Below are 72,089 nucleotides of genomic sequence, written 5' to 3' on the forward strand. Positions count from 1 at the left end.
CAGACTCATGAGCTTCCTCCAGAATCTGGACGTGAATTGCCGGCCTCTGTCGGATAAAATCCTCAAGGGGGCGCCATGCAACCTGAAAACATGCTCTACAAACAGCTTTGCTGTTTCTTCTGCAGTCACCGCATGCGAGCACGCAATAAAATGGCACATTTTGGTCATCAAGTCAACTACCACCATTACTGCCGTTTTCCCCCTGGCTTTGGGTAAGTCCGTCATAAAGTCAATTGATACCACCTCCCATGGCCTCTCTGGTGTGGGTAAGGGCTCCAGTAACCCTGCAGGTGCTGTCCTCTCCCCCTTCGCTCTCTGGCAGCACTGGCACCCACGTACATACTCCTTCACATCTTCCCTCACCCGTGGCCACCAAAACTGCCTGGTGACCAGTAGCATTGTCTTATGTTGTCCAAAATGTCCTGCCGTGGGGTTGTCATGCAGTTGTTTGAGTATTCTGCTCCTCAAATCCCCCTCAGGTATGTACAATGCACCCTTATAGTACAGTGCCCCGTCCTTTACTTCGAACCCCCCCCCTGAGTTTCCCCAGTGATACCAATTTCTCGGATTTTGGTTTGTGCATATTGATCATCCCTCGTCAACCCGGCCAGCTCTTGCCTCCCGACGAACACTCCCCCCCACACCCATCTGCCCTCGGGAATGACATGACGTGCTTCTGGCCCTCCCTCCCCTTCTGCGTATTCGGGCTTGCGGGAGAGGGCGTCTGCTCTGACATTTTCCTTCCCAGGCACGTACCTAATCTCAAAATTAAACTTGGAAAACTCCTGTGCCCACCGCACCTGTCGTTGGTTCAGCACTCTCGCCGTTCTCCAATATTCCAGGTTCTTGTGGTCAGTACACACCTGGACTTTGTGCTGTGCGCCTATGAGAAAATGTCTCCATCGTCGAAAGGCCTCGTGAATTGCCAGCAGTTCCCGATCGTACACTGTATAGTTTTGCTCTGACTTGTTCAGCTTCCTGGAAAAGAGGGCACACGGCTTCCACTGTTCCCCATTTTCCTGCTGGAGCAATATGCCCCCCACAGCTCTGTCTGGCGCGTCCGTCTCTAGCCTCATCGGCTTCCGCAGATCCACATGTAGGAGCTGCTCTTCCGACGCGAAAGCCCTCTTAAGCTTTTCAAAGGAACGCTGGGCCTCTTCTGTCCATTCGAACTTCTTCTTACTGCTGAGACAATCCGTTATGGGTGCCGTTAGATGGGCGAAGTTCTTGATGAACTTCCTGTAGAAATTTGCAAACCCCAAGAACCTCTGCACGTCCTTCCTGTTCTTGGGAGGCTTCCATTCTAGAACGGCCTGCACCTTCCCCGGGTCCATGGCCAAGCCCTTGTCTGACAACCGATAGCCAAGGAACTCCACCTCTCGAGCGTGGAATTGGCACTTCTCCAATTTGACCCACAGCTGGTGCTCCTGCAGTCTCTTCAGCACTTCCCTGACGTCTTTTACATGCTGCTCCTCGTTCTCTGAGTAGATTAGGACGTCGTCCAGGAAGGCTACACAATTCTTGTACAGCAGGGACCCCAGCACGTGGTGCATGAAAGCTTGAAAGGTGCTCGATCCCGATTGTAATCCGAAGGGCATAACTAAGTACTCAAAGGCTCCCAGAGGGGTGAACATGGTGGTTTTCCATTCATCCCCCTCCCTCATCCTTATCAAGTTGTACGCCCCCCGAAGGTCCAGCTTGGTAAAAATCTTCCCCTTCCTTACCCTGGCCAAAATGTCATCAATTCTGGGCATTGGGAAGGTCACTGGTTCCAACACCCTGTTCAATCCACGGTAGTCCACTACGAGCCTGGGCTCATGGGAGTCTCGCTTGTCCACAAAGAACACTGGACTACCCCCCACCGCCCTCGATTCCCTTATGAACCCTCGCTTCAGGTTCTTGTCAATAAACTTCCGCAATTCCTGCATCTCCCTATCTGACATGGCGTACAGCTTGCCCACTGGCAGCTGAGCGTCTGGGAGCAAGTTGATCTGGCAGTCAAAGGGCCTGTGGGGGGGGGGTAGCCGATCCGCCTCCTTCTCGCTGAAGACTTCTTCCAAGTCCGCATACTGAGGTGGTATCTTCCCTTTTTCCCCTACTGCCATCCCTGCCACCCTGGCTACTGCCATCCTCAGGCCTTCACTTCCGTGGCAATGCTCTACGCAGTGAGCTGACCCAAAGGTGACTGTCCGCTGGTGCCACCCTACTACTGGGTCGTGCAGTGCCAGCCAACTCATTCCCAGTATGATAGGTGGTCCTGCTAAGGTGGCTACGTGAAAGACAATTGTCTCAGTGTGTCTGGAAACTGTCATTTTCATGGGCGGGGTCTGGTGGGTCACTTCCCCTCCCAAAAGTTCTCTCCCATCTATCGTGGTTACTTGCAGGGGATGTTCTAGAGGCACCACCTGTAGCTGGTGTTCTAGCGCAAAATCCTTGCTAAAGAAGTTGCAAGAGCTGCCTGAATCCAGCAGCGCCTTCACTTTGATGGGGTGTCCGTTTGGGAGTTCTAGCACCACCTCTATTGCGATGGCTGCTCGGGGGGGGGGTCTGGTTTGGGCACTACTACTGGTTGCTCGCCTGGCTGCTGTGCCCTCCTTCCTGCAGCCAAGCACGGCCGTTTCCCGGCGCCTCTTTTTTTTCCTCCTCACTCCCCACTGCCCCCACCATTCCTTGCCACGCCTTCTTCTGAGGGCATACTCTGGCAAAATGTCCCGGCTGCTGGCATAGGAAACACCTCTTACTGGTTTTCCCCTCCTTCTTACGCACCTCGCTGGAGTTTGAAAACCCGCGCACGCTCGCTTCTCCAATCTCCATTGGCTCCTCGGGTGGCACAGTAGACACTGGCATGTCTGGAATGCGGTTGTCATGCCAACGCTCTGCTCTCCCTTCCCGCCTTTCCAGAGCGCGCGTCTCTTGTCGGACTCCTACAGCGAGCGCCAACTTGGTCAGCTGGTCCATCGATTCCGGGCGGGGTGAGCGGGAAAGTTCGTCTCTCACCCAAGAGGATAAGCCCTCCTCAAATAACATTTGTACTGGTTGAGAACTCAGATCCCACCCAAGTTTATGGATCAGCATAGCAAATCTCGACCAGTACTCTCTCACTGACTGGTTTCCTTGTTTGCACCCCATCAGTTCTTTACGAGTCACACTCTCTTCAACATCGCTCGCGAACATGTGATCCATCACGCTAAAAAACTTTCTCAGGTCCTTCAAAGCCGCGTTCTCCGCCGCCATTAAGGGTCGGACCCAATCTCTGGCCCTCCCCTGCAGGTGCCCCACCACGAAAGCGACTCTTCCCCCATCGTCGGCAAAGTCATCGTGCTGCAGATCCAGCGCATACTGCACTTCAGTCTTAAAAGCGTTATAATCTCTGGGGTTGCCCCCAAAAGTCCGCACAAGTCCCCGTACCTTTCTTGCGATGGGGGTAATCTTCCCCTGGGCGTCATGTGTCCTCCTTTCATCCAGCCGCGCCGCTAGTAGAGCCAGTTGCTGCTCCAAGTCTCGGTTTCTCTCCTCCAGACTCTGTCCGCCTTTGGCCCCCTCTCCTGCGCCGGCTCCTCCGGTTTGACTCATGACTGTACCCCGGTCCTCTTGCACACAAGCAACGTAAAGGACTCACGGATTGCTGTCACGGGAAATGGGGTTGCTTGTGTGTAAATCTCCAGCCGTTCCAAACCGCTTAGGTGTGGTTGTGTCTTTCCCTGACTGAGCAGCCCTTTGCGCTGCTGCTCAGTCGCTAGCAGAATCCGTGAGTGGGTGTCTCCTAAATTTCCTCCAGCATAAGAATTACTTTAATCTGAAGCCTTTGAAGAGGAATTTAAAAGTTTCAATTTCGTGCATGACCTGAACTGTCGCTATAGGTACTAAGGGATTTAAACTTTTTTTTCTGCTTTGCTTTGAACTTAGTTTTTCCTCTCCCTGTGGATTTACAAAATTATTTAAAGAAACCCAGGTACTTGACTGCCAAACTATTAGAGCTGTCAGTTTGCGGACTTGATTTTTGCTACTCTGAACTGTTACTTTTGAGTGTTACTGGACTAGCTACTTTGAAACACTATTATCTGGCACTTTTCCTGAAACTTTGTTTAAATAAGGACTCACTCTGCTGGCTATAAAGAAGAGCGGAAGGTCTTTCTTGAAATTTATGAGTGGTTGGATACTGTTGGATTTTGGCAAAACTTTTTTAAGCTTTTACGCTTTGGAACAACTATTGGAAAAATTTCCTTTGTTCTCCTCAAGATTTGTTTGAACTCCCCCTGGTGGATTTTGGATTTACAACTGGTTGGGACTTGTTTTTTCTCTTTTTTCTTCCTTTAACTTGTTGTTTACTCTCTGGGCTTGTGGATTCCCATGGGAGCATACTAAATTTGACCTTGGTACGCAGACAGGAGTGGAATGAGTGGCACTGGGAAAACAAGATCGGCCAAAGCTAAAGCTAAACAATTAACTCAATCAACATTAACTTCCCAGTTGCGCAGATCATCTGTTCCTACTGTTTTGGGAACACAAGAATTAGAAACTGAGCTGACTTTATCAGAAGGCATGGCAGCTGGAGGAAACGAATCAGTACTAGACAAAATCTTGGAGAAGTTGGAAACATTGGACAAAAAAGTGGATGTACAATCGGCAAAGATTGACCAAAATACTGCCAGCCTAAATAAATTAACTGAACAAGTGACCTTACATGCACAATCAATTGGGAAGCTTTTTGAAGCTACTACAGAGAATCGTAAAGCTACCACAGAGAATCGTAAATTGGCTGAGGAAGTTAACCAGAAAGTGGAAGCAGTGAAGGAGGAGGTTAAACCACTGACTAAACAGATTGGTGAACATCAGGCCTACCTGTCTATGATTGAATTACGCAGTCGGGAAAATAATCTGAGGCTGAGATCAATTTTAGAACTGGAACAAGGGAATTTAACGGAATATTTGACAAAAGAACTTTCCAAGTTTTGGAACTTGGAGGAAGACAAGGACTTTAAAATCGTTAGTGCCTTCAGACTTGGAAGAGTAGCAAGGAAGGACAGACCCAGAGACTGTTTGATTACTTTGAGATCTAAGGAAGAGAAGGATAAAATACTAAGTTTACATTACGAAAAATCACTTGTAATCCAGGGAAGGAGAGCAGAAATTTACAAAGATATCCCTAAACAACTTTTGGATCTAAGAACCACCTATACAGAACTAACCAAACTGTTGAGAAGTAACTCAATCCTTTTCAGGTGGGAATTTCCTCAAGGATTATCTTTCACATTCAGAGGGAAGAAGGTGAAAATTAAAACACCCGAGGATAAAGATAAGTTCCTGCATGATTACGGAGAAGACCTTCAGAAAGTGATTACAGGGCCTGAGGCTTGGTCACCGCCACCGCCTGCACCTACACCTTTGGGATCTGAGGAACAGAAGAAAGAAACACCACCCTCTACAGAATAACAGACTCGCCCAGGATGTCTCTGCAACTTCTTAGCTGGAACATTAATGGTGGAAATTCCCCGGAAAAAAGGAGAAGGATATTCCATATATTAAAGAAAGAACAATTGGACATTATTTGCCTACAGGAAACACATGTGACTAGGCTCCACAGAAAAGTGTTAATTAACAAAAGATTAGGCCAAGAATTTATTTCATCAGACCGAGTCAAAAAGAGAGGAGTGGTGATTTATGCAAAGGAGAGCCTATCACCAAAATTCCTTTTTAAAGATGAACAAGGAAGAATTTTGGCAATCGAAATTCAAACCCAGGGTGAAAAGTTCTTGATACTGGGAATCTATGCACCGAACGAAGGGAAATCAGAATTTTATAAGAAGCTGCATGAGACAATGCTGGACTATCTGGACTATAATAACATCATTATGATGGGAGATATGAATGGGGTGGTGTCTACAAATATGGATAAGTCACATGGCCAAAGCTTGACAAAAGATGGCAGACTACCTAAAACTTTTTTTGAACTGACTGACAATATGGACTTGATTGATATCTGGAGGACAAAAAAACCCCTAGGAAGAGAACGAACATTCTTTTCTGAAGCCCAACTGACATGGACAAGAATCGACCAAATCTGGATAACTAGAGGTCTGGCACCCAAGATCAGAAAAGTGGAAATCTGCCCAAAGACTTGCTCCGACCATAACGCAGTAAAGATGGATATGAGACTAACTACAACCGGCTCCTTTAGATGGAAGATGAATGACACCCTGCTCAGAGATCAGGAGATTATCAAAAAGGCCCAAAAAGCTTTGAAGGACTATTTTGAAATAAATTTGAACACCACGGTGGAAAAAAGAGTAATCTGGGACGCAAGTAAAGCTGTAATGAGGGGGTTTCTGATACAACAGAACACCATAAAGAAAAGAGCACAGAACGAGAAAAAGGAAAAGATTTTGGAGAAAATTAGGGAATGCGAGAAAAAGTTAAGATCGAAACCGAAGTCAAAGGAGATTCTGAGAGAAACTAAACTCTACCAAGTACAATACTCTAAATTGATAAATCAGGAAGTGGAGTGGAAAATCAAGTTAATGAAACAAAGATCATTTGAATCGGCAAATAAATGTGGAAAGCTGTTAGCATGGCAGCTGAAAAAGAGACAAAAACTAAATACGGTTACCAACTTAGAGATTGAAGGGAAAAACATTCAGAATCCTGTGGAGATTAGAAAGTGCTTCCAGAGATACTTTAAACAACTTTACACTCAAGCTTTTTGTTCAGAATATATCGCACCCATACCATTCTCAAATCCTTGGCCTACCCCCATCCCATGAAGATTCTTTTTCATAAAACTCCAAGAGATATTGTCAAAGGCTTTCTCCGCGTCCACAAAAATCAGAACTGCTTTAGTGTTTATATTCACCTCTAGTAGTTCCAAAATGTCTATTATGTTCCTCACATTGTCTGATAAATGCCTTTTAGGGAGAAAGCCTGCTTGGTCCTTATGAATTTTCTCCATCAACACTCTTTTCAATCTTTTTGCCAAAATGTCTGCAAAAATTTTGTAATCCACATTAAGTAATGATATTGGGCGGTAGTTCTTAAGTTGAGTCTTTTCAGTCTCTGTCTTTGGTATGAGTGTAATATACGCTTCTTTCCACGATTCTGGCGCCCTTTTCCCCTCTAAAATCTCATTACAGACTTCCTTTAGCGGTTGCACCAACCACTCCTTCAAAGCTTTGTAGTATCTGGAAGTCAGTCCATCTGGTCCTGGAGATTTGCCCAATTGCATGTTCTGAATGGCACCCTCTATCTCTTGTTCTGTTATTCTCTGATTTAGATCCACCTTACTTTGATGAGAGATTTTTTGTAATCCATATTTTTTAAGGAATTCATCTATGTCCTCTTCATTCTGTGATCCTTGTGAATATAACTTTTTAAAATAACTCAGGAAACAATTTCTAATCTCGTTGGGTTTGGATATATTCTTTCCATCCACTTCTAGATTTGTAACTGTATTTAGTTTCTGTCTCTTCTTCAATTGCCAGGCGAGAAGTTTACCACATTTATCTGCCGATTCAAATGTCTTTTGTCTCATTTGCTTTATCTTCCACTCAATCTCTTGATTCATCAATTCCATATATTGTGTTTGATATAGCTTGATCTCTCTCAAAATCTCCTGGGACTTTGGTCTTGATCTTAATCTTTTCTCTCCTTCTTTTATCTTTTCCAAAATCTTTTCCTTCTTCTCATTTTGCTTTCTCTTTTTTATTGAATTTTGTTGAATCAAAAATCCTCGCATCACAGCTTTGCTTGCGTCCCAGATCACTCTTTTTTCTACATCGGCCTTTAAATTTATTTCAAAATAGTCCTTTAAGGTTTTTTGGGCCTTTCTGTGGATCTCCTCGTCTCGAAACAGGGTGTCATTCATCCTCCATCTGAATTGACCAGTTGTTGTAAGTTTCATCTCCATCTTCACGGCGTTATGGTCGGAGCAAGTCTTTGGGCAGATTTCTATTTTTTTAATCTTTGGAGCCATCCCACTAGTAATCCAAATTTGGTCGATTCTGGTCCAGGTCATCATTGCTTGAGAGAAAAAAGTTCCCTCTCTCTCTCGAGAGGGTTCCTTGTTCTCCAAATATCTATTAAGTCCATATTTTCAGTCATTTCAAAGAAGGTCTTCGGAAGTCTCCCTTCCTTGGAGATTGTCAGTCTTTGTGCCTTGTCCATATTTGTAGAAACCACACCATTCATATCTCCCATAATTACTACGTTATAGTCCAAATAATCCATCAGAGTTTCATGCAACTTCTTGAAGAATTCCGCCTTCCCTTCATTTGGTGCATAGATTCCAACTATTAACAATTTTTCTCCTTGTACTTGTATTTCCACTGCCAGGTATCTTCCTTGTTCATCTTTAAACATCATTTTTGGGGCCAATTTCTCTTTTGCATAAATCACCACTCCTCTTTTCTTAACTTTGTCCGATGAGATGAATTCTTGTCCTAATCTTTTATTTATAAGTAGTTTTCTGTGTACCCTGGTCACATGGGTTTCTTGTAAACAGATCAAATCCAATTGTTCTCTTTTCAAAATATGAAAAACTTGGCGTCTTTTCGTGGGCATGTTCAGCCCATTACAATTCCAACTAAGGAATTGCAGGGCCATCTTGTTATTTGTCACTTACTCCTCCTACCGCTCCAAGTTGTTGCTCTTCCTCTGATGGTGGTGGTTTAAGCCCAAATGATAGATTCAGAATGTCCACTACTCTTTTTTGCTCTGAGATTGGGTCTACCGTTCCCTTCTGCAGATCCTCGTGGTTTCTCTCCAAGAATTTCTCTTTGTCTTGAATTGTTTTTATTTTCACCTTCTTTCCCTTGTAGTTAAAGGACAGTCCTTGTGGAAACTCCCACCTGAAGAGTATGTTGTTCTTTTTCAGCAGGTAGACCAGATCTTTATAGAAGGTTCTCACCTCCAAAATATATTTAGGGATGTCCTTAAAAATCTGTATATGAGAATTTCCAATTTCCAAGGCCTTTTGGTAATGTAGTTTCAGTATTTTGTCTCTTTCTTCCTTGGATCTGAAAGTAATCAGGCAATCCCTCGGAGTCTTTCTGTTTTGTCTCCTGCCCAGTCTAAATGCTGTTATTATCTTAAATTCTTCTTCCTCCAATTCTTCCTGCCAAAAGTCAGAAAACTCTTGTGTAAGGAACTCCACAAGGCTGTCTCCTTCACTTTCAGGAATTAGTCTTAATTTCAAATTTCTCTCCTTTCTCTGTAATTCCATCAAAGACAAGGCCGCATCATGTTCATACACTTTTTTAGAAAACGGTTCTAATTTTTCCTGTGTCTCCTCAGCAATCTTTCTGGCATCCTCTGCGATTTTACGTGTTGCCGAGTTTTCTTCAATCAGTTTATTTATAGATTCTGTGTTGGATATCACACTTTTCGTATTCAAATCCAGCCTTGCTGTTAATTCTGTTAGTTTTTGTGAATTTTCTGTACTCTGCTGTGTCAAAGCTTCCAGGGATTGATTTATCTTGAGTAACGCCTGTGTCATTGACTCCATGGAGACAGCCGTCACTTTTTCCTGCCCAGCTGCACCTGTCGGTGTTAAACTTGATATTGAGCCTCTTTTCTTCTGTTGCTGTTGCTGCTGTTTTGCTTTAGCTCTCGTAGTTATCTCCTCTGCTGGGCCACTCATGTCCCAAGGACGTTCTCACAGGAACAATTTCCAAATGGAAAATCCCACTGTCTTAATCTGTTATTCTGCAACTGTTACTTCTCAGCCCTCTAGAGGGGGCAAAACATAATGTCCAAGTGAAGGAAACAAAGAATATAGAACAAAGAAACCAGGAAACTTCAATATAAATGCTGCAACACTTTTTCTATGTAGTTTCTCTGTCAACACAGTCCAGTCTGGTATATTGTAGCAGCAAAACCCCAAAACTTTGTATCAGTTAAGTCCTCAACTATGTAGCCTTGTAACAAGTTTCTAAAATCTTTTCACTGTCCTGGTATCTTATTTTGACAGTCCGTCTCAGGGGATTGAGGCAGCGGAAAGTTTTTCTCTTTCAAAAATCATGCAGGTTAATGAGGTTACTTTCCCTCCCCTCTGCCCCTGCCTGCTAGAGAGGAGATTTATATCCAAATGCCAGACTTAAATAGTCCTATTGTTATTTCCCTTCAGATGCAGCTCTTTGTTTTTCGTTGCTTCATCTGTCATGCAGTCGGGGGAAGGCAGACTTCCTTGATTTTAACCTCCCCCGTTTCCGGCCAAATTTCCAATTTAAATTTAAAAGTTCCCGATAGTCATTCAATCCGAATTCAATTTGCAGGAAGGAATCGGCGCTCTCCGTCAATGGCGACGCGGCTTCACTCTGCGGGCTGGGTAGCGACTCTCAGCACCGCGCTCTCCCGATGCCGTTCCGGAGCCTTTAAAAAGGCAGTAAAGGGGGGCGCTTCTGGTGCCCACCGAGTCTCCTTGTTCACAGGCATCCGCGCCTGTGATTTTAGGGGTCCCCCACTTGCCGTAGCGGGTCAGACCCGAACTCGTGGAGCAGTCCTCCTCCGGAGCTCGGAAAGAGGACCGCCATTAACGCTGGCGCCGACCGGAAGTAAAGGCTTTCTGGGAAATGATCTATAATGAGTTAAAAAAGGTATTTAAGTATACCTTCCTTAAGAAACCAGAGGCCTTCCTTTTGGGCATTGTCGGCCAAGGGGTGTTAAAGAAAGATAGAACCTTTTTTATGTATGCAACAACAGCAGCAAGAATACTCATTGCAAAGCACCGGAAGACCCAAGATTTACCCACACTGGAAGAATGGCAGACGCAACTGATAGACTACATGGAACTGGCTGAAATGACTGGCAGAATCCGAGACCTGGGAGAAGAGACGGTGGAAGAGGATTGGAAAAAATTTAAAGACTATTTACAAAAACACTACAAACTGTATGAATGTTAGGAGAATGCACGATTGAAAGTAACACGGCAGTAGAAACTTTGTTGTAAAATATATGAGAATAAGTGAGGTTTAAGGAAATGATGAAATTTGAAGCAATATTATGTTTAAATCAAGCAGTTTAATTTACGATAAAGTTATTTAAAAGTTGGGACATAATATCCGAGATTTACAAAATAAGAATTGAAATAAGGTAATAAATTGCTGTCTATAACTATGTGACTGAGAACGCAGGGAAGGGTGATGCGAGGAAGTCCAAAGATTATGAAAATATGACTTATGAACAACTGTGTTTTATATGTATTCTTCTTTTATTCTTTGTTTATTTCTTAACTTTGCTTTGACTTTTTCTGTCTGTATGGTGATGGTATTTTATATGTTTGGTGGTTTGTTCGTTATTTTAAAAATTGCAATAAATATTTTATTTTTTTTTTAAAAAAGAATTCCTTAACAGACAACCTTCGCCTCGCCTCTCTGCGCGGAAGCCTTCTGCGCAGAGTGGGCGTGCCGAGTGGTGGTCCTCCACCCTCCTCACTGACTTCACTGGAAGAGTCTCGGAGCCTCACGTCCGAGCTGCTCTCTGCCTCTCCCTTCTTCCTGGTGTCACCTGGACTTCCTTCCCCAGATGACGTTCTCTCTCTTCCCTTACTTGTCCCCTCTCCTGCAGAGTCCGGGAGCCTCGCCTCTCCCCTCTGCTCCGATGTCAGTTCCCTGACAGTATGTCCACATTGTTTTTTGTTGGAGAACCATGTGGCAAAATTCCAAGAAGTGCAAATTTCAAAAGAAAGCTGCGTTTCAGTGTGCCTCTTGTTTAAGGAAGGGTGAATTGGGTCAGTTTCATGTTAAGGGAACTGAATTTCCTCTCCATCCCTCTGTTCATATTGAGAAACATTCTCTTTTGCTTTGAGGTTCATTTTTTTATGCTTTCTGGACTTTTTGTTTCATTTTAACTGGGATGTGGTCATTGTTGCCCAGGCAGCCTGTGCAAACACCCCTCTCTGAGCTCCTGGGAATGGGGAAAGGTTAGAATACAAATGCTGCAAATAAAACGAAAAAATGGAACCAAAAAAATCAATGAATACTATATCATATGAAGGCAAAGGAATGGGGAACATGGTCTTAGCATGGGCATAGCGAGGACTTTTGTTAGCGGGGCAGAAATGACATGATTGGTCAGTTAAGTATTTCTATTGTTTTATTTGATAGGGAGCAGCTGCCCTCTGTCCCCCCCCTTAGCTATGCCCATGGGTCTTATGAAACAAAATGTGGTATTTTGGGCTTGTGGCTCTCCCCCCCCCCCCCGGGCTGGTAACTTGCAAGGAAGGAGGACTTGTATTAGCAGCACACAAAGAGAGAGAGAGAGAGAGAGAGAGAGAGAGAGAGAGAGAGAGAGAGGGAGGGAGGGAGGGAGGGAGAGGGAGAGTATTCTGCCAGAACCATGGTAATATGGAAATAAACAAGTCTGGTTCCACACTTGCATCAGCATCGCCTGGGCAACCTGGGAGCGAATTGCGACATGAGGCATTGTTTATGTTCCAAAAAGGAGGGGGTAGAGGAGGAATTGGAAAGCTGAGTAACATCCCCACTCCTTATTGAAATCTACATCCAGATTTCCATTCCATCCAGAGAAGCAGCATCAGCGGTATGGGTGACTGACACAACCAATTGCTACTTTGATTGGTAACTGAAATCCTAAGACCTTTGTTTACTGTGTATTAGCATGATTAGGGTTAGGGAGCATAGCAATGCAAAGGCCAGTTGCCACCTCTCTTAGAAACTCCAGAGAATTAGAAAGACACAGAAGAAATTGTTTGTATTCTCCAAATGCTGCCCCACAGACCATGCCACTACAAGGAGATGACAAAAGGCATTGTTTTTGTGCCCTGTATTTAAGTTTTATTCCCCACCCCCTCCAAAGTGCTCAGGGTGAGGGATCAGGCCTGGTCTCATGCTCTGGAGGTGGTGCTCCCTTCATTCTGCTCCCATTCCTGGTTTAAATAAACAAAGGCACACAGACCTCTGGATTCACCCTCATTCCCTTAGCCCTTACAGTGCAGGGGCTGCAAAGGGGCTCTTCTCTGTCTGTTGTTGGACTAAAACTCCCATCATCCCATGGTGACTGGGGCTGATGGGAGTTGGAGTCCAACAAGCTCTTGGGATGTTGGCTACCCTGGCCTAGGTACATGCCGTTAAATCACATAAACAAGCAGCAATCTCCATTCTTTTAGCACTTATGGTCCTTATGTGGCCAAAACAGCACCATCTGTGCAAGACGGAGGGCTCAGCAAGCCTGGAGAAAACGGCAAGGTTTGAAGATAGGATAGGATAGGATAGGATAGGATAGGATAGGATAGGATAGGATAGGATAGGATAAGATCCCTCAGAGGAGAACACTCCCCCCTCCCCAAATAGCCCAATGTGAACTTAGCATACTTAGTGGAAATTGAATACTGTTTGGGGTGGGGTAGAACGGAGTAGCTGGAACCCTGAGCTGCAACACTCCATGGTGCAACATTTTATTGCAGGTTGGACTTGCATTCATTCATTTACTTTCATTCCCCAGAGCACTGGTGACACATACGACTCCCCACTGCAGTGGGCACACTCCAATGCCGACTTCCAGAGCCAAAGGTGCAGCTCAGCCTGTTAGTTGTCTTTCTGGTATCTCTAAGCATCCAGCCAGAGTGCCGGCCATCAAGAAGCAGTATGCGTCCATCAGTGCCAAGTATAAAGGTGAGCTGTGGGAATAGATGGGGCAAGAGAGAGAAGGAGATCAGGAATACAGAGGTACCCATATCTTTGCCAGTCTGGATGTGTTCAACAGCATTGTTGAAAGACCCTCTGGCATCTGGTTAGCCCCTGTGAGAACAGGATGCTGGACTCGGTGGCTGGCTGGCTTGATCCATCAGGGTTCCTTTTTTGTTCTTGTGGAAACCAAAGAAGGAAACTGATCTACATTTCTCAGTCACCATCAGAACTTTCTTCCAAGAGTACTGCTAGCATGCGAGACAGTGCATATTTCCTTGTTAATAAATAATAATAAATAATAAATTTTATTTATATCCCGCCCTCCCCAGCCAAAGCTGGGCTCAGGGCAGCTAACAACAATAAAATAATACAACATTCTAAAATCATTTCATTATAAAATTTATTCAAATCAAATTGATGGCAACCATTGGGCTAGAGTTCTGTGAAGATTGCCAAAGGAGGGAGTCAGGCTAATAATATTTTTTTTTCTTTTGTTTTCCTTTTCCTGTGGCTGGTATGTCACCACTGCTGTTGTCCTACCAGGGTAACGCTTGTTTAAAGGGGATGAAGGAAGGGGGTTGGGAAAGTACAGGCAGAGCATAGGTGGTTGAGTAAAATGGGAAATCTTCTCTGGCTTGAATTATAGTCCGAGCCACAGAAGAATTCAGGTGCCTTGTAATGCTCACTTCCTATTGCAATGCAAATATCCTGGCCCAAGGCTAGCAAGATTTTACCAGAGGGAGAAGAAAAGTATGTTGTGGGACTTCCATCAGCCCCAGCCAGTCTGGTTCAATGGTCAGAGATGATGGGAGTTGCAGTGCAGCAACACCTGGAGATCAAACACATCCATTCTTAAGGAAATTAGCCCTGAGTGCTCACTGGAAGGACAGATTGTGAAGCTGAGGCTCCAATACTTTGGCCACCTCATGAGAAGACTCCCTGGAAAAGACCCTGATGTTGGGAAAGATGGAGGGCACAAGGAGAAGGGGACGACGGAGGATGAGATGGTTGGACAGTGTTCTCGAAGCTACAAACATGAGTCTGATCAAACTGCGGGAGGCAGTGGAAGACAGGAGTGCCCAGCATGCTCTGGTCCATGGGGTCACGAAGAGTCGGACACGACTAAACTACTAAACAACAACAACAACACCTAGAGAGCTGTAGCTCCAAAACCCAATATATTATTCAATATATTATTCAACACAATATATTATTCCATTTTGCCCTTTTACCCAGTGTGGCAGCTCATAATCTGCAAATGCTAATGGTTCCGGGTTGTCTTCCCATTATTTTATTCCTCCCCCCCTTGTGGTTCTCTTGCAGGGCCAGGACCTGGGAAGTATGGTAGGTAGCCTCTCACTGGCATTAAGGACCATGACTTCACCAAGTATGCTGAGCCAGCCTACACAATGCGTGTGAAATCCAGTGAAAGATGTAAGATGCTGACAAGTTAGGTTCTGTGTTATTTGGGTTTTCCCAACAGCATTAACTGACCCACAGGGTGAAGCTGGCTAAACAACTGTTAAATTTGCTGGCAAAACATTTGAACAGAGATTGACAACCTGTGTTTTTGGGACTCTCTAATTATCGGGGCCACAGTTGATGGGACCTGGGTGATCCATGATCAAGAGCTGGGTGGCTTTCCAAAGTTTCCATTCCAACTGGATCAATGGCACTGCATGTAGGGGGCTAATGTAGTTGTTTCTTGACTACAACTCCCATCAGCCCCAGTCAGCATGGTCAAGAATGATAGGAGTTGTAGTCCAGCAAGGGCTGGAGGGTCTTATACTGCTGATTATTATGGTTGCACAAAAATCAGGGTTCTCAGTTGTACAGCTGTGGACCTTAGTGGGAAGAGGATGATCTACACTTAAGCCATGTTGAAGGATAACAGGAATGGAGGTGCAGGGGGGCGGAGCTTAACATATTCACTGCTATCTAGCTAGTGGGTGCCTTTAATTGATATCGGATAGGAAGTCAGTCATTGCAACCAAGCTAAATAGCTCAGAATCCACACCATGCCTCATGCAGACAATTCTTCTTTCCTTTGCAAGTGATCTCGATCACGGAGAGTCCTGGGCCCTGCTACTATGTGGACCCAAGCATTTCCCGTCTAGGGATATGGAGACCAGTTTCATTCCGCATGGTGCAAGACAGAAAGCGGGCATGTAAGTTGAAAGATGAGAGATACTATGATGGTCAAGATGGGGCTGGAGTGGCATCTGTGCAATTTTGTGATGAAAATGTTTCTTTCTCACCTTGTGCAAAGAAGGCTTGTTGGTCAATCCCTGAACATGAAAGAGAGGGAATGAAAAAGAATGAGTGTGAGTGAATGAGCAGGTGTGTTATGCATGAAAATGGATGTGTGGGAGCATTATGTGTGGAGCTGTGGTCTTAAACCACTGAGTCTCTTGGGCTTGCTGAGCAGAAGGTTGGTGGTTCGAATCCCTGAGACAGGGTGAGCTCCTGTTGCTCTGTTCCAGCTTCTGCCAATCTCGCAGCTTGAAAGCATACCTGTGCAAGTGGATAAATAGGTACTGCTCCAGGGGGAAGGTAAACGGCGTTTCCATGCACTCTGGCTTCTATCACAGTGTCCCGGTGCACCAGAATGCTGGCCACATGACCCAGAAAGCTGTCTGCTCCTTCAGCCTGAAGTGAGATGAGCGCCACACCGCATAGACGCCTTTGACTATGTATGTAAGGTCCTTTACCTTACATTTACCTTTTACCTGCATGCATGTGGATTTGTGTATGAATGACAGAGAGCAGGGGTAGACTTTGGTAATACGGTTTTCTAAGTGAGGACAAAATTTGGCACTTCCCCCAATATATTTTATTTCCACAGTAATTCCTTTTGGTACAGTTGCTTTTTAATGGGGTTTCTCAGTAGGTACCCACATGAATATAAGTATTAATTATTATTATTATTATTATTATTATTATTATTATTACTACTACTATTATTATTGCTACTACCAATATTATTATTACTATTATTATTATTTTATGCCCCCTTGGCTCAGCACCCTGAGCAGGGGAACAGCCTGCACTGCCCTAGATCTGGCACTACAGAGAGAAGCATATGAAAAAGAGACAGGTGGCCTCACCCTCTTTTTTTATCAGCCACACTCACTGTTTGTCCCAGCCCCACTGGTTTGCAGGCCCTGGAAGGTTGACTGCATGGGAGTGTTGTCCATAGGCTGTAAAAGTTTATTCACTCTTTGATAAAAAAAATATTTCTGAGTAGGGGGTGTCAAGAACCAGACAGGAAAACCAGCTATGTACAGAGACCTTACCTAAGTGGGCTGTTTGATGTGGGAGATTGTCTGGGGTGATATCAAAGTGTAGTTTAAAAGTGTCTGTGACGCCCATCCATCCCTCCATTCATTCCATGTGTGTGTGTGATCCCTATTGCTTTCCAGCTATTGGCCTTGACCGAGTGGGGCTGCTCTGGATAAAGGGGCATTCAAGGAACTGGGGGAAATATAGTTTTCCTGATTGGTGTTCCACCAAGTCAACTGGGTTGAAAAACACTTTTTACCATTAGGGTGTCTAAGTGTCCTACTTTACAGAGGGCAATCCTCTAGGCAAAGGGTTCTTCCATGTGCTATATATATCAATAGTAACACCTTGAACCTGGCCTGGTAGCAAATCAGCAGCCAGTGCAGATCTTTGAGCACAGGTGTTATATGCTGACAAGGTCTCACTCCTGCCAGCAATCATGTTGCAGCATTCTGGTCAATCACGCTGGAAGTCTCATCTTCCTGATGCCAAGGGACCATAAGATGTTGAGCATGTGGCTGATGAACGGACAGAAAGGAGAGCCACCAAAAACAGCATAAGGGAAAACAAGAGGGTCATGTTGCTTTAGAGTCATAATCTAGGAAGTAGTCTGGAGGGTACCTATGGAATTAACAGTAAATGACAGTGAATTGCAAGGGAAGATGTCATGGAAGAGATTAATAGCAGTGCACTCTTAACTCCACAGGTGATGAACTTAGTTGGAAAGGCTGCTAGAAGAGGAGATTGGAGGACAATGCCATGATTTTTAAAAGTGGGGGGGATTTTCAGTCAAAGCAAGGAGGATAGTGCCTCTTCCTCCAACATCCTCAAAATCACAACAGTTTACAAATGATTCAGCTTAAGAACAAATAGAATTCTCAAATTTAGAGAGAGAAAGAGAGAGAGAATATGCAAGGCTTGTCATCTACAAGGAGGAGCAGAGTATTGTAGCAAATACATGGGGAATGCTTTTCCCTTTCGTTTGAGAAACATCAATGGAAGCTTGGGATCTACTAATAGATCAATAAGTGGGTTTTTTTTACTCCTAACATTAGCAAGTAAAACAGCAACTTAAAAAACAAACAAACCCTGCATGGCAGATTGCTCCTTCTCTTTAAGCCTCAATGTTTCTCACCTGTCAGATTTTACATCCATCATTCCTGCCTCCTCCTGTGCTCCTGTAGGATATGATGTATCTGTTACAATATAGAAGCAATGCGGCCGCGAGCTGGTAGCTTGAAAGCAAAACATAATGGGAATGTTGGGACTGTTCCTTTTTTTTTATAATAATTTTTATTACTTTTTTTACAACAGAAAAAAGAAAGAACATAGAAAATAGAAAGAAAAAAGAACAGAAAATTCAAACCATTTCAACAACTTATTTCAAATTTCCAACGGACTTCCCCGCATCTCCCGCCCGGTGCATTCTTAACAATAAAAATTATCAGCAAGTTATACCCTTGTTTCTTGTGTTTCTTTGTACTTTCAATTGCAATTTTAAGTTTAAATCCCTTATTTTCCATTTACTCTAAAAATATAGCATATTGTCGTTTTTACCCATTTAAACTTTGATTCTTTCATGAATATTATCCAATTTCTTATATAATCCACTCTCATTGCTGGGGCTGACCTTCCAAATCATACGGCACCTCACAGTTCATATAACTTATAATACTTTTGCAAATAGTCCTTAAATTTTTTCCAGTCCTCTTCCATCGCTTCTTCTCCCAAATCTCGGATCCTGGCAGTCATCTCAGCTAGTTCCATGTAGTTCATCAATTGCGTCTGCCAGTCCTCCAGTGTGGGCAAATGTTGAGTCTTCCAATATTTGGCGATAAGGATCCTTGCTGCTGTAGTGGCATACATGAAAAAAGTTCTATCCTTCTTTAACACCTTCTGGCCGACAATGCCCAGGAGGAATGCCTCTGGTTTCTTAGGAAAGGTGTATTTAAACACCTTTTTTAACTCGTTGTAAATCATTTCCCAGAAGGCCTTCACTCTTGGGCAAGTCCACCAGAGATGAAAGAACGTCCCTTCAGCCTCCTTACATTTCCAACATTTATTATCGGACAGATGGTAAATCTTAGCAAGCTTGACTGGGGTCATGTACCACCTGTATACCATTTTCATAATGTTTTCTTTCAAGGCATTACATGCCGTAAACTTCATACCGGTGGTCCATAACCTTTCCCAGTCCTCAGACATGATGTTGTAACCAATGTCCTGAGCCCATTTTATCATGGCTGATTTAACTGTCTCATCCTGAGTGTTCCATTTAAGTAGCAAGTTATACATTCTCGATAATAGCTTGGTCTTTGGTTCTAACAATTCTGTCTCAAGTTTCGATTTTTCCACCTGGAATCCTGTTTTTTTATCTAGCTTAAAAACCTCATTAATTTGGGCATAATGAAGCCAGTCTTGCACTTTACCCTTTAATTTTTCAAAGCTCTGCAACCTCCAGTTGTCTCCAATGTTTTCTATTATTTCCCAATATTTCGGCCAACCGGCCTCCATATTAGGTTTTTTCCGAGCCTTGGCCTCTATTGGTGATACCCACCTCGGAGTTTTGCTTTCTAACAAGTCTTTGTATTTTTTCCAGACCATAAATATTGCTTTTCTGACAATATGGTTTTTAAACATTCCATATGTTTTTGCCTTGTCATACCACAAATACGCATGCCAACCTAGCGAATTATTAAAGCCTTCCAGATCTAGGACATCAGTGTTTTCTAACAAAATCCAATCTTTCAACCAGCAGAAGGCCGCAGCTTCATAATATAACCTTAAGTCTGGCAGGGCAAACCCCCCTCTCTCCTTTGCATCAGTTAATATTTTAAACTTTATTCGGGGCTTTTTGCCCTGCCAAACAAATTTAGAAATATCCCTCTGCCACTTTCCAAAACATTCCACTCTGTCCACAATCTGCAAGGCTTGAAACAAAAACAACATTTTTGGCAAAACGTTCATTTTTATAGCTGCAATTCGGCCTAACAAGGATAATTTCAATCTTGACCAAATTTCTAGATCTTTTTTAACTTCTGACCAACATTTCTCATAATTATCTTTGAATAAATTCAAGTTCTTGGAAGAGAGATTGACCCCCAGGTATTTCACTTTTTTAACAATATTTAGTTCTGTTTCCTTCTGAAACCCCTCTGTTTCAATGGTTGTCAAGTTTTTCCCTAACACCTTAGTTTTTTGTTTGTTCAACTTAAAGCCCGCCACCCGACCAAATTTCTGGATCAATTCCAAAACTCTTTTTGTACTAGATTCTGGCTCCTGTAATGTTAAAACCAAGTCATCTGCAAATGCTTTCAGTTTATATTGTTTCACTCCGACCCGTATTCCTTGTACCTGCCGATCCTTCCTTATCATATTCAGCAAGACCTCCAGGACTGAAATAAACAATAAAGGGGAAAGGGGGCACCCCTGACGTGTTCCTTTTTCAATCTGAAGTTCTTCTGTCACCACATTGTTCACTATCAACTTAGCTTTTTGTTCAGAATAGATTGCTTCTATTCCGTTCTCAAACCCCCTTCCCACTCCCATCCCTTCCAAGTTTTTCTTCATAAATTTCCAAGAAATATTGTCAAAGGCCTTCTCCGCATCAATAAAAATTAACACTGCTTTAGTGTTAATATTTGTTTGTAAAAGTTCCAGAATATCGATAATATTCCTAGTGTTATCAAACAAATGTCTACCTGGGAGAAAACCTGCTTGGTCCTTATGAATTACTTCATTTAATACTTTTTAAAATCTGTTTGCCAGAATATCTGCAAATATTTTGTAATCCACGTTTAGGAGTGAGATGGGACGGTAGTTCTTAAGTTGAGTCTTTTCAGTTTCCACTTTGGGTATCAATGTGATGAATGCTTCTTTCCACGTTTCTGGTGCCCTCCCTCCCCCCATAATCTGGTTACAAACCTCCAGTAATGGTTGTATCAAGTAGTCCTTTAACATCCTGTAGTACTTGGAGGTAAGTCCATCAGGGCCTGGAGATTTGCCTAGCTGCATATTCTGGATGGCAACCTCAATTTCCTGTTGTGTTATTTTACAATTCAAGATTGATCTCTTCTCTTGAGATAGTTCTGGTAGGCCATTGTCTTTCAAGAATTGTTCTATCTCAGTCAGTTCCTCGGGCCCTTGGGTGTACAGTTTTTTAAAATATTTCTGGAAGCACTTTCTAATTTCTCCCGGTTTCTGAATACTTTTTCCTTCAACTTCTAAATTGGTGACATAATTTAGTTTTTGTCTCTTTTTCAACTGCCAAGCTAGCAGTTTCCCACATTTATTCGCAGATTCGAAAGATCTTTGTTTCATTTGTTTGATTTTCCATTCCACTTCTTGGTTAATCAATTTCGTATATTGTGACTGATGGAATTTAATTTCTCTTAGAGTCTCTTTTGATTTTGGATTCAATCTTAATTTTTTCTCTCCATCTCTTATCTTCTCTAATATCTTGTCCTTTTTCCCATTCCAGAATTTTTTCTTGATCGTGTTTTGTTGTATCAGAAACCCTCTCATAACAGCTTTACTTGCGTCCCAGATTATTCTTTTTTCCATCGAGGTGTTGAGGTTAATTTCAAAGTAGTCCTTTAAAGCTTTTTGGGCCTTCTTTACAATCTCTTGGTCTCTTAGCAGGTTGTCATTCATTTTCCATCTGAAGGAGTCGGCAGTGGTAAATCTCATTTCCATTTTCAGAGTGTTGTGGTCGGAGCAGGTCTTTGGGCAGATTTCTACTCTTGTGGTCTTAGGTGCCAGCCCTCTAGTTGTCCAAATTTGGTCAATTCTTGTCCATGACAGGTGAGCCTCAGAGAAGAAAGTTCCTTCTTTACCTAGGGGGTTTCTCGTCCTCCATAGGTCAATCAAATCCATATTGTCAGTTAGTTCGAAAAAAGTTTTTGGTAGTCTTCCATCTTTAGTCAGATTCTGGTTCTGTGACTTGTCCATCATGATGATGTTAGAATAGTCCAGATAGTCCAGTAATGTCTCATGAAGCTTCTTGTAGAATTCTGATTTCCCCTCATTTGGTGCGTAGATTCCTAAGATCAAAACTTTTTCTCCTTGGATTTGTATTTCAATTGCCAGGATTCTTCCTTGTTCATCTTTAAACAGAAATTTTGGTGATAAATTCTCTTTTGCATAGATCACCACTCCTCTCTTTTTAACTCTGTCTGATGAGATAAATTCTTGGCCTAATCTTTTGTTTATTAACACTTTCCTGTGAAGCCTAGTCACATGAGTTTCTTGCAGACAGATTATATCCAAATGTTCCTTCTTCAAAATATGAAAAATCCTTTTGCGTTTTTCCGGGGAATTTGCACCATTAATGTTCCAACTATACAGCTGCAGAGACATCCTGTAACAATCTGTTGTTGCTCTTTATGGGGCGTCTTCTTTCTTGTCCAAATCCGAGGGTGCTGGCTCTTTTCCAGAGTCAGGTGGTGGCCAAGGAGCAGCTACTCCTTTCTGCAGGTCTTCTCCGTGGTCGTGTAGAAACTTCTGGCTGTCCTCTTTCGTCCTGATTTTAATCTTCTTTCCTGTGTAGTTGAATGATAGGCCTTGTGGAAACTCCCACCTGTAAGGTATTCCGTTGCTTCTCAGAAGTCCAGCTAGATCAGTATAGTTAGATCTGAGATCTAGTAGTTGTTTAGGAATATCCTTGTAGATTTGTGCTCTTCTGTCCTGGATCTCAAGTGCTTTATTAAAATGTAGGTCAAGTAGTTTGTCTCTCTCCTGCTTGGTCCTTAAGATGATCAAGCAATCTCTAGGCCTGTCTTTCTTGACAACTCTTCCCAATCTGAATGCAGTTGTTATTTTAAAGTCTGTATCTTCCTCTATACCCCAGAATTTAGAGAATTCTGCTGTCAAAAAGCCGGTCAAATCCTCTTTCTCAATCTCTGGGATAGAGCGTAATCTTAAATTATTTTCCCTGTTTCTCAGTTCCACCATAGACAGGTAGGCCTGCTGGTCGGTGATGTGTTTATGTAGCGGCCTTACCTCTCCTTTCAATTCATCCACTTTCTGAATTGCTTGACTTGCTTTTTCGTTTGCAGCCTCGGCCAATTTCCGGTCAGATGTTGCGTCTTTTAAATTCCCAATTTCTTGTGAATGCTTAGCCACTTGTTCAGATAGTTTAGTAATTGAGGATGTGGCTAAGTCGATTTTTGCTGTTTGGTCATCAACCTTCTTATTCAAAATTGCAAATTGTTGTAGCATTTGATCTAGAAGAGTGTCAGATCCCCCTGCTGCCATATCCTTGCTTGAAAGCAAAACATAATGGGAATGTTGGGACTGTTCCGTGGGAAACAGAGGGACAGTCAATTAACAGTGCAGAGAGCACCGGAATTAGCTGAGAGCGTAATATGAGCTGTACAGGAAGTACAGGTGGAGTTTGTCTCTCGGCTGTTGGAGTTTGAAGAGAGCAGTCGTGTTTTTCTGTAACGCTGCAAAGACAGAAATAAAGGCATGTAAATACGTTTCTGTCTATCTCTTTCCCCTGCCTGGGGGGGGGCAGGAAAGAGGGGGGGTGTTCTTCTCACGCTGAGAAGGATCGCCTATCACGACCTAGCCTGTATCCTGCTGGGGAATGCAGACAGGGAGGTCATCAGGAGATCAAGCCGGGTGCCTAGAGAGTTGCCAGTTTCTCCTAATAAAGGCTTGATTCCCAACATCTGGTAGCAGAGGATGGTTTTGATCCATGAAAGCAACAAGAGAGGTTGATGGAGCGTACTTCATCCTCTGCAAGGAGATAAGGAAGATATGGTAGCGTGCGGATGGAAGCACCGGAGGAGGTGTTTTTGCTGAGCAACGGAACCCCTAAGGTATGCTAATTTTATGGCTGTGAGAGTGAACGCGAATTGAGACATTCTTCGGTTCACTGAGTGTCTGCTTTTGGATGAAACCAGCACTGAAAGAGAGCCACATATTTCGCATACCTGAGTCTTGATAAGCCTGGAATGTCCAGTTGCTAAGCAACGAAACGTCAGTAAAGTGGAAAGTTACCGGCCAACAACGGAAGAGGGGCTGGGACTGTGAGAGGCTGGTAAACAGCGTTTGTTTTGTCTAATATCTCACTGCTCTTGAAAGGACTTTCAAAACAGCCTGTGTTTAACTGCCAAGTGAGGCAGTAAACAGCCAATAGACTCTTGGAATTTTACAGGCTCGAGAGTGAGAGCTGAGGCTTGGATTCAAAATGGATGCCAAGAAGGGAGGAGGCTTACCTTACCCACCTCCACTGACTAATGACAATTATTCCTCATGGTCTGTAAAGATGAAAGCCCTGCTTCAGAATCAGAGGATTTTTGGGGTGATTGAAAACCCCATCCCTGCTGCACCAACGCCAGGTTGGAATTCACAGAATGTGAGAGCCAGGACGGCCATAATTCTGTGTATCTCAGATGATCAACTCGTGCATATTCAGAATTTGCAATGCGCGCGTGAGATTTGGCAAACGCTGCTGTCAGGGGTTCAGGAGCAGAGGCACAGGAAAGGGAGGAAACAGAGAGCGAGGGGGAGGAATCCGGAGGTAATATGAGCGATGACAGCGGCCCGAGATCTCCGAGTCTTTCCAGTGAGTCGGAAGATTCACAGAAAGGGGCGCCAGTGGTCAGAGCAAGGGGGGCGCCTAGGGGGACACCCCAGGTAGAAGGGACCAGAGGGGACTCAGGGAGCAGAAGTTGGAAATCGGGACCAGCTTCCCCACCAGAGCGCAGTAGGGGGGAGGGGTCCCAGGTATCGGGATCTGGCGGCTCGCCGCAAGCGGGAGGGCAGGAGTTAGGATTGGCCACACCTCCATCGGGGAGCGAGGAAACGGTCAAGAGGAAGGTTGAAGGCTGCGCGCGCGCGCCAAGTTCAAATGCACAGGAAGGCGGCACAGTAAGCAGCCCGGATAGGGAGCCAGGTCCTAAAGCCCGCCGCAAGGAGGGAGAAGAGTCGGGGGGGTCAGCGTCAGAAGAGTCCAGGAAGGAAGAGACCACGGGGGGTAGAGGGACCCAGAGGAGAAAGGAAAGACGGAAGAGGTGGAGTAAGGCTAGAGTATTAAGTTGGTGTACAGGAGGCGGAGACTCAGACGGAGCTTCGCCGGTCTAGCTTCTAAGACGTAGAGCTGCGCGCTGCGGCTTGAAAATGGAAACTGTAGCTCAATAAAGAAGTTTGTACAATACTGCCGGCTAGCGTGGTCCTCTGTGAGCTGGGACCTGGAAGCGGCTCTGACAGCTGCGTAGAATACATCAAAGAGATGCTGGTTCTTCAGCGTTGCTGCATTTTGAAAAGCTGACCAATCTAAGGCTAGTGCCAGATGGAGATGTACAAGCGCATCTGACAGAGATGAAATTCTTACGCCAGCAGATGGCGGAATGCAATTTCCCTCTACAGGAAGAGATATTCTGCTTCATGATTATTAACAGCCTTAATGGGACTTATGCTGCTGCATCGTGAGTGTCGGAGAAGGCCTCTCCCTCCTCAGGCTCACTCCATCCGGCCTAGGGGGCGGGGCCCAGGCTCACCTTCGCCACAGCTTTAAGAGGCCTCATTGGGGTCTGGGACATCGCTGCTGCTGCATCGGAGTGTCGGAGAAGGCCTCTCCCTCCTCAGGCTCACTCCATCCGGCCTAGGGGGCGGGGCCCAGGCTCACCTTCGCCACAGCTTTAAGAGGCCTCATTGGGGTCTGGGACATCGCTGCTGCTGCATCGGAGTGTCGGAGAAGGCCTCTCCCTCCTCAGGCTCACTCCATCCGGCCTAGGGGGCGGGGCCCAGGCTCACCTTCGCCACAGCCTTAAGAGGCCTCATTGAGGCCTGGGACATCGCTGCTGCTGCATCGTGAGTGCTGGAGAAGGCCTCTCCCTCCTCAGGCTCACTCCATCCGGCCTAGGGGGCGGGGCCCAGGCTCACCTTCGCCACAGCTTTAAGAGGCCTCATTGGGGTCTGGGACATCGCTGCTGCTGCATCGGAGTGTCGGAGAAGGCCTCTCCCTCCTCAGGCTCACTCCATCCGGCCTAGGGGGCAGGGCCCAGGCTCACCCCCGTAATAGCTTTAAGGACACTGGTGCTGCTGCAGCAAATGTTGAAGATGTTTATATATATTTTAAGGTGTTTTTATTGTTTACTTTGTTGTACCACCGTGAATGGTGGTTTTTATCTATGTATTTTTGTTTGTTCCGTCTTGTTTTGTTTTTGGGGTTGGACATCAAGTGGGGTGGGGATTGGTTTTGTTTGGGCATAATTGTTTTGGTTGTTTTGTTTTCTAATTTGTAAATGGAGGTTAGTATGAGGCTTGGGATTGCTACCGTGGAGGGGCGAGGGAGGTATGGAGGTGGGGGCAGATGTTATAGGCGAAGGGGATTGAGATACGGATATGCTCGTACCCCTTCCAATCTGCGCCCCATCCCGAGGGACGAGGGTAGGGTGAGCAAGGATTACTCACCTCCTTCACTGGTGTTGTGCAATGCCAGGTCTATAGGCAACAAAAGCGCTACCCTGCGAGATTTCTTTACCTCGCAGGGGGTTGACCTGGCTTGTGTGATGGAGACCTGGGTGCGTGAAGGGGTAACTGTTACCTTACGAGAGATGCCGCCCCCGGGTTTCTCCGTCCTCCACCAGTCACGGACTGTGGGCCGGGGGGGAGGGGTGGCAGTATTAATCCGGGAAGATTGTTCTTTCAGGGCTCTACCATCGCCATTGATCCCCGGCATTGAATGTGTTGGCCTAGTGTGGGGCTCCGAGGAGAGCTTGGCTGTCTGGCTGGTGTACCAACCACCTAGCGTACCAGCAGCCACCCTGTCAGGCCTGTTGGAGGCGGTGGCCGGCTGGGCCTTGGAGTTCCCTAACCTATTGGTATTGGGAGACTTCAACTTCCACGCTGATGCCACTCCCTCCTCACAGGCTCTGGACCTGGTGTCTTCCATGGCGACACTAGGGCTCTCCCAGTTTGTTTCGGGCCCCACACATCAAGCAGGCCACACGCTGGATTTGATCTTTGGCGCCGGTATAGATGTGATCATGTCTCCTTCGATGAAGGTGCCATGGTCTGATCACTATGCTCTGAAAGCCAGGATTGATGTTCCACCCCCACCCTGCTTAGGTGGCGAGCCGATTTGGGCTCGCCCGCAGAGGCTGATGGACCCTGATAGATTCCGTCAAGCCTTGCGGGACCTTTCTCCCCCTGGCGACTCATTGACTGAGCTTGTTGAGGGCTGGAATACCCAGCTCCTGGCAGCCATCGATGAGATTGCACCTAAGCGCCCTCTACGACCCCGCAGAAACCGGGCTCCCTGGTTTACCGAGGAGCTTCGGAAAATGAAGCGGGACCTCAGACGGCTAGAGCGAGTATGGCGGGGTGCCCGTGACGGAGCCTCAAGAACATCTTATAGGGTTTTTATGAAAACCTATGAGATGGCAGTGAAGGCCGCTAAGAAGTCTTACTTCTCGGCTTGCATTGCATCCGCTAGCTCTCGCCCGGCGCAATTATTTAGTATAATTCGGTCTTTAACATCCCTTGAAGGACAGCCAAATTTAAATAACAATCTGACACACAGCTGTGAGGCATTTGCGAGCTTTTTTGCGGAGAAGGTCCTGTTGCTCCGCCATGACCTCCCTGCCAATTTGGATACAATAAAGGAACTGGAGGCCCCTCGACTGTCCTCGGGTCCAGTATTGGACCACTTTGACCGGATATCTCCAGCCGATGTGGACAGATTCCTCCAAGCTGGAAAGCCCACCACCTGTCCTCTTGACCCGTGCCCGTCATGGCTGATTAGAGCGTGTCCAGACGAGGTGCGGGCCCCCCTGGGGGATATCATCAATTTGTCCCTTGGCACCGGGATATTCCCAGGGGAACTGAAGGAGGCGGTGGTGCGTCCGCTCTTAAAGAAAACATCATTAGATCCCTCAAATCTATCCAATTACCGCCCGGTCTCGAATCTTCCATTCCTGGGTAAGGTGATTGAGAGAGCGGTTGCTGAACAGCTTGGTAGGTTTCTGGATGAAACATCTGCTTTGGATCCATTCCAGTCCGGCTTCCGCGCTGGTCATGGGACCAAGACGGCTCTGGTCGCCCTAACAGATGATCTCCGCAGGCAGCTGGATCGAGGCGGGTCGGGGCTGCTGATTCTTCTAGATCTGTCAGCAGCCTTTGACATGGTCGATCACGAACTCCTGGACCACCGCCTTGCCGACGTGGGGATCCAGGGCACAGTCCTTCAATGGCTGCGCTCGTTTCTCTCTGATCGGGGACAGAGGGTGGCGCTTGGGGGGGAATTGTCATCGCGCCACTCCTTGGTGTGTGGAGTGCCTCAGGGTGCGATTCTCTCCCCGATGCTTTTTAACATCTTTATGCGCCCCCTCGCCCAGCTTGTCCGGAGTTTTGGGCTGGGTTGCCATCAGTATGCTGATGACACCCAACTCTATCTGTTGATGGATGGCCATCCTGACTCGGCCCCAGACACACTGACCAGATGTCTGGAAGCTGTGGCTGGATGGTTACGTGGGAGCCGGTTGAAGTTAAATCCTTCGAAGACAGAGATCCTCTGGCTGGGGCGGGACGATATGGGATTGAGGGGGCAACTCCCATCTCTTGCGGGGGTGCAATTAGTGCCAGCACCGTCCGTTAAGAGTTTGGGTGTAATCTTCGATACCTCCCTCTCCATGGAGGCGCAGATTACAGCTATAACAAAGGCGGCATTTTTTCATCTCCGCCAAGCTAAGCAGTTGGCCCCTTATCTCTCTCGCCCTGACCTAGCCACTGTGATCCATGCGACGGTCACCTCCAGACTGGATTATTGTAACTCGCTCTACGTGGGGCTGCCCTTGAGACTGACCCAGAAACTCCAGCGGGTGCAGAATGCCGTGGCGAGACTCCTTATGGGGTCTTCGCTGCGAGATCACATTCACCCGGTACTATACCAGCTGCACTGGCTCCCGGTGGAGTACAGGAGAAAGATACAGTGTTTATAGAGTGCTGGTTTTAACCTTTAAAGCCCTATACGGCCTAGGACCCTCGTACCTACGGGACCGCCTCTCCTGGTATGCCCCACAGAGAAACCTACAGTCTGCCAATAATAACATCCTCAAGGTCCCAGGCCTCAGAGAGGTTAGGCTGGCCTCAACTAGAGCCAGGGCCTTCTCGGCTGTGGCCCCAATCTGGTGGAATGCTCTGTCACAAGAGACTAGGGCCCTGCGGGACCTGACATCTTTCCGCAGGGCCTGCAAGACAGAGTTGTTCCACCAGGCCTTTGGTCAGGGCGCAGCCTGACTCCCTCCTCTGGCAACCTGCACATAATTTTGCTTAATTGGTTGCCTTCAATTTGATTTAATTAATTTTTATAATGAAATATTTTTAGATTGTGTAACTATTTTACTGTTTGATTATTTGATTGTTGTTAGCCGCCCTGAGCCCGGCTTCGGCTGGGGAGGGCGGGATATAAATAAAAATTATTATTATTATTATTATTATTATTATTATTATTATTATTATTATTATTATTATAAAACGGTTGCAAGTCAGCTTGGTTCTCTACTTGCCGCAGAACTCACGACGGAGAGAATCTGCGCCGTGATTCTCAATGAGAAAGATCGCCTTGCTGCAATAGATGTCAAAGACAGGGGGAGAGAAGCTCGGAGTTCTGACACCCCCACTGCTATTGCTAGTGAAGAACAGGCTGTTGCTTTGAATGTTGTCCATTGTTTCAATTGTGGACAGACTAGGCATCTTCAGCGGAATTGTAAGAAGCCATGTCAACACAAAGGAGCTAAGGGGAACTCTGCAAAGCCTGAAGCGTCAGGCAAAAGTCGTACCAAGTCCCAGGTGAAACCTGCAAAAGACTTCCGGTCAGCACCAGCGACAAATGGCGGATTCCCTCTGAGCTCCGGAGGGAATCGGCTCCACGGGGACAGGGTCTGACCGCTGCGGCGAAGCGGGACCCGAAGAAATCTCAGGCGGGGAAGCCTGAGAACTTGGAGACTCGGCGGGCTCCGTTTGCGCCCCCCTTTTTAAAGGCTCCGGAACGGAAAGGGGGTGTGTGGCGCGGAGAGCACTGATTTCTTTCTGGACAATTGGAAGCTAAAGCAACTACCCGTGAGTAGGAGTAAGCAAGTAATTGGAAGAAAAATTTAGTTAATTTGGCACCGAAACGGGAAAGGCACAAACAGGAAGGCTGCCTCTTCCGACTTGTAAATAGATTAAAGTAAAGAGACTGTAAAGCTGTAACCCTGAAAGACGACTTTTAAAGGTCAAATCCAGCACCAAAAAAGACGACTCCCCTCCGGTTTGCAGGAGTGGAGGGGGGAGAACCGAGCATTATTTTACCTGCAAGAAAAGAGGGTGTAAATATATTTCTGCTGTCTCGGAAATCTGGGAACGGACTGCCTATGACAGGGAAGGTCGACCAGTGGGAAGAATTGTCTGCATGTTAAGGGTAAAGAATATTGACACTTTGAGAAAGATACAGTGTTTATAGATCTGCCTTTGACTATAAAGTAACTTTTTAGAGACACTGAAACTTTTCTAAAAGCATTGAAACTCTGGCTTTTGAGGGATATTGGAACTTTTAAGAACTATACTTGTTTTTAACAGTTGCATAGTGAAGTTGGAAGGGTGTCCCCCTAGAGGAGACTACGTTGTAACAACTATTTTGTCATCAAGTTACCAAGCTCTGGAAAATTACTTTGCAAAACAAACTCACCAAGCGTGTGACTGACCTTGGGCTTGTTATGGCAGATGGGAAAGGGAAGATAGAGCTGGTGAGTGGCATACAGGATAAAACTACCAGATCCGGCAGACAATACAAGACTGATATTACTTTTCAGAGAAGGGCCTCAACATCCGGAGCGGCAGGCACAGTAGGAGCTGCTGCTTCGCAAGTAAAATCAAAAGCTATGTCATCTGAAGAGCTATTGGCTCAGGCACTTGGCAAAATTGATGCATCTTTGGAAAAATTAGCCAAACAGGTTGCAGAGACAAATAAACAAGTAGCTGGGGCCTCAGCAAAAATAGATTTGAACACTCCAAGTATTAATGAACTGGGGAACAAGGTGAACTTCAATACACAGTCCATTGAAAAACTATTAGAGGAATCGGCCTCGACTCGACAGATTGCAGAGGAAGCTAAGGATATTGCAACTGCTGTTCAAGAGAAGATACCACCGGTATATAAGAAATTAGAGGATCACGACCTGACACTCTCTATGATTGAATTACAAAGAAAGGAGAGAAACCTAAGAATTAGAGCAGTACCTGAAAGTGAGAAAGACAACTTGATAGACTTCCTTACAAAGGAATTCACAGACTTTTGGCAACAAGACCTGGGGAAAGATGAATTCAAGATAGTGAGTGCATTTAGACTCAGCAAAAGACAAGGAAAGAACAGAGCAAGAGATTGTTTGATCACCTTAAGAACAAAAGAAGAAAGAGATAAAATCTTGAATCTGCACTACCAAAGAACCTTGGAAATTGAAGACTCATTTGTTGAGTCCTTCAAGGATATACCTAAACACATTTTGGATATAAGGGCTTATTATAAAGATCTTGTCGGCCTACTTAGAAGAAATAAAATACTCTTCAGGTGGGAATTTCCCCAAGGTTTATCTTTTAAATACAAAGGAAGGAAAATAAGAATAAGGACAGTGAATGATAAAGACAAGTTTCTGAAAGATCACGAGGAGGACTTACAGAAGGAAGTGGAATCAGGAGAGGAGCTGACTGCATCAGGAAAAGGAATTCTAGACATAGCAAACTTGTCATTTGGATTCCCGGGCCCAGGGAAAGACAACAACAACTCGGTGCAGTTGGAGGGAAAGCTAAGTAACTTACCATGGCTCTGCAACTTTTAACCTGGAATTGTAATGGACTGAATTCCCCTCGGAAGAGGAAATCTGTTTTTCATGTATTAAGGAAAGAACAATTGGACTTGATTTGTTTAAAAGAAACACATGTAATGAGGCTACACAGGAAAATGCTTATTAATAAGAGATTGGGACAAGAATTTATTTCGTATGACAAAGTTAAAAAGAGAGGCTTGGTGATATATGCAAAGGAGAAATTGCTACCAAAATTTCATAGAATCATAGAATCATAGAGTTGAAAGAGACCACAAGGGCCATTGAGTCCAACCCCCTGCCAAGCAGGAAACACCATCAGAGCACTCCTGACATATGGTTGTCAAGCCTCTGCTTAAAGACCTCCAAAGAAGGAGACTCCACCACACTCCTTGGCAGCAAATTCCACTGTCGAACAGCTCTTACTGTCAGGAAGTTCTTCCTAATGTTTAGGTGGAATCTTCTTTCTTGTAGTTTGGATCCATTGCTCCGTGTCCGCTTCTCTGGAGCAGCAGAAAACAACCTTTCTCCCTCCTCTATGTGACATCCTTTTATATATTTGAACATGGCTATCATATCACCCCTTAACCTCCTCTTCTCCAGGCTAAACATGCCCAGCTCCCTTAGCCGTTCCTCATAAGGCATCGTTTCCAGGCCTTTGACCATTTTGGTTGCCCTCCTCTGGACACGTTCCAGTTTGTCAGTGTCCTTCTTGAACTGTGGTGCCCAGAACTGGACACAGTACTCCAGGTGAGGTCTGACCAGAGCAGAATACAGTGGCGCTATTACTTCCCTTGATCTAGATGCTATACTCCTATTGATGCAGCCCAGAATTGCATTGGCTTTTTTAGCTGTCGCGTCACACTGTTGGCTCATGTCAAGTTTGTGGTCAACCAAGACTCCTAGATCCTTTTCACATGTACTGCTCTCAAGCCAGGTGTCCCCCATCTTGTATTTGTGCCTCTCATTTTTTTTTGCCCAAGTGCAATACTTTACATTTCTCCCTGTTAAAGTTCATCTTGTTTGTTTTGGCCCAGTTCTCTAATCTGTCAAGGTCGTTTTGAAGTGTGATCCTGTCCTCTGGGGTGTTAGCCACCCCTCCCAGTTTGGTGTCATCTGCAAATTTGATCAGGATGCCCTTGAGTCCATCATCCAAGTCGTTGATAAAGATGTTGAATAAGACCGGGCCAAAGACAGAACCCTGTGGCACCCCACTAGTCACTCTTCTCCAGGATGAAGAGGAACCACTTATACCGAAAACAGAGACTGAAAAGACTCAACTTAAGAACTACCGTCCCATATCCTTATTAAATGTGGATTACAAAATTTTTGCTGATATTTTGGCTAAGAGGCTGAAAAAAGTACTGATTGAAGAGATTCATAAGGACCAAGCGGGTTTTCTGCCGGGAAGACATTTATCTGATAATCTGAGGAACGTAATTGACATTTTGGAAAAGTTAGAAGTGAATATAAACACTAAAGCAGTTTTGATATTCGTGGATGCAGAGAAAGCCTTTGATAATATATCTTGGAGTTTTATGAAAAAGAACTTGCAGGGTATGGGGGTAGGCCAAGGTTTTGAAAATGGTATAGGTGCAATATATTCTGAACAAAAGGCTAAATTAATTGTAAATAATGTGGTTACGGAACAATTTAAGATAGAAAAAGGAACACGACAGGGGTGCCCAATTTCCCCATTGCTTTTTATATCGGTCCTGGAGGTTCTGCTCAATATGATCAGAAGAGACCGGCAGGTTAAAGGTATACAGGTCGGAGCTAAACAATATAAATTGAGAGCATTTGCAGGTAACCTAGTTTTGACGTTACAGGAGCCAGAGTCTAGTACCAAAAGAGTATTAGAATTAATTCAAGAGTTTGGTCAGGTGGCAGGATTTAAATTGAACAAATTAAAAACTAAGGTTTTGGAGAAAAACTTAACATCATTGGAAAGAGAGAAGTTCCAGAATGAAACAGGTTTGACTGTGGTTAAGAAAGTGAAATACTTGGGGATTAATATGACAGCTAAAAATGGAAATTTGTTTAAAGATAACTATGAAAAATGCTGGACGGAAGTTAAAAAAGATTTAGAAATTTGGTCAAACTTGAAGCTTTCCTTGTTAGGTCGAATTGCTGTTATAAAGATGAATGTATTGCCAAGAATGTTATTTTTGTTTCAATCATTGCAAATTTTGGACAAAATGGACTGTTTCAAGAAGTGGCAGAGAGACATTTCTAGATTTGTCTGGCAGGGCAAGAAGCCCAGAATAAAATTTAAAATATTAACTGATGCAAAGGATAGAGGTGGATTTGCCCTGCCAGACTTTAAACTCTACTATGAATCAGCGGCATTTTGCTGGCTGAAAGAATGGCTGCTTCTTGAGAACACAGACATTTTGGATTTAGAAGGTTTTAATAACGTTTTTGGGTGGCATGCATACTTGTGGTATGACAAGGTTAAAGCACATAAAGCATTTAAAAATCATATTGTCAGAAGAGCATTGTTTAATGTCTGGATAAGATATAAAGATTTACTTGAAAATAAAACCCCAAGGTGGTTGTCACCGATGGAAGCAAAGGCCCAGAAAAAGCTCAATATGGAGGCCAAATGGCCGAAATATTGGGAAATTTCGGAACAAGAAGGAGATAAACTGAAATTACAGAGTTTCGAGAAATTAAAAAGTAAAGTGAGAGATTGGCTCCATTATTATCAGATAATGGAGGCCTACAATTTGGATAAAAAAGTTGGCTTCCAGGTGGAAAATACTAAACTGGAAACAGAACTGTTAGAACCCAAAACCAAGATTTTTGTCAAAAATGTATAACTTGCTGTTGAAATGGAATACTCAGGATGAAACGGTTAAATCTGTCATGATTAAATGGGCACAAGATGTTGGACATAATATTAATTTTGCTGACTGGGAACAGTTGTGGACCACCAGAATGAAATTTACGGCATGTAATGTCTTAAGAGAAAATATTATGAAAATGATTTACAGGTGGTACATGACCCCAGTCAAGCTCGCAAAAATCTATCTATCATTTGCCCGATAACAAATGTTGGAAATGTAAAGAAATGGAAGGTACATTCTTTCACCTTTGGTGGACGTGCCCAGAGATTAAGGCTTTCTGGGAGATGATATATAATGAACTGAAAAAGGTATTTAAGTATACCTTCCTGAAAAAACCAGAGGCCTTTCTCCTGGCCAATTGGTGCCAAAGAAGGACAGAACTTTTTTTATGTATGCAACGACAGCAGCAAGAATACTTATTGCAAAGTATTAGAAGACGCAAGATTTGCCCACTTTGGGAGAATGGCAGATGAAGCTGATTGACTGTATGGGACTGGCAGAAATGGCTGGCAGAATCCGTGACCAGGGAGAAGAGTCGGCAGAGGAAGATTGGGAAAAATTTAAGGACTATTTACAAAACTATTGCAAAATTAAGGAATGTTGAATGATGTTGGATTGAAATTAAGCGGTTTTCAGCTGTAATGGTAAAAGGAATTTGATAAAATGGTTTTCTTTTATTCAAAGTTATAATAATCTAAGAAAATAAAGTGTTTTTTTCTTCTTTTTCTTTTTAAGCTGTAATGCTTTGAGATAAGGATTTGCTGTATGAATAATCTGAATTGGATATACAAGAAGGGGAGGTATGAGGAGGTCGGGGAAAGATGTTATGAGAAAATAAGCTGTGAAATTTATGTGTTTTTGGGTTTTTTTGTTCTTTTTTCTTTTTGTTTGTAAAAATTGGAAACTCTAATAATTTTTTTTTAAAAAAGGAAAGAAACCTGCAAAAGCATTGCTGTCAACAAAAGCCGCATTTTCAACGGAGAACGCTTTTGTTCTTGACACGGGATGCACACAGCACATGACATCGCACAGAGATCTGTTTTCAACATTTAAGAAGCAAAGCTTCACTGTGAAACAGGCCAATGGCCAGGAGCTGAAAGCGACCGGGTTTGGAACTGTGCATCTTGAAAGTCTGAACTTGACTATAAACAATGTGTATTTGGTTCCTGATGTAAAGTTCAATCTGCTGAGTGTTTCGCAGATCACAAAGAAAGGACTGACTTTGTCCTATGATAGAGAAAGCTGCAAAATCTTCAAAGATGGAGAGCTGTATCTTTCTGCCAGAGAGAAAGATGGGCTGTATTTGTTGACTTTTATTCAAAATGATTGCATAAATTGTAATGCATCTGAATCTAACATGATTTCTTTCGCAGGTGTGTAGAAAAACGTCCAGAAGACGACGCAAGTAATCAAAGCTTTTCAGCGAGTGTATGCTGATGTGATTGGTCCTCTAGCACCATCTAGAGGCAATGCAAGATATTATCTTGTGTGTGTGGATTATTTCTCTCATTATGTGTGGGTATATATATTGCAGAAACCACAAGAAGCCTTAGAAAGGTTTAAAGAATTTTGTGACAAGGTTAAGAATGTTCATAATGCTAACATTGATTGTCTTTTCACAGATGAAAAGCCAGTTTTTCTTTTACAGGATTTTCAGGATTTCCTGGATAAGAAAGGGATAAGGCACAAGACTGCTGTTTCTGCAGAAGCATGGAACAGAAGTGTCTGTGTGCAAGTGAACAAAGAATTGTAAAATGGCATGAAGGCACAATTGCTGAGTTCACATTTGCCACATGAGTATTGGGCGGAGTCGATATTGTGTTATTGTTAGTCTTGATTGAGAAAGGTTTCAAAAGATTTGGGAAGTTCTCCTTTTGAGAAGCTGTTCCGTAGAAAACCTTTTGTTGCCCATTTTAAGGTTTTTGGGTCTCATGTGAAGACAGAAGCTCCAGGTGGAGTAAAGAATGCTAGAGGCATTTTTGTGGGTTATGAAAAGGGTCTCTACAGAGTAATTTTGTCTGAATCTGGTCAGGTGATTCTCAGAAAATTTCTAGAGAGTGCTCCTGAACAGGAGAGAGTAATTGTTCACACATTTCCCACTGAGGACAATTCAGATGTTGATGATGATTTTACTGATTACAGTGGTACTCAGAGTGACAGTGATAGCTCAAAGAGCTCAGTTGACACAGTCATTGAGAGGAAATCTCACACAATGGCTAGGCCTTCACAAATGAAGGATGAACCACTGTTTACTATTGGAACTGGTTCTCCAAAGAGTCCTGAGACTGAACCAGTGAGCAAAGAGGATCAGCACCTCATATGTAGGTCTGAGAGAGTTACAAAGGGTGTACCACCCAAGAGGTATTCAAAAGAGTTTGCTAACTTAGCTGTTGCATGTGTTACTATTGTTGACAAGTCAAGACAGGTTGAAGCTGTGTCTAAGTCAGAGACAAAGACACAACAGGGAGTTGCTAAGTGTAACACTACATTCCCTAGCCAAGGTAATGCAGATGCACTCATTCCTTGGAAGTCAGACTACCAGAGAGGTACACTGGGGAAACCAGTGGCGGGTAGTTCCAAGGGTGGAACTGAAACAACAGGGGAGTGTTATATGTATAACAACTGTTTGTTTTCTTCTCTGGATCACGCTTTGCTCGCAGCGCACATTGATTCATATGGGGGAGTATGTTACGATATAGAAGCAATGCGGCCGCGAGCTGGTAGCTTGAAAGCAAAACATAATGGGAATGTTGGGACTGTTCCATGGGAAACAGAGGGACAGTCAATTCACAGTGCAGAGGGCGCCGGAATTAGCTGAGAGTGTAATATGAGCTGTACAGGAAGTACAGGTGGAGTTTGTCTCTCGGCTGTTGGAGTTTGAAGAGAGCAGTCGTGTTTTTCTGTAACGCTGCAAAGACAGAAATAAAGGCATGTAAATAAGTTTCTGTCTATCTCTTTCCCCTGCCGGGGGGGGGGGCAGGAAAGAGGGGTGTGTTCTTCTCACGCTGAGAAGGATCGCCTATCGCGACCTAGCAATGCAGACAGGGAGGTCATCAGGAGATCAAGCCAGGTGCCTGGAGAGTTGCCAGTTTCTCCTGATAAAGGCTTGATTCCCAACAGTATCCACAGGTTTATCCACATGCTCGACAGTGGGGAGCACCAAGTGAGGGGTGTCACCTCCTATCTGCTCTTGGCTTGCCGTTATATCTTGTACGCCTGCCCCAAATGAGTACTACGTGGAGAAGATACACCCACTTGAAGAGTCGAATGCACCAGCGTACACTATGGGCCTTCGAACGCACTACTGGGTGAGCAGCCCAAACCCAGCACCCAACCAATACACCCTTCCACAGACACTGGGTCCAAAGCTGCCTGTCAAACCTGCAGCTCCCTGCCTCTCAATGGCATCCAGTGCCTCTGTGTGGGGCTATGCTAAAGACCTGGTGAGAGGGCCTGGCCCGGCAATGAATACCATACCTGAACCAGATGTTTACCTGTGCCACCAGCCATCCTACAGCATCTCCCAAAGGTTTGCTTCCTCCAGCAAGAACTATACACCAGGACCCCCTGACTACAATGCGGAGCTGGTCACCACCGACAAACCCAGAGCCCCACAGTTCAGTCTTGGGATTCGTCACTCTGAGTATTCTCATGGCACACCTCCAGTTTGTTTACTCAAAGAGTGAGGGTGGACTCACAGGCCACAGAGGTGACTTGCCCCTTTGGGTAGACCCACCTCCAAATAATTCCATTGTGACACAGTGTCAGGAAGCAGGTGTAAATAGCTTGTTTCAGAGGGAGAGATTCTGATGAACTTTGAACACGTTTGGGCTATGCCAGGGTCAGGTAATTGGGGAGGGGGACTAGATAGCCCTCCTTGGTGAGACAGGGGGTCTGCCTTGGTTCTTGGCAAAATCCTTTCTCTATCCTTCCTCCTTCCAGTGTGCATTACTAGTGAAGTGTTTCTCACCCCACCACTTAATTCGCTTTCTGTTACAGAAGATTATTGGGAAGAAGGCTAAAATGCTCTTTTTGCTCATATAAGAAATAGTTTTATAATTTTATAAGTATTACCTTTTTTTTTTACAAAGCTCCATAAATATTTATTTTCCTTGCTACTATTCTATTTACACTGAGAATGAAATGCAAAATGAGAGAGCTGTTTTTAATATTGTGTTTTACCAGTGTGTATTGAAGAGCCTTCCAAAGAGTGAATTTATAGGGCAGTCTATGTAACTTGTTTACATGTTACTTGCTTTGCGTAAGTAAGTAAATAAATAAATCCAATTTAGATCGCAGTTTTGGATTTTGTCAGCTTGGGATGACTAATGTACCTTCTAACATGCCTATCATCAAACCACATTCATTATGCTCTCAATTGATAAATGTAGGCTACATTGATTATGTTTATGAGCTCTGTGCATCCCTTCCCCCTCCATACCCAGGTGATTCAATGTATGAAAGGGAGAGTGAGACTGGGCTGCTTAGGTATCGTTTTCTATCCTAACCTCTTATTTGTTGCATGCAGCACCATTTCTGTTCTGCTACAGTTTGTCTCCTGCCAGCAAATATGTTATTTGTCTTGTCTGCTGGTGGTGAAATTATGGCACTTCACATCAGTCTCAAGGTTGAGGGTGCCTCTTGCCCACAACACATACACAGAATTTCCTCTAAGAGAAATGCTGGTTCTTAGCTCTCTCCTCCTAATCTAGATGAGCACCACAAGCCAAAAACCACTTTCTTGGGAAGAAGACTCACTGAACTCACTCACTTCACAATAAGAATGCGTAAGAACCAGGCTCTAAACTGCCTTTTTTCAATGTATTATTTATCCTGTAACAGGAATGTTTTCCCACTATTCTATTCTTCTATAAACCAGATGGGAACTAAGCTGACCCCCTTTCTCTCATTTGTTTGCTGCTCTTGCTCCGTGTATCATTTTTACAGCACTTCCAGCCAACTTTATCCAACCTCTTTGCAAGTGCATGAGTGAAATATTATTATTAATATTAATAATTCAATTTTTTTAATAATCTTTTAGCAAAAGATTTCAGGGTGGTGTACAACATTAGGAACACATTACAAAACATCAATGAGCAGGGCAGCAGTTGAAAAAGGAGCAAAAAGGGTTTTCTTGTGTGTGTGTGTGTGTGTGTGTGTGTGTTTCTTTGTGGCTGATTAGCTGTTCTCCCTTTGCAAAGGTCAGAGGGGGCAGGGTTTCTGTTGAGGCAGGGGATTAGCTGTGGGAGGAGCTTATCAGACCTAGCAGGGCAGCAGTTGAAGAAGGAGAAAAAAAGGTTTTCTTGTGTGTTTCTTTGTGGTTGATTAGCTGTTCTCCCTGTGCAAAGGTCAGAGGGGGCAGGGTTTCTGTTGAGGAAGGTGATTAGCTGTGGGAGGAGCTTATCAGACCTAGCAGGGCAGCAGTTGAAGAAGGAGCAAAAAGGGTTTTCTTGTGTGTGTGTGTTTCTTTGTGGCTGATTAGCTGTTCTCCCTATGCAAAGGTCAGAGGGGGCAGGGTTTCTGTTGAGGCAGGTGATTAGCTGTGGGAAGAGCTTATCAGAGCTTGCAGGGCAGCAGCGTGCGCAGTTTGATCCATCGTGTAGATTTAGGGAAACTAGTCTCAAACGTTTGTTGGGGGAGACCTAGGGTTTTTTTATGGGAGGAGTTATTTGTCCTGTCTTCACGCTTTTTATGATGGAGGACCGCTGTAGCCACCCCCAATGACACATTCTCAAGATGGAGGGTGAGGGAACAGCTGCAGTCGCCTGCGGTTCCTGCGCAATGTTTGCCATCTTGCCAAAGGTTGCAGGCAGCTTTACCTGTAGCAATTGCATGTTGATTGCCCTCTTAAAAGACAAAGTCCAGCAACTGGAGGAACGTGTAGCTACGCTCCAAAGAATTAGAGAGCTGGAGCTCTTCTTGGAAGCAACAGAGCACACCGTCTCCACCAAGGAGGAGACAGGGGACTCCCCTGAGAAGGAGGCTAGTTCACCAACACAGGAGCCAGATATATGGAGAAACGTGACTCAAAGAAGTAGGAGGCCCAGGGTTCGCTCTGATTGTTTAGAAATACACAATCGCTTTGAGGTCCTCTCCCCTAGCATGGAAGACGAAGAGCAGACTCCATTTGAGGATCTCTCCCTCATTACAGTCGATCAGGTATATGAAGACGAGCAGCAAAGTCAGTCCTCAGGGAATGTGCAGGCGACCTTGGAACGGACAGCTCACGGAAGAACCCCGACCAAACCTAAGAGGAGGCGTGTAGTGGTGATAGGGGATTCCCTACTGAGGGGAACAGAAGCAGTGAACTGTGGGCCTGACAAGATGTCTCGGGAAGTGTGCTGACTCCCCGGGGCTAAGATCCAAGATGTAACTGAACGACTGCAAGGAATCATAAAACCCACTGACAAATACCCCTTCCTCTTGGTTCATGTGGGAACCAATGACACTGCAAGCAATAGCCTCCAGAAGATCAAAAGAGACTACGAGGCCCTCGGCAGGAAATTGAAGCAACTAAATGCACAAATTGTCATCTCATCTGTCCTCCCAGTTGAACGACGTGGCCCAGGGAGAGAGGGAAAAATAGTGGAAGTGAACAGCTGGCTTCGCAAATGGTGTAAACAGGAACGGTTTGGATTCTTAGATCACGGACTGCAGTTTCTTGAAGATGGACTTCTGGCAAGTGATGGGCTGCACCTCACAACGGTTGGGAGAAATGTTTTTGCCAAGAATCTCAGAAACCTCATCAGGAGGGCTTTAAACTGACTAATGTGGGGGAGGGAGACAGTGCTCCTGAAGGTAGGAGTCCATCAATTGATGAAGATGATCATCCAAATGTCATAGACCAAATGGAGCAAACAGCACGCAGACCTAGTGGTGGGAGGAAAAAATCCTTAAATAAGAGACACGGGGGAATGATTAATGGACTTCAATGTCTGTACACTAATGTGCAAAGCATGGGAAATAAACAAGATGAGCTTGAGCTCTTGGTACAACAAACTACATATGACATAATAGGCATCACTGAAACCTGGTGGGATAAGTCCCACGATTGGAATGTAATAATGGGGGGATACAATCTATTTCAGAGAAACAGACCAGACAAGAAAGGAGGAGGAGTGGCGTTATATGTCAGGGATGTGTATACCTGTGAAGAGATCCAAGATTTAGAACCTCAATGCCAAAGTGAGAGCATTTGGGTCAAAATTAAGGGAGAGAAGAATAACAGTGACCTCATTGTGGGAGTTTACTATAGATCCCCAAGCCAAACGGAGGACATAGATGATGCCTTCCTGGAACAGATGGCCAAGCATGCAAAAGGAAGGGAGATAGTAGTAATGGGGGACTTCAATTACCCACATATTTGTTGGATGTCAAACTCAGCCAAGAGCATACGGTCAAACAGATTCCTCACTGGCCTTGCAGACAACTTCATTGTCCAGAAAGTGGGAGAAGCAACAAGAGGAACAGCCATTTTAGATCTGGTCAATACCAGGGAAGATTCTGGAGTAGATCAACAGCCATTTTAGATCTGGTCAATACCAGGGAAGATTCTGGAGCAGATCATTAAGCAAACAGTCTGTGAGCACCTAGAAAGGAATGCTGTGATCACCAATAGTCAGCATGGATTTCTGAAAAATAAGTCTGAAAAATAAGTTTGAAAAATAAGTCTGAAAAATAAGTTCCCTTCATCTACCAGGCTTGTAATTCTGTCAAAAAACGAGATCAGGTTAGTCTGACACGACTTATTTTTCAGAAATCCATGCTGATCTGCTCCAGAATCTTCCCTGGTATTGATGTCAGACTGACTGGGCGGTAATTATTTGGGTCCTCTCTTTCCCCCTTTTTGAAAATAGGGACAACATTTGCCCTCCTCCAGTCTGCCGGGACTTCGCCTGTTCTCCAGGAATTCTCAAAGATGACTGCCAGTGGTTCTGAGATCACATCTGCCAGTTCTTTTAATACTCTTGAATGCAGTTCATCTGGCCCTGGAGACTTGAATACATCTAAACTAGCCAAGTATTCTTGTACTATCTCCTTAGTTATTCTGGGCTGTGTTTCCTTTGCTGAATCATTTGCTCCAAATTCTTCAGGTCGGGCATTGTTTTCTTTATCAGAGAAGACTGAGGCAAAGAAGGCATTGAGGAGTTCAGCCCTTTCTGTGTCCCCTGTTTGCATTTCACCAACTTCTCCTCTGAGTGACCCCACTGTTTCTTTGTTCTTCCTTTTGCTACGAACATACCCATAAAAGCCTTTTTTGTTGCTTTTAACCTCTCTAGCAAGCCTGAGTTCATTCTGTGCTTTAGCTTTTCTGACTTTGTGTCTACACGTGCTGGCTATTTGTTTGAATTCCTCTTTGGTGGTTTCCCCCCTTTTCCATTTTTTGTACACATCCTTTTTTAATCTTAACTCAGTTAAAAGTTCTTTAGATAGCCACCCTGGCTTCTTTAGGCACCTTCCATGTTTCCGTCTCATTGGTATTGCCTGACGTTGTGCTTTTAGTATCTCCCTCTTACCAAACTCCCAGCCATCATGAACTCCCTTTCCTTTTAGTATTACTGTCCATGGGATCTCACCCAGCACTTCCCTAAGTTTTATGAAGTCGGCTTTCTTAAAGTCAAGAAATTGAGTCCTAGTATGCTTGGCTGCTCCTTTCCGCTGTATAGTAAACTTCAGAAGAGCATGAACACTCGCGCCGAATGATCCTTCCACTTCTACCCCACTAACCAGGTCATCAATATTGGTTAGGACCAGATCTAAAATGGCTGTTCCTCTTGTTGCTTCTCCCACTTTCTGGACAATGAAGTTGTCTGCAAGGCCAGTGAGGAATCTGTTTGACCGTATACTCTTGGCTGAGTTTGACATCCAACAAATATGTGGGTAATTGAAGTCCCCCATTACTACTATCTCCCTTCCTTTTGCATGCTTGGCCATCTGTTCCAGGAAGGCATCATCTATGTCCTCCGTTTGGCTTGGGGATCTATAGTAAACTCCCACAATGAGGTCACTGTTATTCTTCTCTCCCTTAATTTTGACCCAAATGCTCTCACTTTGGCTTTGAGGTTCTAAATCTTGGATCTCTTCACAGGTATACACATCCCTGACATATAACGCCACTCCTCCTCCTTTCTTGTCTGGTCTGTTTCTCTGAAATAGATTGTATCCCCCCATTATTACATTCCAATCGTGGGACTTATCCCACCAGGTTTCAGTGATGCCTATTATGTCATATTTAGTTTGCTGTACCAAGAGCTCAAGCTCATCTTGTTTATTTCCCATGCTTTGCGCATTAGTGTACAGACATTGAAGTCCATTAATCATTCCCCCGTGTCTCTTATTTAAGGATTTTTTCCTCCCACCACTAGGTCCGCGTGCTTTTTGCTCCATTTGGTCTATGACATTTGGATGATCATCTTCATCAATTGATAGGCTCCTGCCTTCAGGAGCACTGTCTCCCTCCCCCACATTAGTCAGTTTAAAGCCCTCCTGATGAGGTTTCTGAGATTTTTGGCAAAAACATTTCTCCCAACCGTTGTGAGGTGCAGCCCATCGCTTGCCAGAAGTCCATCTTCAAGAAACTGCAGTCCGTGATCTAAGAATCCAAACCGTTACTGTTTACACCATCTGCGAAGCCAGCTGTTCACATTCAACATGAAGGACTGTCAGACTTTGATCTTTGGGGTTGGCTACTCAAATTAGCCAACCCCAAAGATTGTCGAAGGCTGGCTTCGACAACTACTCAAAGGGATCGTTTTGACCCTAGGCACCTAGGGTTTTAGACCCCCCCAACTGTCAATCACTGTGCTCTGCAGGAAAAGGCCTCCTGCAGATACCCTCTTATTAAGAGGTGTGTTCTGCAAAATACAGGAGTCGCACCTTTAGTTTTGTGGCACCTGGCCTTTGGAATGCCCTTCCCTTGAATATTACATTTAGCAGGAGCTTGGACTAGACGACTCTACAATTTTGTGATTCTATGACTGGAGAGGTGCCACCTCTTTTTGGTACCAGTTGAAGACCTTCCTCTTCCAACAAGCCTTTTAAGATTAAATATTTCCCAGTCTGCATCTCTACTGGAATGGTATGTTTTTAAGAGGTTTTTATCATTTTATCACGTTTGCTGCCTTGGGCAACTTTGGGATAGAAGTTTAATAAACAAAAAAAAAAAAAAAACCAAACAAACAAACAAATACATTAATAAAAAAAGTCCCTGACAAGAATACCACTGAATGCAGGAAGAGCAGAGGACTGGAGTTACAGGAACTAATTCATCTTTTTCTCTCTTAGTCCACTTCTATTTTACTTTGATCCATTTTTAAATCTGTGAGTCCTTTGATTCCCTTTGTCAACAGAATCGATTTTTGGAGCAAAGGGTGAGCTGCTGAAAGGAGAGCTATTTATTTTTCCACTATTTATTTTTCAGGTTTCTGAGATTCTTGGCAAAAACATTTCTCCCAACCGTTGTGAGGTGCAGCCCATCACTTGCCAGAAGTCCATCTTCAAGAAACTGCAGTCCGTGATCTAAGAATCCAAACCGTTCCTGTTTACACCATTTGCGAAGCCAGCTGTTCACTTCCACTATTTTTCCCTCTCTCCCTGGGCCACGTCGTTCAACTGGGAGGACAGATGAGATGACAATTTGTGCATTTAGTTGCTTCAATTTCCTGCCGAGGGCCTCGTAGTCTCTTTTGATCTTCTGGAGGCTATTGCTTGCAGTGTCATTGGTTCCCACATGAACCAAGAGGAAGGGGTATTTGTCAGTGGGTTTTATGATTCCTTGCAGTCGTTCAGTTACATCTTGGATCTTAGCCCCGGGGAGTCAGCACACTTCCCGAGACATCTTGTCAGGCCCACAGTTCACTGCTTCTGTTCCCCTCAGTAGGGAATCCCCTATCACCACTACACGCCTCCTCTTAGGTTTGGTCGGGGTTCTTCCGTGAGCTGTCCGTTCCAAGGTCGCCTGCACATTCCCTGAGGACTGACTTTGCTGCTCGTCTTCATATACCTGATCGACTGTAATGAGGGAGAGATCCTCAAATGGAGTCTGCTCTTCGTCTTCCATGCTAGGGGAGAGGACCTCAAAGCGATTGTGTATTTCTAAACAATCAGAGCGAACCCTGGGCCTCCTACTTCTTTGAGTCACGTTTCTCCATATATCTGGCTCCTGTGTTGGTGAACTAGCCTCCTTCTCAGGGGAGTCCCCTGTCTCCTCCTTGGTGGAGACGGTGTGCTCTGTTGCTTCCAAGAAGAGCTCCAGCTCTCTAATTCTTTGGAGCGTAGCTACACGTTCCTCCAGTTGCTGGACTTTGTCTTTTAAGAGGGCAATCAACATGCAATTGCTACAGGTAAAGCTGCCTGCAACCTTTGGCAAGATGGCAAACATTGCGCAGGAACCGCAGGCGACTGCAGCTGTTCCCTCCCCCTCCATCTTGAGAATGTGTCATTGGGGGTGGCTACAGCGGTCCTCCATCATAAAAAGCGTGAAGACAGGACAAATAACTCCTCCCATAAAAAAACCCTAGGTCTCCCCCAACGAACGTTTGAGACTAGCTCCCCTAAATCTACACGATGGATCAAACTGCGCGCGCTGCTGCCCTGCAAGCTCTGATAAGCTCTTCCCACAGCTAATCACCTGCCTCAACAGAAACCCTGCCCCCTCTGACCTTTGCACAGGGAGAACAGCTAATCAGCCACAAAGAAACACACACACACAAGAAAACCCTTTTTGCTCTTCCTTCAACTGCTGCCCTGCGAACGGCGATCTGGCACTTCTCCCTCTTTACCTTGAGCGCGGCCTCCTGGAACCTGGTCAGTACGGTGTGGAGGCGCTCGAACAGCTGCTGGTGTGAGTCTGCGGACACCAAGACATCATCAAAATATGGTACCATGCCCGGAAGCCCTTGCAGGAGACGCTCCATAAGGCTTTGGAAGATCCCAGGAGCCACATTTACTCCGAACTACAAACGGCGGCAACAGAATGCCCCTCGGTGGGTGACGATTGTCGGGGCTTCAGCGGTGGCATCATCGACGGGCAGTTGTTGATGGGCTTGGGCAAGGTTCAGCTTAGCAAAGACCTTACCCTCATCCAAGGAACGCAGCAGGTGTTGAACAATAGGAACCGGGTAAGCGTGCTGCTGAAGTGCCTTGTTGATTGTGCACTTGTAGTCGGCGCAGATTCTCACCAACCCATCCGGCTTGACAGGCGTGATGATGGGGGTTTCCCACTTGGCGTGGTCAACTGGCTCCAAAACTCCTTGGGCGATCAGCTTGTCCAATTGTTCATCCACCTTAGCCTTGAGAGCAAAGGGAACCCGGCGTGGCTTTAGCTTGATGGGGGCGACTTGTGGATCAAGGCTAAAGGAGATGGGCGTACCTGTATATTGCCCCAAGTGCCGTCAAAAACCTCAGCAAAGTCTTTGACCAGATCCTCAGTCTCTGCGTTAGAGATGCAGTTGATGCTGGTGACTTCCATCAAACCAGTCTAGCCCTAGGAGGCTTGGCCGCTGACCTTCGACCACCACCAGTCAGAGCAGGCCTGAAAAATCCTTGAAGGTGATCTGGAACCGGCCAACGCCTACCACGGGAATGTTGTTTCCCTGGTAGTCTCTCAGGTGTACACGGTGAGAGTCGAGTTGCCTTTTAGACACTCTGGGTACCAGTCTTTTGATGGTGCTCCAAGACACGATGGACAGGGCAGACCCAGTGTCAATCTCCATGTCACATGGAGCTCCTTCAATGAGCACCGTGACGTTTAGCTTGCGTCGCGTAGGCGAGTCGGTTTGGCCAATAGTGGTTCCAGACGGGCAGTGGCAGTTGGTGAGAGCGAAACAGCTTTCCTTGGCGGACTGGAGTGAAGACTTGGACTTGTGAGGCAGTGAAGGGGGGGTGCCGGACGGAGCCAATCGGCAGACCTTAGCAATGTGGCCCCTTCTGGAACACTTCTGACAGATGGCATCTCTGAATCGACACTTGGCACGGGAATGGTTGCCTCCGCAGCCGGCATATTCCGATTGACCTTTGGACTTCTGTTGGAACTTCCTGCGCTCCCGCTTTATCTGGTGCACGTCATCGTCTTCACTGGAGGATGCCTCATCACTGCTGGCCTCTTCATGATGCACTGGAACTGGCTTCCTAGCAAGACGTGGGCTGCTGGCTTGAGGATCAGCAGCTTCCGAGGCCACGGCCTCCTCAATGGCTTTCTGCAGCGTGAGGTCTGGTTTGGCGAGGAGACACCGTTGCAGACAGATGTCCCGGACCCCGCAGGCGAATCGATCCATCAGGGCATCGTCTAAGTCTCAGAACTTGCAGTGCATTGCAGCCTGTCGCAGGGTGGTGGTGTAGTTGTTGATTGACTCCCCTGCTGCCTGGTTCCGGTGATAAAACGCATGGCGGGCAGCAATCTTGGATGGCTTTGGCGCGTAGTGGTTGCGGAGCTTCTCTTGAATCGTGTCCCACGGAGCTGCCTGGACTGCTTCAGGTGCAAGCTGCTTCAGGTGCAAGCAATGCTCAGGCCATCTCAAACACCTCAGGCCCACAGAGGATTCTTCTTTCTATGTAGATGGAACCCAAAACAACCTGTTTTGCTTTGTTTAGCCTTATTACACTTCGCTTTGCTATTTGTGGGTGAATGAACAATTTGTTCAGGACCTGAGACAGTGGTGGGCAACCCAAATTCCCTTCTAAATTCCCTTCCTGGCAGGAACTACATGGTACAGCGCTGCAGATCTATGCTCTGCATTCTTCAGTCTCCCTCTAGCCCCTGAGAGTCAATTCCTCTTCGCCTTCACCTGGGGACCTAGTTAACTAACCTGGACCAGACTACCCCAGGGTTATGCGGAATCACCCGCTATATTTTCTGCAATATTACACCAGGATTTACAGGATGTACATCTGTCTGGTCTACCTATCTGCTCTATGTAGACAACATTTTAATATGTTCTACCAGCGAGGAGGCGTGTAAATTATTATATTTTTTTAATAATATTTTTTATTGCATTTTTTCCCAGATAAAGACACAGTCAGATATACAAAGAAACAAGAACAAAGAGAAAAGAAAAAAGAAAAATTCGTCATTTCAGAACTTTTTTCAATCTTCTACTGGACTTCCCCACATCTCCCTCACCATGCATTCTTAACAATAAAAATATCAGCAAATTATAACCTTGTTTCATGCGTTCCTTTTGTACTTTCAGATAGTTGCTTTTTGTGTTTAAATTCCTTATTATCAATTTACTCTAAAAACAAATGTTATTTTAAACATTAGTCCTTTCATTAATATAATTTAGTTTCATAAACCGTCCAATCTCGTTGCTGGAGCTAGCCTTTCAAAATCATGCGAAATCTTATAATTCATATAACTTATAAAGTTTTTGCAGATAGTCCTTAAATTTTTGCCAATCCTCCTCCATTGCTTCTTCTCCCAAATCTCGGATCCTGGCAGTCATCTCAGCCAGCTCCATATAGTCCATCAATTGCGTTTGCCACTCTTCCAGTGTGGGCAAATCTTGAGTCTTCCAATATTTGGCGATAAGAATTCTTGCTGCTGTGGTTGCATACATAAAAAACGTTCTATCCTTCTTTAACACCTTTTGGCCGACAATGCCCAGGAGGAAGGCCTCTGGTTTCTTAGGGAAGGTGTACTTAAACACCTTTTTTAACTCATTGTAGATCATTTCCCAGAAGGCCTTCACTTTTGGACAAGTCCATCAAAGGTGAAAAAATGTCCCTTCAGCCTCCTTGCATTTCCAGCATTTATTATCAGACAAATGGTATATCTTAGCAAGCTTGACTGGGGTCATGTACCACCTGTATATCATTTTCATAATGTTTTCTTTCAAGGCATTACATGCCGTAAACTTCATACCGGTGGTCCATAACCTTTCCCAGTCTTCAACATAATGTTGTACCCAATGTCTTGAGCCCATTTTATCATGGCTGATTTAACTGTCTCATCCTGAGTGTTCCATTTAAGCAGCAAGTTATACATTCTCGATAATACCTTGGTCCTTGGTTCTAACAGTTCTGTCTCTAGTTTCGATTTTTCCACCTGGAATCCTATTTTTTTATCCAACTTAAAAACCTCTTGAATTTGAGCATAATGGAACCAATCTTGCACCTTATTCTTTAGTTTTTCATAGCTCTGCAACCTCCAATTATCTCCAATTTTTTCTACTATTTCCCAATATTTCAGCCAACCGGCCTCCATATTGGGTTTTTTTCGGGCCTTAGCCTCCACTGGTGATAGCCACCTCGGGGTCTTACTTTCTAGTAAGTCTTTATATTTTGTCCAGACCATAAATATTGCTTTTCTGACAATATGGTTTTTGAACATTTTATGGGTTTTTACCTTGTCATACCACAAATACGCATGCCATCCTAACGAGTTATTAAAACCTTCCAGATCTAGGACATCAGTGTTCTCTAAAAGCAACCAATCTTTCATCCAGCAGAAGGCTGCAGCTTCATAATATAACCTTAAGTCTGGCAGGGCAAACCCCCCTCTTTCTTTTGCATCAGTTAGTATTTTAAATTTTATTCGGAGCTTTTTGCCCTGCCAAACAAACTTTGAGATATCCTTCTGCCACTTTCCAAAACATTCCACTCTGTCCAAGATCTGTAGAGTTTGAAACAAAAACAACATCTTTGGCAATACGTTCATCTTTATAGCTGCGATTCGGCCCAACAAGGAAAGTTTCAGTCTTGACCAAGTTTCTAGGTCTTTTTTAACTTCTGACCAACATTTTTCATAGTTATCTTTAAATAAATTCAAATTTTTGGAAGTCAAGTTAACCCCCAGGTATTTCACTTTTTTAACCACATTTAACTCTGTTTCCCTCTGAAACCCATCTGTTTCTGAAGATGTCAAGTTTTCCCCCAAAACTTTGGTTTTTTGTTTATTCAACTTAAATCCCGCCACCCGACCAAACTCCTGAATCAGTTCTAAAACTCTTTTTGTACTAGATTCTGGCTCCTGTAATGTTAAAACCAAATCATCTGCAAAAGCTTTCAGTTTATATTGTTTCGCTCCGACCCGTACTCCTTGTACCAGCCGGTCCTCCCTAATCATATTCAAGAGCACCTCCAGGACTGAGATAAATAATAGGGGGGAGAGAGGGCACCCCTGCCGTGTTCCTTTTTCAATTTGGAACTCTTCTGTCACCACATTGTTCACTATTAACTTAGCTTTTTGTTCTGAATAAATTGCTTCTAAACCATTTTCAAACCCCCGTCCCACTCCCATCCCTTCCAAGTTTTTCTTCATAAACTTCCAGGAAATGTTGTCAAAGGCCTTCTCCGCATCAATAAAAATTAACACTGCTTTAGTGTTGATGTTAGTTTGTAAAAGTTCCAAAATGTCAATAATATTCCTAGTGTTGTCAAACAAATGTCTGCCTGGGAGAAAGCCTGCCTGGTCCTTGTGAATTACTTCATTTAATACCTTTTTAAATCTACTCGCCAAAATGTCTGCAAATATTTTGTAATCCACATTTAGGAGTGAGATGGGACAGTAGTTCTTAAGCTGATTCTTTTCAGTTTCCACTTTAGGTATCAATGTAATGACAGCTTCTTTCCACGTTTCCGGTGCCCTCCCTCCCTCCATGATCTGATTACAAACCTCCATTAGTGGTTGTGTCAAATAATTTTTTAATATCTTATAATACTTGGAGGTAAGTCCATCTGGGCCTGGAGATTTGCCCAGCTGCATATTCTGAATGGCATCCTCAATTTCCTGTTGTGTTATTCTATAGTTCAAGATTGATCTCTTCTCCTGAGATAGTTTTGGTAGGCCATTTGCTTTTAAAAATTGATCCATCTCAAACACTTCCTCGGGTCCTTGCGTGTACAGTTTTTTAAAATATTTCTGGAAACACTTTCTAATTTCATCTGGTTTCTGAATGTTTTCCCCTTCAACCTCTAGATTGGTAACATAGTTCGATTTTTGTCTCTTTTTCAACTGCCATGCTAGCAGTTTCCCACATTTATTTGCCGATTCAAAAGATCTTTGTTTCATTTGTTTAATTTTCCATTCCAATTCTTGATTTGTCAATTTCTGGTGGTGGTGGAATTTAATTTCTCTTAGAATCTCTTTTGATTTTGGTTTTAATCTCAATTTTTTCTCTCCGTCTCTTATCTTCTCTAATATCTTATCCTTTTTTCCATTCCAGAGTTTTTTCTTGATCGTATTCTGTTGTATCAGAAACCCTCTCATTACAGCTTTACTTGCGTCCCCGATTGTTCTCTTTTCCACCGAGGTGTTCAAATTGATTTCAAAATAGTCCTTTAAAGTTTTTTGGGCCTTCTTTACAATCTCTTGATCTCTTAGTAGGTTGTCATTCATTTTCCATCTGAAGGAACCGGCTGGAGTAAGTCTCAATTCCATTTTCAAAGCGTTATGGTTGGAGCAAGTCTTTGGGCAGATTTCCACTCTTCTAGTCTTAGGAGCCAGCCCTCTAGTTGTCCAAATTTGGTCGATTCTTGTCCATGACAGGTGGGCCTCAGAAAAGAAGGTTCCTTCTTTACCTAAGGGGTTTCTTGTCCTCCAGATATCAATCAAATCCATATTGTCGGTTAGTTCAAAAAAAGTTTTTGGTAGTCTGCCTTCCTTGGTTAAGTTTTGGTTTTGTGACTTATCCATATAGGTAGAAACCACCCCGTTCATATCTCCCATCACAATGATGTTGGAATAATCCAGATAGTCCAGCAATGTCTCATGTAGCTTCTTGTAAAATTCCGATTTCCCCTCATTTGGTGCATAAATTCCTAATATCAAAACTTTTTCTCCTTGAGTTTGTATCTCAATTGCCAAAATTCTTCCTTGTTCATCTTTAAACAAAAATTTCGGTGACAAGTTCTCCTTAGCATAGATCACCACGCCTCTCTTTTTAACTCTATCTGATGAAATAAATTCTTGGCCTAGTCTTTTGTTGATTAACACTTTCCTGTGGAGTCTAGTCACATGTGTTTCCTGCAGACAAATAATATCCAAGTGTTCTTTTTTCAAGATATGAAAGATCCTTCTTCTTTTTTCCGGGGAATTTGCTCCATGAATATTCCAACTATACAGCTGCAGAGACATCCTGAATCAATCTGTTGTTTCTCTTTATGGGGTGTCCTTCTTTTCGTCCGAACCCGGGGGTGTGGGAGTTGGTACTATACCAGGCTGTGACGGTGGCCAAGGAATTGCTGCTCCCTTCTGCAAGTCCTCTCCGTAGTCGTGCAGGAACTTCTTGTTGTCTTCTATTGTTTTAATTTTAACTTTCTTTCCTTTATAGTTAAAGGATAGGCCTTGGGGAAACTCCCACCTGTAAGGGATCGCGTTGCCTCTCAGGAGTCTTTACCGGTGGTAAAACGCATGGCGGGCAGCAATCTTGGATGGCTTTGGCGCGTAGTGGTTGCGGAGCTTCTCTTGAATCGTGTCCCACGGAGCTGCCTGGACTGCTTCAGGTGCAAGCTGCTTCAGGTGCAAGCAATGCTCAGGCCATCTCAAACACCTCAGGCCCACAGAGGATTCTTCTTTCTATGTAGATGGAACCCAAAACAACCTGTTTTGCTTTGTTTAGCCTTATTACACTTCGCTTTGCTATTTGTGGGTGAATGAACAATTTGTTCAGGACCTGAGACAGTGGTGGGCAACCCAAATTCCCTTCTAAATTCCCTTCCTGGCAGGAACTACATGGTACAGCGCTGCAGATCTATGCTCTGCATTCTTCAGTCTCCCTCTAGCCCCTGAGAGTCAATTCCTCTTCGCCTTCACCTGGGGACCTAGTTAACTAACCTGGACCAGACTACCCCAGGGTTATGCGGAATCACCCGCTATATTTTCTGCAATATTACACCAGGATTTACAGGATGTACATCTGTCTGGTCTACCTATCTGCTCTATGTAGACAACATTTTAATATGTTCTACCAGCGAGGAGGCGTGTAAATTAGACACAAAACACCTCCTTCTCGAGCTAGCATATAAAGGACACAAGGTGTCCCCTAAGAAGCTGCAATACTGCAAGCAGGAAGTAAAATACCTCGGACATATCCTGGGGATAGGCACCCAAAGCCTAGCAACTGACAGAATAGAGGCAGTCACCAAAATCCCCCTCCCCAAAACAAAGAGACAATTGCCAGGCTTCCTTGGTATGGCAGGCTTCTGCCAAGCTTGGATTGCCTGCTACAGCGAAATAACTAAACCCCAGTCCACTATGACCCGCCAAGATCATCCTGATGAACTGGTTTGGGGAGAGGAAGCCTATAACACCTTTGAAAGCCTTAAGAGGGAATTACGATCTGCCCCCGCCTTGGGCCTCCTGGACTATCGCATCCCTTTCAACCTATTCATTCATGAACAAATGGGGGTAGCCTCAGGAGTTCTTACCCAGCCCTTCCGAGATCAAGAAAGGCCAGTGGCATATTACAGTCTATAACTCAATACTGCAAAGGGAGCAGTGAGTTGCTTGAGAGCCATTGCTGCCACTGCACTCCTCCTTCAAAAGGCTCAAGAGACAGTGTTGGGACATAAGATCACAATACACGTTCCCCACGCAGTCTCAACCCTTCTAGCTCTAAGGGGCTGCCACCACTTCTCAAACCCACGTCTAAACCGTTATGAAGCCCTCCTGTTAACTCCATACAATGTCACTATTAAACGGGTCAACTCCCTAAACCCAGCAACCCTACTACCCCTCCTGTTGCGTTCGCAAAGTAAAGGAAGGATTGAACTCTGATTAATAAGAATACACACAGAGGCTTGAACCAGCAAGACTCTGGGAAGGGTGCATATAAATTGTCTCTCTCTCTCTCTGTGCCTGTCCATGTGCAGCCCCTGGCCCAGGCCGTTTTATTCACAAAAGAACTTTTTACAGAGTGTTCGTAAGAACCAATCAGATTTCTTCTGAGCATTTCCACAAACCCACGTGGGGACATGTTAAACTACTAAAACTAATTAAGCACAAATATTTCTGGGGTAAACAAAGAACAGAACTACAAAGAGCATATGGCAACCCCGGAGGTAATAAACAATCAGTACATATGATAAGAAGGATGACCAGGAGGACAGCGGATCATTATCACCTTCATGTGAGATCTGTTTCCTGGCCCTAAGATTAACATCCTAAGATTAATATATAAGAAACTGCTTCAAAGAAACTTGCCCACTATCTTTATGGCCCATGATGCCTGCCTGGTGAAGCAACTGCTGTGTACGTGACATGTGAGGAAGAGAGGAATGGAACAGGGATGCAGGGGTGTAGATTGATCAAGAATCATATCAAAATATGATATGTCAGGAAAAAAGCAGCAATGTGAGAGCGAGCTGCAGGTGGCTGCAAAGCAAAACAGGATGTTGATGTTTGGGACTGTACCATGGGAACGAAGGGGCAGTCTATTCACTGTTCTGAGCACCGGATGTTAGCTCAGAGTGTCATCTGACCTGTACTGGAAGTACAGGGGTGGAGTTTTTTCTCTCTACTGTTGGAGTCTGATGAGTGCAGACGCGTTTCTCTGTACTGCTGCAAAGACAGAAATAAAGCGATGTAAATAGAATTCTGTCTGTCTCTTTCCCCCTCCCTGAGGGAGGCAGGGAGGAGGGAGGAGTGGTGTGTCCCTCTCACGCTGAGTGGGATCGCCGATAGTGACCTAGCCTGTATCCTGCCGGGAGACGCAGACGGGGAGGTCAACAAGGATCTTAAGCCGAGTGCCTGGAGAGTGGCCAGTTTTCCCTCTGATAAGGCTTAAGAATCCAACATAAACCCAGTCAACGCAATGCTTTCATTGCTGACACAGATGGCTTACCCTATATCTGTTATAATTCCTCATAGCAATCCCACCTGATCACTACATCTCTGGATATTTGCACTCCTACACCCTCCCAGATGATGGCACCCTGCACCATGATTGTACAAAGATAGTCCAACAAGCTGAGAAACCCCAAGAAGATTTAGACCACCTCCCTCTAGAAAACCCGGATCTAATACTCTACACAGACGGCAGTTCCAAAGTCATAAACGGGGAAAGGAAGACTGGATATGCCGTAGTCTCTGACTTCAAAGTCTTAGAAGCCAACCCTATAAACCCTCAATATAGTGCCCAGGCGGCAGAGTTAATTGCCCTCATAAGGGCTTGTGAGATTAGCGAAGGAAGAAGGACAACACTGACAGCAAATATTGCTTCGGACTAGTACACACAACTGGCCAGATATGGCTCCAAAGAGGCTTCCTGACCGCAGCTGGTTCTCAGCTCTCCCACGACGCCCTAGTGGAAAGGTTACTAACAGCCATCCACATGCCCAAAGCAATAGCCATCGTCCATTGCAAAGCACATACAAAGGGGAGGGACTCAGTCTCCAAAGGTAACAGGCAAGCCGACAGGGCAGCCCAAATGGCCTCACTACATCCCCCAGAGGACGAGACTGAGTTCCAAGGTATACAACTCCCTGCCAACATTGACTTCAAACAAATGTACCAATCGGCCACTGAAGAGGAAAAAACAATGTGGGAATCCATGGGCGCCAACAAAACGGGTGGCGTCTGGCTCCTCCCAGACGGCAGAACCGTCATGCCAAAAGCCTGGACTCCAAAATTTGTGAGGGTCCTCCACCAACAGACACATTGGGGAAAGGGAAGACTAATAGACCATGTCCAAAGGTGCTGGTATGCTCCAGGGATAGCGGCTGCAGCCACAGCAGCCTCAAAGAATTGCATAACATGCATAACATGAGAGTTTACAGCTGGATTTCATCGACTTACCCCAGTGTCAGGGGTTCAAACATGCCCTAATCATAGTGGACAAATTCTCCTCCTGTGTGGAGGAATTCCCTTGCAAGAAGGCAACTGCTTCAGTACTCGCCAGGGCCCTTTTACAAGATATCATTCCCCGGTATGGAGTACCCCGTCGACTGGACAGTGACTGCAGAGGCAGTCCAACAGGAGGCCCAAGCTCTTCGAATAAAGTGGGAATTCCATACACCCTACCACCCAGCCTCATCAGGACAAGTAGAGAGCATGAATCAAGAGGTAAAGGTACAGCTAGGGAAACTTTGTAGTACCACCGGACTAAAATGGGTAAATGCACTCCCACTAGTTCTCCATAATATTCGGAGTGCCCCCACTGGACCGTTAAAACTGTCCCCCTTTGAACTTCTGTTTGGGAGACCCCCTCCCTCTGTTTATAACACTTTATTTCCCCTCTTGGAACTTGAGGTGGGGGAAGCAGAACTTACTAATTATGTCATTCAGCTCCAAAAACAGCTACAACATCTCCACAAGTATGCTGCCATAGAGGGACAGAATCTACCAATCAACGTCCCAGCACACTCCTTCCACCTGGGGGACTGGATCCTGGTTAAAGTGTACCAGAAGCTGCCCCTTCAACCTGCCTGGGAGGGCCCGTACCAAGTACTTCTAACCTCGCCTACTGCTGTGAAGGTGGGAGAAAAGAACGCCTGACTACATCACACTAGGTGCAAGGCAGCACCACTGCCCCAGGAGGCGCAGGAGAGCCAGGGAGAGGACTACACCTTTGATGCCCCGCCTCCTGCCGCAACCTCCTACATCAACGAGGACGAGGCCCAACAGACCGGACCAGATCGGGGTCAGGATCGGGCCCAACAGACCGGACCAGATCAGAGTCAGGATTGGGCCCAACAGACTGGACCAGATACCACCTCTGAGCCCATCTGGACCTCCGAAGTTGTCCTGGACACAACCGCCATCAAACTACACCTCAAACATGTTTGACAGCTCAACTGACAGCTCCACTGACAGCTCATTGCTTCGTCGCTTTCCTTCAGCGCTCCGTTTGACAGCTCAACCGACAGCTCCACTGACAGCTCACCACTTCATAGCCCAACTCCTCTTTTCCGAGCGCCAACCCAGCCCTCCGTTCATCCTGTTTACCACCCCGCTGCTGAACATGGAATATTGCCCACCCTTTTTATCCTCTCCTCCCTGACCAGGATCTCCGCTTTCGCGTCGAGCCACTGCACTGGATTACAAACAAACTACCATTTCTTGGACTTTCACAGTATCGAATCTGGGGGGAAATCCAACCCTGACTGAATGGGGGACTTGGACTTCTGTCTCTCTGTGTCACTGACTCTGTTGCACCATTCATTAGTACCCAGACTTACCAATAACCAGTACTGGGAACTCTTTATACGAGACCAAAATCTCCAACGTATAGGGTCAGCCGTCCTCACTCTCAACCATCAGTATTGGTACTGATATGTACCATGGGGACATATTCACCCAGTGCTTTTCAAGCTGCACTGGCTCCCGGTGGAATACAGGGTCAGATTTAAGGTGCTGCTTTTGACCTTTAAAGCCCTTCACGGCCTAGGACCCTCGTACCTATGGGACCGCCTCTCCCGGTATGCCCCACGGTCCATAAATAGTAACACTCTAGTGGTCCTGGGCCCTAAGGAAGTTAGATTGGCTTCAACCAGTGCCAGGGCCTTTTCAACTCTGGCTGGTGGAACGCTCTGCCTCATGAGACCAGGGCCCTGCAGGATCTGATTTCTTTCCGCAGGGCCTGTAAGACAGAGTTGTTCCACCTGGCCATTGGCTTGGAGCCAATTTGATTCCCTCCCTCTCTTTCTTTTTTCTTTTCCTTCTCCTCCTGCGAGGAGACTACATTTTAATATTTTAATGTTTCAATATTTTATTGTTGTATTTTTAATTTTGTTTTTAAGTTGTAATAATTCAACTTGTTTTTATTATTGCTTGTAAGCCGCCCTGAGCCTGGCCTTGGCTGGGGAGGGTGGGGTATAAATAAAAAATATTATTATTATTATTATTATTATTATTATTATTATTATTATTATTATTATTACTGCCTGAGATGCAACAATGGGACTTACCTACTTTATGGCCAGGGAGAGATCTCTAGAAATCTGAACTGGACCGAAATCGAAGCCGGAGGGGCTACACACGTGTACACAGACTCACACCACCCTTCCGAAAATTTGATCTTTGGTTTCCAATGCCTTTTTATGACCCCTGAGCCATGAAAACCCTAACTGCAAGGACTCCGCCTAAGACAATTCTGTTGCCTATGGAGCCTTGGACTCACTCATGACTGGAGAGGGGCAGAGTACCTGGAGGGTTGGCACCATCCTATACACCCCTCCCACACCCCTGTGTGGGACAACGCCGGTCCTTTGAGATGTGGCGGGATTGCTAAGGACAGGCGGCTCCTGAATACCACTGACCCACTATACCCAGTTGGCATCGCGCCCCGGCAGCTTGGCACAGACCTCTCCTTCCCGGGAGAAGATCTCCTTTTGTCCTGGGAGCAGAACTCTTACATCAAACTTCTTAGCCAGGTGGCTAAAGAAAGTCCCTACTTCAACTGTTGGATCTGTGCCCACGCACCCAGCCACCTCCAGCAAAGTCTTCCACTAGTTCCAGTAGTCATAACACTGGAACAATACCGTTCCGGAGATGTTGCCTCCTTATAGGAAAGCATTATATAATGTCTGGACTAGATATAAAGATTTGTTGGAAAATAAAACTCCAAGATGGCTGTCGCCAATGGAGGCTAAAGCTGTGAAAAAACTCAAGATGGAGGCTAAATGGCCAAAATATTGGGAAATTTTGGAACAACAGGGTGACAAACTGAAACTTCAGAGCCATGAGAAATTGAAGACCAAAGTACGAGATTGGCTCCATTATTACCAAATAATGGAAGTGTATAAACAGGACAGGAAAATTGGCTTCCAGGTGGAGAAATCAAAATTAGAAACAGAATTGCTAGAACCCAATGCTAAGAATTTGTCAAGAATGTATAACTTGTTGCTGAAATGGAATACACAAGATGAAACAGTTAAATCAGCTATGATTAAGTGGGCACAGGACATTGGTCATAACATCATGTTTGCTGACTGGGAACAGTTGTGGACCACCGGTTTGAAATTTACGGCATGTAATGCCTTAAAGGAAAATATTATGAAAATGATCTATAGGTGGTACATGACCCCAGTCAAGCTAGCAAAAATCTACCATTTGCCTGATAATAAGTGTTGGAAATGTAAAGAAACTGAAGGTACTTTTTATCACCTTTGGTGGATGTGCCCGAAGATTAAGGCTTTCTGGGAAATGATATATAATCAATTGAAAAAGGTACTTAAATGTACTTTCCCTAAGAAACCAGAGGCCTTTCTCTTGGGCATTGTCGGCCAATTGGTGCCAAAGAAAGACAGAACTTTCTTTATGTATGCGACCACAGCAGCAAGAGTACTACTCATCGCAAAGCATTGGAAGACTCAAGATCTACCCACTCTGGAAGAATGGCAGATGAAGGTGATAGACTATATGGGACTGGCTGAAATGACCGGCAGAATCCGTGATCAGGGGAAAGAGACGGCGGATGAAGATTGGAAGAAATTTAAAATTTATCTTAAGAAATATTATAAAATTAATGAATGCTAAAATGTCGAGGTTCTAGAAAAAAAGGCGATTACAGCTGTAAAAGATTAAGTAAAAGAAAAGAATAAGGGAAAAATTTGACAAAACTAAAAGTTAGGATTTGCTGAAATAAGTTTGGGAATTGGGATGCAGAAAGGGGAGGTATGAGGAAGTCGGCGAAGTAAGGTTTAAGAAAAAGGGATATGAAATTATGCATGTTTGTTTGTGTACTTGTTTGTTTGTAGTGTGTATTGTTTGTGTTTATAAAAACTGTGAAAAACCAATAAAAATGTTATAAAAAAAAGAGATGTTGCCTCCTTACCCACAAATATCTGTACCTCACAGGTCCCACCAAGGGACCCCTCTGTCGCCGCTTCACCGGAGAAGGGACCTCTATCGGAACTAGCACCTGCAATGTCAACCTCAAGACACTGAGATCCAGCGCCGAGGGTCTTCTGGCGGTTCCCTCATTGCGAGAAGTGAGGCTACAGGGAACCAGACAGAGGGCCTTCTCGGCAGTGGCGCCCGCCCTGTGGAACACCCTCCCATCAGATGTCAAAGAGATAAATAATTACCTGAGATTCAGAAGACATCTTAAGGCAGCCTTGTTCAGGGAAGTTTTTAATATGTAACGCTGTACTGTTTTTAACACTGATTGTGAGCCGCCCAGAGTGGCTGGGGAAACTCAGCCAGATGGGCGGGGTATAAATAATAAATTATTATTATTATTATTATTATTATTATTATTATTATTATTATTATTATTAAAGATTCTAGCCACAGGACAAGTGACTGTCACCAACCCGACGCGTTCCCAGACCTTTCCAAACCTCACCCTCGCCTGGGCCAACGCAATCGGCCACCCACCCACTTGGAAGCCACAACACTCAGACCTTATGCTATTGCAGACCTTTGCATCTGGCAGAATGGAATCGTTCCTCAGTGGCTTGTTCTGGGTGTGCAGACACCGGGCATACACCTGGATAAGCCCACACATGTCTGGGTCCTGCTTTGTCGGATACATTGTCCCTGGGATTAGGGTCACCCCGCATCTACCACCCGGGAGACAGGGGAATAAAAGGGAACAAAAGGACCTGTCAGATCTCTCTGACATCGCTGTCAATGGAGAGACTGTGAGTCGGGCACTGTTCCCTGCTTACGGAGCTGGATCTAACCACGTCAACATTCTCAGACTCACCGACATCCTCCTGAAGTTCATGCAAGAAGCCACTCAGATAACAGACTCTTTGGTATCTGACTTCTCTGAGGTAGGTTACAAACGAGGATTGCTACAGACTTTTTTTTGTCAAGTCAAGGGGGGACCTGTGCTTTGATAGGCGCCGAATGTTGCACATATGTGACTGACCAATCCTTGAACATCACCGGACACTTAAATAACATACACGAATTGGCAGGGAGGCTCAGTGACATTAGAATCATAGAATCATAGAATCATAGAATCATAGAGTTGGAAGAGACCACAAGGGCCATCGAGTCCAACCCCCTGCCAAGCAGGAAACACCATCAGAGCACTCCTGACATATGGTTGTCAAGCCTCTGCTTAAAGACCTCCAAAGTAGGAGACTCCACCACACTCCCTGGCAGCAAATTCCACTGTCAAACAGCTCTTACTGTCAGGAAGTTCTTCCTAATGTTTAAGTGGAATCTTCTTTCTTGTAGTTTGGATCCATTGCTCCATGTCCGCTTCTCTGGAGCAGCAGAAAACAACCTTTCTCCCTCCTCTATGTGACATCCTTTTATATATTTGAACATGGCTATCATATCACCCCTTAACCTCCTCTTCTCCAGGCTAAACATGCCCAGCTCCCTTAACCGTTCCTCATAAGGCATCGTTTCCAGGCCTTTGACCATTTTGGTTGCCCTCCTCTGGACACGTTCCAGTTTGTCAGTGTCCTTCTTGAATTATGGTGCCCAGAACTGGACACAGTACTCCAGGTGAGGTCTGACCAGAGCAGAATACAGTGGCATTATTACTTCCCTTGATCTAGATGCTATACTCCTATTGATGCAGCCCAGAATTGCATTGGCTTTTTTAGCTGCCGCGCCACACTGTTGGCTCATGTCAAGTTTGTGGTCAACCAAGACTCCTAGATCCTTTTCACATGTACTGCTCTCAAGCCAGGTGTCCCCCATCTTGTATTTGTGCCTCTCATTTTTTTTGCCCAAGTGCAATACTTTACATTTCTCCCTGTTAAAATTCATCTTGTTTGTTTTGGCCCAGTTCTCTAATCTGTCAAGGTCGTTTTGAAGTGTGATCCTGTCCTCTGGGGTGTTAGCCACCCCTCCCAGTTTGGTGTCATCCGCAAATTTGATCAGGATGCCCTTGAGTCCATCATCCAAGTCATTAATAAAGATGTTGAATAAGACCGGGCCCAAGACAGAACCCTGTGGCACCCCACTAGTCACTCTTCTCCAGGATGAAGAGGAACCATTGATGAGCACTCTTTGGGTTCGGTCAGTCAGCCAGTTACAAATCCACTGAGTGGTAGCATAGTCCACACCGCATTTTACCAGTTTCTTTACAAGAATATCATGGGGCACCTTGTCAAATGCCTTGCTGAAATCAAGGTAGGCTACATCCTTTTGTGTTGCTTTTAACCTCTCTAGCAAGCCTGAGTTCATTCTGTGCTTTAGCTTTTCTGACTTTGTGTCTACACGTGCTGGCTATTTGTTTGAATTCCTCTTTGGTGGTTTCCCCCCTTTTCCATTTTTTGTACACATCCTTTTTTAATCTTAACTCAGTTAAAAGTTCTTTAGATAGCCACCCTGGCTTCTTTAGGCACCTTCCATGTTTCCGTCTCATTGGTATTGACTGACGTTGTGCTTTTAGTATCTCCCTCTTAACAAACTCCCAGCCATCATGAACTCCCTTTCCTTTTAGTATTACTGTCCATGGGATCTCACCCAGCACTTCCCTAAGTTTTATGAAGTCGGCTTTCTTAAAGTCAAGAAATTGAGTCCTAGTATGCTTGGCTGCTCCTTTCCGCTGTATAGTAAACTTCAGAAGAGCATGATCACTCGCGCCTAATGATCCTTCCACTTCTACCCCACTAACCAGATCATCAACATTGGTTAGGACCAGATCTAAAATGGCTGTTCCTCTTGTTGCTTCTCCCACTTTCTGGACAATGAAGTTGTCTGCAAGGCCAGTGAGGAATCTGTTTGACCTTATGCTCTTGGCTGAGTTTGACATCCCACAAATATCTGGGTAATTGAAGTCCCCCATTACTACTATCTCCCTTCCTTTTGCATGCTTGGCCATCTGTTCCAGGAAGGCATCATCTATGTCCTCAGTTTGGCTTGGGGATCTATAGTAAACTCCCACAATGAGGTCCCTGTTATTCTTCTCTCCCTTAATTTTGACCCAAATGCTCTCACTTTGGCATTGAGGTTCTAAATCTTGGATCTCTTCACAGGTATACACATCCCTGACATATAACGCCACTCCTCCTCCTTTCTTGTCTGGTCTGTTTCTCTGAAATAGATTGTATCCCCCCATTATTACATTCCAATCGTGGGACTTATCCCACCAGGTTTCAGTAATGCCTATTATGTCATATTTAGTTTGCTGTACCAAGAGCTCAAGCTCATCTTGTTTATTTCCCATGCTTTGCGCATTAGTGTACAGACATTGAAGTCCATTAATCATTCCCCCGTGTCTCTTATTTAAGGATTTTTTCCTCCCACCACTAGGTCCGCGTGCTGTTTGCTCCATTTGGTCTATGACATTTGGATGATCATCTTCATCAATTGATAGGCTCCTGCCTTCAGGAGCACTGTCTCCCTCCCCCACATTAGTCAGTTTAAAGCCCTCCTGATGAGGTTTCTGAGATTTTTGGCAAAAACATTTCTCCCAACCGTTGTGAGGTGCAGCCCATCGCTTGCCAGAAGTCCATCTTCAAGAAACTGCAGTCCGTGATCTAAGAATCCAAACCGTTCCTGTTTACACCATCTGCGAAGCCAGCTGTTCACATTCAACATGAAGGACTGTCAGACTTTGATCTTTGGGGTTGGCTACTCAAATTAGCCAACCCCAAAGATTGTCGAAGGCTGGCTTCGACAACTACTCAAAGGGATCGTTTTGACCCTAGGCACCTAGGGTTTTAGACCCCCCCCACAACTGTCAATCACTGTGCTCTGCAGGAAAAGGCCTCCTGCAGATACCCTCTTATTAAGAGGTGTGTTCTGCAAAATACAGGAGTCGCACCTTTAGTTTTGTGGCACCTGGCCTTTGGAATGCCCTTCCCTTGAATATTACATTTAGCAGGAGCTTGGACTAGACGACTCTACAATTTTGTGATTCTATGACTGGAGAGGTGCCACCTCTTTTTGGTACCAGTTGAAGACCTTCCTCTTCCAACAAGCCTTTTAAGATTAAATATTTCCCAGTCTGCATCTCTACTGGAATGGTATGTTTTTAAGAGGTTTTTATCATTTTATCACGTTTGCTGCCTTGGGCAACTTTGGGATAGAAGTTTAATAAACAAAAAAAAACCAAACAAACAAACAAATACATTAATAAAAAAAGTCCCTGACAAGAATACCACTGAATGCAGGAAGAGCAGAGGACTGGAGTTATAGGAACTAATTCATCTTTTTCTCTCTTAGTCCACTTCTATTTTACTTTGATCCATTTTTAAATCTGTGAGTCCTTTGATTCCCTTTGGCAACAGAATCGATTTTTGGAGCAAAGGGTGAGCTGCTGAAAGGAGAGCTATTTATTTTTCCACTCCCAAACCCCTGAAAAATGTCAGATTTTGTGCAGACATGTGGATGCCCTGTAAAGTGATTGAATGAAGCAGGATGTGCCTCACTAAATAGCTGGTCTTGAAGCAGCCTGGTATTCAGTTCTTCCAAACAGGCCAAGATTCTGCCTAGCCCAGATCTCATGGAGACCTCCTATATGAAAGAGGCAAGAAACCCCACAGAGAACAAATGAGGACCTGGAAGAACCTTCAGAAGCCCCACAAGGCAACCTGAACCGCCTTGGCTGTTCTTACCACCACCGAAAACCACCCTGACCACATTCTGAGCCCTCTTTTGATCCCTGATGCTCCCTCTCCGGACCTCAGGAGATGGCAGTGGACCCTGATGGGAAGCTCAGAGCTGCAACACAGGTACTTGCTTGGCTGCCAGAAGGCACAATCACAAGGAATCTTTTGGGGAGCAAAGGTCTACTCAGCTCCTGTGCCCACGGCATACACTTATAAAGCACTATGACACCACTCCAGACAGTCATGGCTTCCTGGGAGCTGTAGTTTGTTGAGGATGCTGAGAGCTGTCAGGAGATTCGTAGCCCCCTCACAGAACTTCATTAGTTTGCAGAGACAACACCCTTCCGTTGCCCGCAATATGGTGAAGATATAAACTAGGAAGTATCTGGCCTAGTCAAGCGACTTTCGTGAGAACCAAACTTTTCCTGATGTGACCTTGCTGGAAAAGATTATAACAGAGATGAACTCACCTACGTATGTCTGAAACTTCCTCCCCTACCCTCCCAGAGCTACAGTTCCCAGAGTAGCTATACAATCAATCCCTCTTCCCAGGAAACTCTGAGAACTGTAGTTCTGGGAGGGGTATAGGGGGCTCCTAACAATGCTCAGCACCCTTAACAGACTACAGCTCCCATAATCCTTTGGGGAAAACATGACTGTTTAAAGAGGTATCATAGTGCTTTAAAGGTATGACTTGAATGTGGCCTAAGCATTGGCCATGGACAGAATGGGCAGGTTGCCACTGATAAGACTTTTGTTGTAAAGAGCTGTGTGCAATGAGCTGGAGAAGAAGCAGAAGCCGCAGTAGCAACCACCACCTTAGTAATAACCCATGAACTTTAGTGGTAATTTTACTATTGGAAACCAAGCTCCAACTATTCAAAATGCAAGGGAAATCTCCATGCAGTGTGTCACCCATAATCACCAAACTATCATGTGACAATTGCAGCAATAAAAAAGCAGGAACATGGGGATGCAATCACACTCTTTGCAATTCCCAAGTAATCTTCAAAAATCTGGAATGAAGCATTACAGGGCAATGAAGTGATCCTCTGTTTAGAAATCAACAAGCCACTGCTGTCAAAAGGGAGGGATGTTGCCTTAGACAGGGTATCAAAGGCTTGATTCCAGAACTGAACCCAGAGCCTCACTAAAATTCCTGGATATTTCATACTATCTACAGGAAACTCTGGTATTAAGCATTTGGCAGGTGAAGGACATCATCCTAAGCAGTGAACTTTCCAAATTTTAAATTAATTATAGTTGATTAATGGTGCTGTGACATGCTACAGAGATGAAGATTCTTCTTGCTATAATTCAGACACAGCAACACCAAATCATAATCAGAAGAAAATAAAATACAGTTGCAAAGCCAGGCAGTGTAGATGGCACCTGGGAGACTGATGGGTAGGAGCTGATAGAGGAGCCAGCAGTATCAGACTCAACTCTGTTCATTACCATAATAAAATGGTAATGAAGGCTGAGGGTGCAAATTCAAAATGGAGCCAGATGGATAAACAAGTGCATAGGCACAGTGGCAGAGCTTCATGCTCCGGCACTGAGGGCAGAGAGCAGGCGGGGGCAGGGCTGGCACGCGTCCTGGGGGCGCGGTATGCCGCCTGTGGGGGTGGGGCGCCCAGTGTGGGCGGGGGGGGGCAACCACGATGGAACCCCACTGGGATTGCTCTGCCGGGGGTGGTGCGCTCCGCCCGTCCCCTCTTCCTCCACCAGTGCATAGGCAGCACATGTCAGTTCAAGAAGGACACTGACAAACTGGAACGTGTCCAGAGGAGGGCAACCAAAATGGTCAAAGGCCTGGAAACGATGCCTTATGAGGAACGGTTAAGGGAGCTGGGCATGTTTAGCCTGGAGAAGAGGAGGTGAAGGGGTGATATGATAGCCATGTTCAAATATATAAAAGGATGTCACATAGAGGAGGGAGAAAGGTTGTTTTCTGCTGCTCCAGAGAAGCGGACACGGAGCAATGGATCCAAACTACAAGAAAGAAGATTCCACCTAAACATTAGGAAGAACTTCCTGACAGTAAGAGCTGTTTGACAGTGGAATTTGCTGCCAGGGAGTGTGGTGGAGTCTCCTACTTTGGAGGTCTTTAAGCAGAGGCTTGACAACCATATGTCAGGAGTGCTCTGATGGTGTTTCCTGCTTGGCAGGGGGTTGGACTCGATGGCCCTTGTGGTCTATAACAACTCTATGATTCTATGATTCTATGATTCTATGACTCTGGAACAGAAGCATTGCTTGTAGCCATCTCTGATAATACACTTTCATGATCCTTGTATGATTTTGCTATCCTCTTGGACTACTGTTGTGCTGAACATTTAGCCCACATTTTAATTTTAAGGGAGCCAAGGGGTGGCTGTGAGAGTCCCTTCTCTCATTCTAAAATTATCACCCCAGGGATTTGCATTCTGCAGCTTTCCTAGGCAACCACTCTTCAAAGCCCAGGGAACACCACAATAAGGCAACTCCTACTAGGAGGCATATTCAGATCAGGACGTGTGAGCAGCCTGGGAGGCTGAGGGGTGTTGAGGAAATCATAGCATTGTAAAGTTGGAAGGGCCTCCCCAAGGGTCATCTAGTCCAACCCCCTGCAATGCAGGAATCTCAACTGAAGTATCCATGCCAGATGGCCATCCAACCTCTGCTTAAAAGCCTCCAAGGAGTCTGTTCCACCGTTAAATGGCTCTTATCTTCAGAACGTTCTTCCCAGTTTAATCAGAATCTCCTCTTTTGTTATTTGAATCTGTTGGTTTGGGTACCACTCTCTGGAGCAGCAAAAAACAGGCTTGTTTCCATGAGGCAGCCCTCTACAATTCTATGGTTCTATGTAAGATAGCAAGTGGCTTAACATTTTGCCAACTCTGCAGTGGGTGGCACACTCTGCTTGCTGGCTCAGACAGAACACGTATTGGAGGGTCTTGCACTTTCTCTGGCTCTCCTCCCACTCCAGGGATCTCCAAGAGCAGGCCTTGTGCAAGACCAGCATTATATGAAAACAGCAGCCTCTCAAGCAGAGAGGCTGAACTGAGATCCATTGACTTTCTGTAATGCTCCTAGAAGGATAGGCTAAAAGGGGGCAGGGAATTCAGACAAATGAGCCCAAGCAGATGGCTTGATTTTCTGAAATGCTGCACCATGCAGCCTGCAAAGCAGGGACATCTCCATCATCTCCTTTCTCAGGCTGCAGCAGATGGATCCAGCACAGCAGTCTCCTTGTAGAACCACCCAGCCCAAAATGCCACCTTTGCCAGCCGTTAGTCTTACCTTTGCAAGCCCCTGCAGCACCCAGGTGGCAGATGGCGGCCAAAACTCGCCAGATGGCCTTCTGCTCCTCCACCACAATTCCCAGGATCTCCATGGCAGTGTGGAGCTGAGCAAATGCAGCTGAGGCCTTCTGCTTCTCTTCAGCCTGCAAGGAGAGAAAGGAACAGCCAGGTCTATGGCATGAGGGCATGGGCTGGGACCAGAGATACCAAGGTGCCTTCAGAAAGAATGGCAGCATACAAAGCACCCTTATAAAGAACCCGATAGGGCCAGAACCTCTCCAAAATACATCACCTACATTGATTATTCTTAAACCAGCATGTGAACATAGGAAACTAAGAAAAACCTGCTGGGTCAGGCCAATGACCCATCTAATTCAGGATCCTGCTCCCACAGTGAATGCCCCAAAGGGAAACCCATGAGCAGGACCCCAGCTCAAGAGCCCTCTCCTCCCCTCCTGCAGCTTCCAGCCCCAGGTTGGTGAAGGGTCCAGTAGAAGGAACCCCCAAGCTACAGAACTGAATGAGAGATAGTGCCTAGGTTACTTCCCTTGTAAGGACGGTAGAATCTTTCAGTTTCAGTTTCTTAAGTCACAGGCAAAAATACACCATAAATAAGACATTGTGGGGGCCAGGCTTCTGCTGAGGGGGAGCAGAACCTCAGATAATTGAGTACTTTCAATGCTTTTCAATAATATTTTTGGATCTGCCCCTCCTTGGCTATACCCATGTCTTAAGTTTAGCTCTCCTCATTTCCATGTCACCTTAAAAATATTTTGCCACATTCCCACATCAGTTTGCAATTAAAAGAAAAAATCACCAGCATTTTTAGTGCAAATTTCTCATAACATGCACATAGTTTGTATGTATAACTTGCCTAATGTATTTTTGTAAAACAATTTAAATTAATGTAATACATTTCTGTATGTTATTTCCCTAATACATGCATTTCTGGACACATGGCTTGACTGGAGGACAACCTTGCAAAATTCAGCAAGTGTGGATTTCAAACAATGGCTGCACTTCAGTACTCATTTTGTTTTGGGAAGTGCAAATTAAGTAGGTTTGCCTTTAAATGCAAATTGAATCACATTTCTCCTCCATCCCTAGTCCCTTGTTGTGTTTGAGTGTGATCAACAGACAGAATTCAGTATGGCTGGGCTAAGCAATTGGGAGGAGGTGCAATTCCTTATTCCTCCTCCCAATAAAAACATTACAAGTGGCAAGACTACCGGTATTTGGGGAGACAAAATATTCTCATTACTAAATACGCTAGCTTTGTGTTCTCCTGGGGAAGTGGTGGTGGTGTCAAAGGCTGCCCCTGTCAGGAGCAACCATGACTCTTCTGCACATGGTTGTGTGGAGGCAAACATGACCCCTCCAAGGCACCTACAATATATGGGTCTCCTCTTTTGCCTTATCCACTTTCCTGAGGAAAGGCTTTTACAAAGGGGGAGCCATTGGGGGCCACTAGGTGGCGCATCGGAAGATGGCTGACAATAACATCTCTCCGACCCACAAGAGGTAATTTGGAGGCTATGATGGGGGTAATTAGCCTCCCTAACCCCCCCAGGATTGTGGGGGGGACGGCCCTTGCCTGCTGTGCCCTATACCACCCCCGAATTTATGGGGGTGGGGGCACTAGGCACAAAGCCCTCCTGTGGGATTTCCGGCTCTCCTGGACGCCGTTCCTGATTCGCGCCGCTAGTTGCAAATGATCTTTAAAAGAAACAATTTGGACAAGATTAATTGCACATGCTTCAAGGAAAAAGGGGAGTAAAGACTGCTGACAGAAGAGATCTCTGATAACAAGACAAGAATAAAATATGAGAATAAAATATAAAATATGAGAAGATACGTCAAGATATGGTATGACAAATGGGGGAGGGGGGAGAAAACCTGCCTTCCTTTTTTTATGTGATTTAACAAGAATCCCCTCCCCTAATGAGTCAGAAACTAAGGACTTAAGCTGTGGATTTAAGGCTGTGTGGAGATAAACTTTCGATTAGCAGTTGAAGAAGGAGCAAAAAGGGTTTTCTTGTGTGTGTGTATTTCTTGTGGCTGATTAGCTGTTTTCCCTGTGTAAAGGTCAGAGGGGGCAGGGTTTCTGTTGAGGCAGGGGATTAGCTGTGGGAGGAGCAGTTATATCCATCTTTTAGATTTAGGGGAGCTAGTCTCAAACGTTTGTTGGGGGAGACCTAGGTTTGTTTGTTTTTTGTGTGGGCGAAGTTATTTGTCCTGTCTTCAAGCTTTTTATGATGGAGGACCTCTGTAGCCACCCCCAACAACACGATCTCAAGATGGAAGGGGAGGGAACAGCTGCAGTCGCCTGCGATTCCTGCGCAATGTTTGCCATCTTGCCAAAGGTTGCAGGCAGCTTCACCTGCAGCAATTGCATGTTGATTGCCCTTTTAAAAGACAAAGTCCAGCAACTGGAGGAACGTGTAGCTACGCTCCAAAGAATTAGAGAGCTGGAGCTCTTCTTGGAAGCAACAGAGCACACCGTCCCCACCAAGGAGGAGACAGGGGACTCCCCTGAGAAGGAGGCTAGTTCATCAACACAGGAGCCAGATATATGGAGAAACGTGACTCAAAGAAGTAGGAGGCCCAGGGTTCACTCTGATTGTTTAGAAATACACAATCGCTTTGAGGTCCTCTCCCCTAGCATGGAAGACGAAGAGCAGACTCCATTTGAGGATCTCTCCCTCATTACAGTCGATCAGGTATATGAAGACGAGCAGCAAAGTCAGTCCTCAGGGAATGTGCAGGCGACCTTGGAACGGACAGCTCACGGAAGAACCCCGACCAAACCCAAGAGGAGGCGTGTAGTGGTGATAGGGGATTCCCTACTGAGGGGAACAGAAGCAGTGATCTGTGGGCCTGACAAGATGTCTCGGGAAGTGTGCTGTCTCCCCGGGGCTAAGATCCAAGATGTAACTGAACGACTGCAAGGAATCATAAAACCCACTGACAAATACCCCTTCCTCTTGGTTCATGTGGGAACCAATGACACTGCAAGCAATAGCCTCCAGAAGATCAAAAGAGACTACGAGGCTCTCGGCAGGAAATTGAAGCAACTAAATGCACAAATTGTCATCTCGTCTGTCCTCCCAGTTGAACGACGTGGCCCAGGGAGAGAGGGGAAAATAGTGGAAGTGAACAGCTGGCTTCGCAAATGGTGTAAACAGGAACGGTTTGGATTCTTAGATCACGGACTGCAGTTTCTTGAAGATGGACTTCTGGCAAGTGATGGGCTGCACCTCACAACGGTTGGGAGGAATGTTTTTGCCAAAAATCTCAGAAACCTCATCAGGAGGGCTTTAAACTGACTAATGTGGGGGAGGGAGACAGTGCTCCTGAAGGTAGGAGTCTATCAATTAATGAAGATGATCATCCAAATGTCATAGACCAAATGGAGCAAACAGCACGCGGACCTAGTGGTGGGAGGAAAAAATCCTTAAATAAGAGACACGGGGGAATGATTAATGGACTTCAATGTCTGTACACTAATGCGCAAAGCATGGGAAATAAACAAGATGAGCTTGAGCTCTTGGTACAGCAAACTAAATATGACATAATAGGCATCACTGAAACCTGGTGGGATAAGTCCCACGATTGGAATGTAATAATGGGGGGATACAATCTATTTCAGAGAAACAGACCAGACAAGAAAGGAGGAGGAGTGGCGTTATATGTCAGGGATGTGTATACCTGTGAAGAGATCCAAGATTTAGAACCTCAAAGCCAATATGAGAGCATTTGGGTCAAAATTAAGGGAGAGAAGAAAAACAGAGACCTCATTGTGGGAGTTTACTATAGATC

General features: G+C 44.9%; 1 pseudogene across 1 annotated transcript; it reads left to right on the forward strand.

Moving 5' to 3' along the window:
• Nucleotides 1-12,419: 12,419 nt before the first annotated feature.
• LOC308578228 (protein CIMAP1C-like) lies at nucleotides 12,420-38,264 on the forward strand (annotated as a pseudogene). Its single transcript has 5 exons — nucleotides 12,420-12,531; nucleotides 13,453-13,622; nucleotides 14,961-15,071; nucleotides 15,692-15,795; nucleotides 37,788-38,264. The product of its transcript is annotated as a protein CIMAP1C-like (transcript).
• The last annotated feature ends 33,825 nt before the right edge of the window (nucleotides 38,265-72,089 follow it).

The sequence above is a fragment of the Podarcis bocagei genome (genome assembly GCF_964188305.1).
Source record: "Podarcis bocagei genome assembly, chromosome: W".
NCBI classification, from domain to species: domain Eukaryota; kingdom Metazoa; phylum Chordata; class Lepidosauria; order Squamata; family Lacertidae; genus Podarcis; species Podarcis bocagei.